Genomic DNA, 72,089 nt, shown 5'->3' on the forward strand with positions numbered 1-72,089 from the left:
AATAGGTACCTTTGTTCTTCAACGTGGCAAGGACATCAATCTGGGAAGTGAGAGAATTTTTATCAGCACCAATGGAGGACTTCAGGTTGGAGGCCCAAGACTTCAGCTTACCTTTTAGCTTAAGTTTTTTAGGGAGGTCCCAATCCACACGATGACCATCGGTAAAACTGGACCATCAATCAGCTACGAGGTGATCAAAATCCGCATCAAGTAACCAAAAGTTCTCAAAGCGGAAAAGGGCAGGGCCCCATCTACCAAAAGATGTGGAAAGGAGAATCGGCCAGTGATCAGATCCTACCCAATTGAGAACCCTGCCTCAAGCATCATCATAGATCTGGAGCCAATCGCCATTCACAAGAAATCTGTCTAGCTTGGAGAGAAAGGGTTGTTTCTGCCCATTCGACCAAGTAAATGTCTTCCCAGACAGAGGGATCTCTACCAGCTTAGAACCCCGATAAAGTCCGCAAAACTCCTCATGGAAGAAGATATACGAGTGGCAAGAGGGGATTTTTCGTTGCGAAATCTGATTGAATTGAAATCATCCGCAATGAGCCAAGGCGACGACCATAGTTGAAGAAGATTGTGATGCTCCTTCCAAAAAGATCTACGCTGACGGAATCTAGTGGGTCCATAAAGCCTAGCAAGCCCCCAAGTGCATCCAAGGCAGTAGTCACATAATTTTAGCCCAATCGAAAATTGACCAAGGCAATGATCCATGAGGTTGACCAAGCAAGAGTTCTAGAGAACCAATATACCACCTGAATGGCCCACCACATCAATAGCATGCCACTCCAGGGTAGGCTAAGATCACATTTCCTGCGCAATGGAGTTAGACATGCACTGACACATCATCTCTTGAGGGATCACAATTGAGGCCTTGCATGATGCAAAAACTCGGCTAATAACGGTGCGCTTCCTAGGCGAGCCAACTCCTCAAACATTCTAGGATAGAACAATCATTTATGGGGTGGTTTGCGGATTCCTGTGTCATAATCACCCGGGAAATAGCCTTTGCCGACTACTCCCATGAATCTAGCAAGGTTCATAATCTATTGCCAAGTATCATCAAGTTGTGGAGCCTAATCAATGCCCTATGTTGCGTTTATTATTATTGCTTTCATTAATTTGGAATTAGGACATCTAATTCCTAACATGATCATGCCAACTAGGTAGAACCCCAAAAGATTCCCTTTGAGGGGGAGTAGGAGTAGGGCCTTTACAACGTCTCTGGTAAGTGGCAAGAGGGGTGGCCGAGCTCCTTGGCTGTCTAGAGGTAGTAGCCGTAGCCACAGGCTATGTCTTGGTATCGTTGGTTGATCCTAAGTCAGCGAAAAATGGTAAGTTGGGAGGGTTTGAAGGAGGCAGTGGAGCCGATGTGGTACCTCCTTCTAAAATTTTGAAGATAAATTTAGACTTCCGTTAGAAATCCAATTTTTCTTCACTTCATTGAGCTTTGATCTTCTAGTTGAACACTCAAATGCATAATGGCCAATGGGTTCCACTTTGGTAACACACATCATTAAGTAGTGGTGATATTGTGACCTCTATCACATTTGTTCTATAAGAACTATTAGATTTTTTCTATTATAGTTCCATGGATCTTAGTTCTATGTTTTTCTTTTCTCACATTATGAATATGGTATTTTGATTTATCTAGTGTGACTTTTCCTAAAGTTAATCTCTAAAGCATAGGATAATTGAAAGACTTTTATTTTGGCTACACATTTTGTGAGCTTTTAGAAAGTTGTTTTCTTCTTGATGTTCTAAAATCCTTGAGTAAAATTTATCATTTTCATTTCTCATCTCATGAATGCTTTCAAGGTTCAATTTCCTTTTATAATTGAAAGTTACCTTTTGGTTTTCCTTTCGTGTTCTTCTAAGTGCGGACATGGATTTATCTAGTTATCTCATGAAATCTTCCTTATTTGATTCCTCACAACTATCACTCTCTGAAGTTTCACCTCAATTAGAGATGATGTTTCCTACTAAAGATGAGTGGATACAATCTTCATTACCTATGATGTCATAATGTGTAATGCACATGGAGTGTGAAGAGTCACATTTCGTGTTCCTAGAAAAATTAGATTCTAATTTATCCTATAAATTCTTGGCTGATTTACACGATGACAAAGAATCTTGCATATCATCATTCAAGGATCTAAGAATGTGTTTCTAGCATTGCCATTAACTTTTGCTATGTCTAAGTCATCTCAATCACATACTTGTTTAGGAATAATCCTTCCTAATTATTTTTTCTCATAATTCAAATCCAATGGATTATAAGAAAATTTTCATTCTAATATATCTAGTATTGATATTGTGAACTAATTAATCATAGGTGCAAAATAGGGATCATCACACTCATGGAACATAATGTTTACTTGAGATGCCATTGAACTCAATTAAAGAAATCTATTAGGATTTTTATTTCAAGGTTTAGCTTGCTCTGATACCAATTGTTGGCCCAAATGGCTTATCAAGAGGAGGGTGAATTGAGATATAAACTTAAAATTTGAACCTTCATATAAAGTGCCATCAAAATAAATGATAAATAAAATTAAAGCAAATGCACACAACCATTGGAGAAAGATTTTTTACTCTCGATGCTCCCTTTATTGGTAGTCACCGCCCAAGAACCATTGGTCGGAGAAATTCACTTATATGGTCTATTAGCTGAAAATGCAATGAGATTCTTGACTCTCTTTAAGCCACTTGTAATCCCCGATTACACAATTTGAACTCTCCCAAGAGATTCAATACAACTAGATTTTGGTCCTAGTGGGTCCCCCCTTTCTAGATTTTAGGCTTTAAAATGCTAATTGATCTAGCTTTAAGATACTAGAGAACCTCTATAGAAGAAAGAGTAAACATTTAAAAGAAAGTCCCACTTACAATCTTTCTTATAGAGAGATAGTCCTTCTCCAAGTGAGATCCAAACTTCCAAATCATTAAGCACATGAATTGAAGGGTATTGAGTCTGATGGAACTATGAATGATAGGAAAGGGTTAAATATGCCAATATAAGTTCAATGAATACTCTCATACAAGTTTGGGAACTTATTTATAGGTTTTCTAGCCAAACTTGTCATTTTTTTACCGTTTACAAAAAGCTACAAAAAAGTTTAATCGATCAACAAAAAAGTAAGATCAATCAATCATCCAGAACAACTATATTTTTGGAGTTCCCTAGGCCTAATGATTGATCCTGAAATCAATCAACCACTTTGCAACATTTGAATCAACAGATTTGAAAGATCATATCATCTTGATTGATTGATCATGCTTTAAAAAATGGCATGGCATTGATCTATATGATCCATCAATGCCTTACGATGATCCATCATCCTTTTGGGATGATTGATCTTGCCTTTATCAGTATTAAAAAATTGAGTTCTAAACACAATACAGACCATGGCTAAGGATCTATAAGTTTCAAAAATATTTATGTGAAATCAAAAACATATTTTTTGAAAATATTTTATGCCCTAATGTTTTTTCTTGAATTCAAAGATCGGTCTAATAAAAAACATGAGATTTCAATTTCAAGTGAAGTTTATATTGGTGAAAACTTATGTTATAATTCCAAAATCTTTTAATTAAATTTATATGATGATTGTGAGTATAGTTTTGAAAATATGAATGTCCTTAAGCTCCACACCATACTTGTGCTTAAGAATTACACTTTAGTTGACGATTTACTTACATAGTTAGAGTGCTAGAGATTTTCTATTTGACTTTGACTCTAGTTTTCAAGTCTTGAGTCTTCTTCTTTTTATATAAGTTCTTCTTCTCAGCAACAATTTTCAATTGTGGTTTTACTTTGTGTCTTGACTTAGTAACTTTATTGATCTTTCTTTTTTCATAAACCTTATAATATCTGTGTTGGAAGACGTGTCTAAATTACATTGATAACATCATTAATAGCACATTTTCAAGCTACCCATTTTGTTATCATCAAATTAATGGAAACCAACATGATTGTGCCATTGATCTAACATGACTCACAACATTCTATTTCTCACTAACCTTCTATACGTGGTATTGTCTTTGAGCTATGCACTTTTATGAATATTGTGATTCACTTTCATGAGTGCTTTAATGGGTTTTGTCCTTGCAAAAAATTCTCCATTAGCACATCTTTTTTGTGAAAACAATTTTTGCCTTATTTTTTCTACTCAAATCCAAATAAAATACTTGAGGGATCGCAATTCCTTGGTTTGAAAATGTTCTATAAGATGTTCCTTCACCATTTCATTAGCCCTTGCATCATTTCCAAACATCGCTATGTCAACCATATACAAAATTAACACTATTAACTCCAAAAGGCCTTTTCAGAACATTCAATGAGTGATCTAGTTATTTCTAGTAAAACCTCATGACATAACCACCTTGCTTAACTTATCAAACATTGCTTTGGAGCTCTTATTGAGGCAATCAATAGTCTCGTTCATCCTATACACTTTTCTAGTATTCCCCTCCACAACATACCTAGGAGGTTACTCCATGTACCTCTCTTCCTCCAAATCCCTATATAAGAAAACATTTTTTGTCCAATTGGAATAATAGCCAACCATAAAAATCAAAATCCCAAAAGATGTCAGCCTTACAATAAGTGAAAAAAAATAAAAAAACTTCCACACGATGGGTTTAGGTATATCCCTTAGCGACAAGTGTGACTTTATACCTTAGTATGGATTTATCAACCTTGTGTTTTTTACAGTGTAGACCCAACAACAACCCGCAAATGGCACAAGTGTGTGTGTATGTATGTGTGTGTGTGTGTGTGTGGGGGGGGGGGGGGGGGGGGGGGGTTGGTCACGTAATGATTAGGTACAAAAAGACACAAACAAGGCAAATGTTTTGAATGAACTAGATATATATGTTACATTGTGGGACCCACCATGGCTACACAAGCTGGTGGGGCCCACCATGAGCTCGAGAGGTATCAACAAGAGTCCTCATACAAAGTGGCTCGAGCTAAGAGATAAGGAACATGTGCTGGAATTAAATAGAAGATTTGAAGATTAAGTGGGACCGACAAAGATACCATAAGCTGGTATCTCTATCAACATGAGTTGGAAGATCATGTGGGACCTACAAAGATAAGATCATGAGTTGGCTTTTTATTTTGGTTCACGTGATTAAAGAAGAGTTAGAAGTTGAGTTAAAGTAGTTTCTTAAATAGATAATGTAATCTTATCATGATAAGCTTATATTAGAGAGTTCTAGTTGGAATGTAATTAGGAGTCCTAAGATTACTTATACATGGACTCTATCACCTCCTCAACTATAAATAGAGGTGATTGTAACTCAGAATTTAATCAAGCAAGTCTCATCTTATTTTTTCTCCTCTCTCATGTGAAGTGCTCTCTCTCTAATCTCCTTTATTTTCCTTCTCTTCTCTTTCTACCAGAGAGTTTTTCTCTTTTTCCCTTTTTTATTTCTCTCCCCTTGCTCGAGGTATTATTCATGGGGTCCTAAATTCAACATGGTATTAGAGCTACCAATTTAGGATCCCCATTATGCTCTATGCAGATATGATTAAAAGCTGCTCCTAGAAGGCTTCTTATGAAGCAAGATTGAAGCTCGTGAGATAAGTATTTGTTTATGATATTATTAAATTTATGCTACTGGTTTTCGATATTAAGAGGTGGTTTAGAGATGTCCTTATGCATGTTTTCATTTTATGAAATTATGAGAATATATGTATCTTGGATTATCTTTGATTAGAAGAGATATCAAGGCAGTTTTTTGTCGGTTTGCACAATACTGTGACCGAGACTAGTGCATATTGGATTTTTTTATAAATTTGTGGGAACAAGATTCCCGGATAAAGAAGGATGATGTTGAGCCCTTTATGAGTCATTATCCATTAAAATTATTAACTTAGCTGTTATGCTAAGCATCTCCATTAACCGAGTTGGTTAAAGCCTTTCACTTGGTCATATTTTGATTACTTGATTGGAGAACTATTTTACTTGATTTGCCTACTATGGCTGAAGATAATATGAGTCACAAGAGTGACATACTCAGAATCACCACTGTACCCTTACACAGGGTATCAAATTTTATGAACTGGTCCACATCGGTTCGTCAGTTTCTTATCACAAATAACCTAGTTGGTCATCTCACCAACCGTGGACCACATATTGATGATGATGATATATTCTATACCAAATGGTTAAAGGAGGATACATTGGTTATTAGTTGGCTTATCAACAGTATGGAAGAACATGTCTCCAATAATGTTATTCATTTAGATACGGCTAAACAAATTTGGGAGACATGTGCCAAGTTGTATTCAAGCCTCAACAACTTACAAAAGCCATATGATATTTTACAACGGATGTTTACCACCAAACAAGAAGACAATATACATGAATATTTGGCCCGCTTTCGAGGCTTTCTTCAAGAATGGAAACTTGCTCAACCAACCTCTACAGATATCTCTATCCAAGATAAACAGAAAGAGGCCTTGATAACTGCCATATGCCTTGCTAACATTAAACCACAACTTGAAGTTGCTAAGATTCCCCTTCTTAGCTCTTCTGCGATTCCCACTTTTGATGATGTATGTGTTACACTTGTTCGTATTCCAGACGTTTCTCCTTCTACTATTGAAATACCATCCGCTATGTACTCTGAACATAGGGGGACACCATCTGACGAAGGCCGAGATCGAGGCAAATTTTATAGAGGAGGAAGACGAAGAAGTGGAAGACCTGGTTTTGATCGAACAGATAGGAAGGAATGCACCCATTGTAAGGGATATGGCCACACTAGAGACACATGCTTTCATATGAAAGAATGCTCTATATGTGGTAGATTGGGCCACTCTCGCGAAAGATGTTATAAAACTAATGAGAATAAAGCTAACCAAGCTTTAGTGAGTGATACAAAAGTATAGTAGTCTACCACAACAACTGCAAAACATACTTTTACTGATGAAAACTATGAACTATTCCAAAAAATGAAGACCATGATGGGGTCCTCCCTAAGTACTTCTTCACCAACCCCTGCCACCACCGCTTCAGGTATATTTTTTGCCTCCTCTTCATCCTAGATAATTGACTCAGGAGACTCTGAGCATCTTACAGGTAACAGACATCTACTATACTCAGTTTCTCCATGTCTTTCACATAAATTTGTTACCATTGTTGATGGTTCACAAACTAAAGTTCAAGGGAAATGATCTACTTCTGTTACACCATCACTTCCGCTCACTGATATCCTTTTTGTTCCTACTTTCCCTTTGAATATTTTATCGATTAGTCAGCTTACCAAACATTTTAATTGCTCCATCACTTTCTCACCTATTTCATGTGTGTTTCAGGATCTTACAACGAAGCGGGTGCTTGGTGGAGGCCATGAACAAGGGGGGCTCTACTACCTGGATGTGCCACAAATAAATATTGCATCCACATGTGACACTGAAACCAGGTTATGACACAACTGGTTGGGACATCTGTCCGCCCAATCTCTTCATCATGTTTTTTCTAAAGGGCGGTCGGACCTTCATTGTGAAGCATGTCAAATGAGTAAACATCAGAGGTCTACATACCTCGTCCAGAAATTAAAAGTGTCTCTCCTTTTTCGTTAATTCATACTGATGTATGGGGACCCTTGAGTGTCTCCAACATTTCTCAAGTGAAATATTTTATTACATTCATTGATGACTTCACTCTTACCACTTGTTTATTTTTGTTTAAAGAGCGTTTTGAAATACCATTGATATTTAAATCTTTTCATGCAATGGTACTCACTCAGTTTGAGCAGAAAATTAAAGTCTTTCGGCCGGATAATGCCAAAGAATACACATCCAAAGATTTTGACTCGTTTTGTTAATAAAATGGCATTATTCATCAGACATTGTGTGCCTATACCCCTCAACAAAATGGTGTAGCCGAACAAAAGAACCGTCATATTCTTGAGGTAGCTCACAGTTTACTATATATCATGCAAGTTCCATACTTTTATTGGCCGTATGCAATTCTTACCGCATGTTTTCTTATAAACCGGTTACCCTCTTCCGTTCTTGGTAAAAAAAATTCCTTACTCTCTATTATTACCTGATGATGATCCCTTTTCACTGCCCTTGAGAGTCTTCGGTTGTCAATGTTTTGTCCATATTTTCTCCCCAAAACACAGTAAACTTGATCCAAAATCTGTGAAGTGTATCTTCTTAAGATACTCTCGCACACAAAAGGGTTATGTTTGTTATAATCCCTCTCTTTAGCATTTACTTGTGTTTAGAGATATCACATTTTTTGAAAACTTTCCATATTATTCTAATAATGTTTCTCCAGGTTTATCTTCAGTACCAGGTTCTCCTCGATCGGATGTGCCCAGTGTTGCAAAAACTACTCAGCCCCCAAAAACACTGGCTAACACCACACCTGCTGAGTTGTTAGATCCTACTAAGGTAAGTCCATCTTCTTCGATTTTTTTTTGCCCAGAATATGATACTCGTCCTATTGCAGTTAGGAAAGAGCCCAGATCATGCACCTTGGCTTCTACTTCACATCCCATGACAAACTTTGTGTCTCATCATCATCTACCCCCTGTTTGTTGTCAATTTCTATCGACTATTTCCTCCGTACCTATACCATAGTCCTAACAGGAGGCTCTCAAACATCCAGGGTAGAAGGCAGCTATGGATGTAGAAATGCATGCCCTTTATGCAAATCAGACATGGGCTCTAGTCCCCCTTCCTTCAGATAAGAAACCCGTCGGTTGCAAATGGGTATTTACGGTGAAACACAATCCAGATGGGTCTGTGACTTGGTTGACAACTCGCCTTGTTGCTAAAGGTTATACACAATGTTATGTCATTAATTATGAAGAAACTTTCTCTCCAGTGGCTAAATTAAACTCAGTACGTTTGTTATTATCTTTGGTAGCTAACTCTTCCTAGTAGGTCTATCAACTTGATGTCAAAAATACTTTTTTAAATGGGGATATAAAGGAGGAGATTTATATGCAACAACCACCTGGGTATGTGGTTGAGAGGGAGTCCGTATGTCAACTAAAAAAATCTATTTATGGTCTCAAACAGTCGCCTCTGGTTTGAAAAATCTCATACGGGCCGGATTTCACATATGCTCTGGAGATCACTTTGTCTTTATAAAAGACACACCGAAGGGCAAGGTAATTTTAGTCATATATGTTGATGACATTATTATAATTGGCAGTGATCCCAACGGCATCCAAAAGACAAAAAAAAAAGGATATATACTGAATTCCAGAAGAAGGATCTTAGACTGTTCTAATATTTTTTGGGTATTGAAATACTAGCATCCAAACATGGAATTATATTATCTCAATGGAAGTATGTCCTTGACCTATTGGAGGAGACCAAAATGCTGGGATGTAGACCAGCAGAAACTCCTATGGACTCAAATACAAAATTGTGTGCAGGTACTGGAGAAGAAGTAGATGTCGGAAAATATCAAAGATTTGTGAGAAAACTTATTTATCTTTGCTTAATTAGGCCAGATATTTCATATGCAATTAGTGTGGTAAGGCAATATATGCACAAACCACAACTCAATCATTAGCAAGCACTAGAACGGATATTACGATCTCTGAAAGGAGCACCAAGAAGAGGCCTCCTCTATAAAAATCATGGACACTTCAACATCGAAGGATTCTCAGATGCAGACTAGGCCGAATCCCCGGATGACAGAAAATCTACTCGGGATATTGTACGATGGTTGGAGGACACTTGTTTACATGGAGGAGCAAGAAACAAAATGTAGTTGCATGGTCTAGTGCAGAAGCAGAGTACAAAGCCATGACACACATAGTCAGTGAACTCCTATGGATTAGATCTCTCCTAACTGAACTGGGTTTTCACAAAGAAGCTCTTATGAATCTATATTGTGATAATCAGGTTGCAATTCACATCACACCAAATTCAGTCTTCTATGAGAGAACAAAACACATAGAAATAGACTGGCACTTCATATGAGAAAAATTCACTGTCAGCATCTTATCTTTCCAAGCATGTATCTTTACAGAATCAGGTTGCAGACATTCTTACCTAACTAGTCACTCACAAAACTTTGTCCAACATCTGTAGCAAGTTGGGCATATACAATTTTTTCTCACCCTCAACTTGAGGGGGAGTGTTACAATGTGGGATCCACCATGACTACACAAAGTGGTGGGACCCACTATGAGCTCGAGAGGCGACAACAAGAGTCATACAAAGTGGCTCGAACTAAGAGGTAAGGAACATGTCCTAGAATTAAATAGAAGATTTGAATATCAAGTGGGACCCCACAAAGACACCACGAGCTGGTATCACTATCAATATGAGCTGGAAGATCATGTGGGACCCACAAAGATAAGATCATGAGTTGACTTTCTATCTTGGTTTACGTGATTAAAGAAGAGTTAGAAGTTGAGTGTAGTATCTTAAATAGATAATATAATCTTATCATGATATACTTATCTTAGTTCTAGTTGGAATATAATCAGGAGTCCTAAGATTACTTGTGCAAGGACTCTATCACCTCCTCAACTATAAATAGAGGTGATTGTAACTCGGAATTTAATCAAGCAAGTCTCTTCTTCTTTTTTCTCCTCTCTCGTATGAGGACAAAAAGGGAACAACTTATTGTTAGGCTTAAGAACTCGTAAGGAGATTTTCCTCCCAACTATAAAGGAGGGCATCGCCTTAAAAAGGTTTTGGAATATGCAATTAAAGCAACATGATTTTTTTAAACCTCTAGCAAGTGTTGATTCTTCCTTTTTGTTATACTATTTAGCTGTGGGGAATAGTCTTTTTGTTATACTAAAGCAACATTGATAGATATGTCTTGAGTTTTACAAAAAGAATCAATCTTATGGTGAATTAAACTTAAGCCCATTACCATTAACGAAATACACAAAGTGATACACTAAATTGATTTTTTATTTCACAATAAATATTTATGAATGCAAACAAAAGTTTATATGAGAAAAATATTATTCTTCGACAACTTTGCTTAATATATATACCAACAAACTCTACCTTGGCTTATAGTATATGGTCTGATTAAGATATATAATATAAATATTGTATATTATAAATTTTTTTTCATAACTTAGTCTTTTTGCAAACAATAGTACTTATTGCTTATCATAAGAACACAAACATATATGCTCTTGATATTTTTATATTATCTGCGTATTTTTATAGTGCTTTTAATTTAAAATAATCTTTTAAATTTTATTCTAACTTTAGGTTTTTGGTTATCTACCCCAAATTTCTCCCAAACTCCCTAGTTTAGTGTTATCTTGATGTTTTTCTCCAATTTTATTGTCCGAATTTTCTCTCCACTTATTAACCATGAGAGGTTGTATCGAGAAATAGTTTGCATGAGAAATAGTCCACTTCTCTTTCCATCTTTCCTTTCGTTCTTTTTTCCTCCATCCTTCTCCATTTTTCTTCTTCCTTCTCCTTCCTCTTCTCTTTGTTATTTACCATTGATTTTATTTTTATAATTTTTATTATTTCTTGTATTTTGTTATTTTTATTAAAATTATATTTATCATTAATATTAGAAATATATAAAAATTACCTTATTAATTTAGTTATATTTAATTTTTATTAATTACTTAATAACATAAAATATATTTAAAATTAGTAACTTTAATACTTTATGATTTATTTAATTTATGAGTATATATATTTTTTATTTTGAGTAAATATGTATATTTTATGATTATTGTTTAGAATAAAACATATTATTTTTATAATTGTTTAATTAAATTATTTACCATTACTAATTCATTCCTAACCTTATAAAAATTAATTCGTTTCTTTGACATTTTCTAAAGGTTACACTAATTCAAAAACGTTACATCCTTTGTGGAAAGTAAATCACCTAAATAATTTACATTCACAATGCGCTACTATTTCCTTTGCTTTTTCTTTTATAACTTTACTAAAATACCCTTGGTTAGTTATAAGAGTGGAGACGGGCACTGATTCTTCAATCTTCATTCTTGAATTTCCGGTTTCGAGCGTAGCGAGCAGGACGGGAGTTCCGAGTAAGCGTCCTCCTTCCTTCTTCTCACATTCATTTCTTTCTCTAATTTTTTCTCATAATGGATCTATCTTCCCGCTCCTCCCTGTATAGAGAGAGGGGCTGGGTCAACCCCCTCTCCGCTCTGTCGAAATTCTTTCGGAAAGAGTTTCGACAGAAGAGAAGCGAGGGGTGCGATCCTCCCTTTTCTCTATACAGGGAGAGACGGCGCTGCCCCTTCTAGATCCACTGAAATGGGGAGTTTCTGGTCTGCTGCCCCCAGACCACTCCGTTAACTGTGGACCTCGAGCTCTAGACACAGGAATTTTGCCATGTATAAGCTTGGATTTGGCGCCTTTTCCCTGGCTTTCTGTTTTTTCCTTTTTTAAAGATTATTTTTCTTTTTTCTTTGGGGGGGGGGGGGATAGAAGCTGGCTTTCTGCTTTCTTTGTGAGCGTTATTTCTTTGCGGTCGTTCTCATTAGTTACTTATCTGTTTTGGTCTGTGTTGTCTCTCGACTTTAATTTTCTGTTGAATTTACATCAGTTTCATTGGTATTTTCTTCTGTTTTAACTTTTATTCTTGTAATAATTTTCTGAACTCTGTCAGATGATATAATGGTTTTACCCCTACCTTTGTGAATTTATTTTGATCGGCTCTCTTGTTAGTGATGACTGTATGGTTTTGTACACTGGACAAAATAAAACTAAATTTATAAGAAGCTAAAAGACAGAAATAAGGGGTTTTTATGAAGAACAACAGCAAAAAATTGACAAACTGAAGTGTAGAGCAGAACCCAGCAGGATCTGTTTCATAGTGCTGGTAGAGTGGCATTAACTCATTAAATTACATAAAAAATGATTTGATAAACACCGAAGATAAGTCCCCTGCAATCTCAATACATGCTAGAAACAAAAGAAAAACATAAAAGTGAAGAGGGCTTCTCAAAAGATGAAATTTTAAGAAATGATGGGTCTCTCTGAGACAAAAAAAATAAAATAAAAATGATTAGATAGATTAAACCTGAATTTCAACCAGTACAGCAGTAACTTGATAGACCAAATATGAAGTTTGGTAGCAGAAAAAGAAAATGGAAAAAAAAAATTAATCTTGATGTAGAACAGTCCCTTAGCTCTGATATTTTACAAGTGACTCATAAAAAGGGTAATAATGATGGATACCAGAACGAAGTGAGCAGAAATCATAAAATAATGAGAAGAGAAGAAGAGGAGAAGTAAAAAGGAGAGGAAGGAGTTAACGGCAAAACAGAGGTTTATTTTTTCTGAACTGATTGGCCCCTCATATTAACATAACATGGGTTACAGATGAAAGACATAAATTCCCTTCTTACTAATAAAGCATAAATGAAAGACAGAAAGCCCCTTTCTGGGCTTATTGTGTTTGACAAGGATAATGGTTCACTGTAAGAATTTTATGTCTGCACTGCCATAGCTGTAAGGAATTTATTTTCCCCTGATGTATGGTTTGACCAATTTTAACCAGCGTCTGCAAACTAAGAAAACTCTTTCTCTTTTGTTAGTTCAGTTATCAGTTTCATTCTTATAATGCATTTGAATTTAAAAAGGATTTAACTTAATTTTTCTTTTTATTTCCTATGTTGCGTTGATAGTGCCTTTGCATATGAACACTAAAAAATGAAAGTCAAAAGATTTAACATTTTTTAAATCAAAATTGCAGAATGGAGCAATGGATTCATCAACTGGAATTGGGGATTCACGAAGTGAGGCAATGGATACACCAACAACCAGGAGGACAACTCTCTGTTGCGCTTGTAGTTTTACTGCTCACATCCATTTTCTTGTTTCTATGTGAGTTGATGTTTGATCAATTTCTTGTCTGCTCTTGGATTGTTACTATCAACATTTTATGTCCAATCTTCAATTTTTTTATTTCAGAAAACCTGGATATTCTTGGTTTATTTTGTATCTTGCATCTTTTCTTCTCTTTAATAAATTTCTCTTTTTCAAGAAAAAAAGAAAGTTAGATGCTATCTCTTGAAGCCTCATAGTATTATGTGGTAGAGCCTTTTTAGCTGAAATGAATAATATTTCATGCAACTGTTTCAAAGCAACGGGTTCTAGGGCTAAGTGTGACTAGATATTCTGGTAGCAAGATGTCTAATTGGATTATGATATGATTCTTCTAGGTGAGGAATGGAGAAAAGAAAGAGATAGAGGATGTAGTTTGGAGCTTGGAGATGAGACACAAAGAGATAAAACACGTTTTTAAGGTTTCAATACTCCCTTTAGTAATCATTGAGATGAGAAAGAGTGTGCAAGGGAGAGAGAACGAGGAAGAGGACAGAATCAGGGAAGAAGATGTGAGCAAAGAGAGGAGAGGGACTGTGGAAGAGAGGAGCTGAGAGATCGTAGGAACGATGCGTAAACAAGGGAAAGAGAGAGAAGGAACGAGCATGATGAGTTGCTGCAACGTGAGGTAAAAAAGTGGTTACAAATCAAGACTATAAAAACTTTGATGAGGGTCGAGTGGAAGCAAGTAGGTGACCTTGCTCTGTATGCAATGATCGGGGAAGTAGTGTTGAGGAAGAGATGAGGCAACATCAGCATCAAGTTTGAAGCGGAATTCCACAGACAATCTGGCAAGAGGAGGAGCATCGTGACTAGAAAACTGTTTGGAGTAAAGCATCTCGCCTGAAATTGCGCGTTGGTAGGATTGGTAAGGCCCATGAGGGACTCCGGATTACCTATGGAAGCACTATCCTTACAGTTTCTAAACTAGCAGTGCGAGTTGGCAATTTTGTTCGAGTAACTATTAGAAATGGGGAGAAACATTCTTTCATCTCCATCCCCATTGTGGCATGTGCATCGTTCATCAGGCAGTTCAAGCTTGTCACCTCTGTTGGTCACCCTGGATCCATACAAAGGAACTCTAGATTGGAAACATTGTTTTCTATTTTTCGGTGTTCAAATACCACAATGCCATAGAATGCAAAATTGCTAATGTCGAGGAAGTTCTATTATGGCCCGTATTTATATCCTTGAATGTGCCAATACCACCTTTGGATGGAGTATCTTTGTGGATTATCTGGGAGGCTTTGAGGTTTTAGAATCTCCAACTGAGCATCTAGGTAAAGTTCACAACACTGTCTTCCTCCCCCCCACCCCTCCCCTCTCTCCTAAGGCAGATAAACCATAGTGGTTCGCCCACACACACTTGAAGCCCTCCATCTGTCCCCAAACTGCCAATCCGAACCAGCATGTTTGCTGCATCACCTTGCCTTTCCACTCCTTGTCTATAGGAAGAGACAATCTCTCCCTTGCAGTCATTGCTATTGGCGGCAATTCAAGTCGTGAGGGATCTGCTATTGCTTCTTGGCTCTCTAGACAACTTTGTTTTGGACTACAAACCACTCTGCTTCTATTTGGAAGCCAGTGAATGGCTTTTCCAATTTCGCTTAGTCAGTGATAAACTCTCAGCCACAAGGTTATCACTTAGTAGCGATCTCACTAGGGATCTCTGTCACACCAATATACGGGAATGGGAGCCATCAATGCCTATGAGTTCATACAAGCAATGGATTCCTATCTGGAGACTCCTGATTGAACGATTGAGCTTTAGGATGATTATGTTCTCGATAGCATTGTAAGTGCCTTTGGTAAGCTGGTGAAGATGGATGAAAGTACAGCTCAAAGAATCAAGCTTGACTATGCGAAGCTTTTCATCATCCCAGACCAGCATTGGATTGATCACACTATTCTGAAAATTGATGCAGGAGACATCTTCTTGTGGGTCAAGATCATATTCGATGAGATTGGTGATACGAGCGAGCTGGCTGCCAACCATCGGTCCCGGAGAGGACAAAGCTCCACTCACTCACTCGCTGATGACTTGTCGCCCCTCACTTTGAACACAACCCAACTACAAACTCAGACATTGATGTTTCTGACTCCCACTTGTTCCCATCCCTTCCACTGTCCATCAATCTCAGTTTCAAATTCAAATTCCAGCCGTCTGAACCGCTCACATACCTCCACTTACCAGCCTGACATAGCTGACATTAAATGGGTATGACTGATAGTTTTGTCTCCCTGCCATTGCCCTTCCTGTGACTCCCGTTCTCTTTCCCAATGCCAGCTATGTTGACCTTTCCCATCCCAATACTGGAATCAATTCTGACACTGTTGTTCTCATCCTCCCACTTGACATTGTCTGCAGTTCATCAGCCTCCCATAATTCCCCTTTCAATACCCCCTTAATCCCTTCTAACTATTTTTTGGAAACAATGCCAACAACTCTCTGATGTGTCATTTGTGTCAGAACCGAGCCTAGCCAAGGAGAAAGCCTTAAACCTGGCGTCCATGTTCCCCCCTGCCCCTCCTCATTTAGCTGCACTCTCTTCCTATTCAAATACTGAGTGCCCCTCCGTCCAAGACCCACCCAAACTTCTTTCCTGAAATGGACCTCCCACCACCATCCCCCTCTCATCCCATTCCTCCACCTGACTAGCACTCCGACATTGAGTTTGCCAACCTTGCTGCTGGCCGGATTGTGGACCCTAATTCTCAATTTAACTGTCCCGAATCTCCCCCTCTTAGCAACTTACCAGCAGCGAAGAAGAGGACTGAACAAAAACTTGTTTCAAGGTGAGCCTAGTGCTCCACCGACTTTCCCATCTGATCCAGCAACTAGGCGGATTTTATTTCCTTCTCCAAGTGAGCGGTCCCATAAGCACCAGGCTGGTTACAATCGGAAAGGTATAAATATGATAATGAGACTTTGTTTTTTTTTGAAATGGTGCTGATTTTTATTAAGGCAAAAGCTCAAGAGAGCATATTACAAGGGAGGGAAGCCTTCCCAACTAATGAGAGATTGCTGGGAAGTTCCGAATTTTGGAAATGATTGAGTTAGCTAAGATTTTGGGAGTTGTCTATCAGGGATATTTGATTGGGGGGGGTATTAATTTATTGTTACATCATGGAATGTTCGTGGAGTGGGCTCTGCCTGAAAGCGTGTTATGATTATGAGATGAGGGAGATGAGGAAGTAGAACAATCATCTTCGAAAAATCCATTGAGTAATTTGGTAGTTCATGCTTCTGATCCCAATCTCCAAATTGTGAAACTGACATCCAAGTATACGTTTGCTTGCGGTCTTCTGTGGATTCCATTCTGGAGTTTCGTTATCGATATTTTCAAGACCAGAGAAGGGGAGAAAGATATGGTTTTATACTCCAAAGAAGTGGTTGTAAGTTCTGATTTTTATTGCTGCTGAATCCAGAGAATACTCAAGGTGAAGATAACTATCTTTAAGATGGTGAAGGTGATGGAGTTGGCAGGATGAATTGGAGCTCGTTGGTGCTATTAAAGGTGCACACTTCTCTCACATGTCATATCACACAGATTCTTGAGTCTTTGGCAGCAGCTGATGACTTTCAAAGTTTTTTTTTTTTTTTTGCAACGATGCTGAATTTTATTAAATCTAAAGCTCAAACGAGCAGATTAGATGACTTTCATAGTTACACCCAAGTCTCTAGTCGCCCCCCTTCACAAACTAGCAAGCTGGGTATTTTATCAATTGATACCCATCCATCTGAGAATATTATTACCACCGGTGGGGTTGGCTCGAATGTTGTGATATTTCATCGCATAGCAAATGTCTAGTGAAGGAACGCGACATGTATGTTAAGTTGAGGAGCCTACTCAATGCCTTATGCTGAGTCGGTACGTGGATCGACCTTGTAAGTGTGTACGATCTCTCTTGTAAACTATTTCATCTTCATAGTGGATTACTGCAACGGAGGAAGACAGGACGACGTAGTCTCACCTTGAGGCGAACTTGTATAAATCTTGTTGTGTATTTTGTGCTTGCTTTTCCTTTCTTCTGCGATTATTATTATTGCTCTTGTTAGTTTGGAATTAGGGCGTCTAATTCCTAACATAGAGAGCATGCATATTACGCATGAAAATGAAACCAAGAAGGGGTTAATGCTATCGTTGATTCTCTCCATTGATGGAGAAGAAGGAAAACAAAAACCAACAAGAGAAGAGAGAAACTTTGATGCTCTTTGTGCAACATAACAATTATCAATAGGCATACAATATGAAAAATAAAAAAGAGGAGGTATCTATTGAGATTGAAAAAGGGGGCAAAAGGAGGCTATTCAGGACAATATTGTTAGAATAAGAAAACTAAACCTTAACAAAAAACACTAAAACTTAAGATGTCGTCAGAATAAGACTCTATTTGCTCTGTAGGTTGACTAAGTCAACTCATAGAACCTGCTCTGATGCCATATTGAATTTCTAGAAAAGATAAATAATTTACTGACTTATTAATAACTGAGTACAACGAGCCTCTATTTATAATAAAGACAACAAGTAGAATCAGATTACAATTAAATTACCCATGTCCCGGTTACGCTTAAAGTCAAACACTTAAAGATAAGCCCTAGAACAACTGAATATAAATAGAATACTAACATAAATGAAACACCTTTAAACTAAACATCTTCTATGAGATCTCCTTCCCATGAGACTCTTCTTGGACTCCACCATATTAATTTTGGCTTTGTGAGGCGTCTTGCTGTGAGAATCATATAAGGCTCTTCTATTCTTGTTCTTCAACAGAATTTAAAAATCTTGCGCTTAAAGTATGGTAGGCATATCCAAAAAGCATGGAAACACTAGGAGGATGATGCTCTCAATGTGGCAAGACGCAAATAGTGCATGTTGGTCTTTAGTTGCTGCATGGATGGTCTAGGAAGGTGCTGATTTTCTGAGCAAGTTGACTGAAACAGCTTGTGGCTCCTCGTTCTGGAGTTTTAAGAAAGTAAGACACCAGTGGATGCCATCTGCAGGTTGGTTGATTAGCCCCTGTGAATGTGATGTGATGATATGAGGAACTGACTTTTGTTTTTTATGGTTGGGGCACTGCTTGATGTAGTTCAAGAAGGACATAAATAGATTAAAAAAACTCCTTGCAAGACTCTAGACACGCCTGTCACCAATCTCCCTTTGGACTCACTTAAATTATTTGAAAACATATTCCCTAACATCAAATTATCAAACTACTCTTGTAAGTTGTTACTATCACATTGAACTAGTGTCAGGTTTGACAGCTGTATTTACTAACGCCTGCTGGTGAAGGTTACTGATTTCGCTTCCTCCTGGTCCAGCGTCCTTCTTGTTAGCAATGGTAAGATCCTTAAGCATACTTCTGCTTCAGCTGTCCTTTCGAACATCTGAAGTTGAAAGGTATCAACAATGTCCAGTGTGTCAATCAATCTGCTGATGAAATCATTTGTTGCACTTTTTGGGCCTATTTAAGTGCCTTTAGTAAATTCTGATTTTGAGAATTAAGGGTGCTTATTGTGATATAATTTTGGGCATTTATTGAAGCACTAGGTGCTGAACATGCATATAATTAGGGCTCTCCATTGCCTCTTTTAGAGAGTTTGAAGTTAAAATTTGAAGCTAATAAGTACCTGAAAATCTATGACTTGATGTTAAGTGGGTTACTCATTTTCTTTGTGCTCCTTTTCATGTTTCAGTGCGTGCTCTGAGGTACAAAAAGTCGAATACTGTACTTCTTGTTGGTCTAAGTGGTAGCGGGAAAACTTCTCTTTTCTATCAGGTACAAGGTATGCCATTATTTTACTGTTTCACACTTTGTGTAAAAAAATCGGCATTGTCTCTGTAGACAGAGATGGCATTCTCAGTCTGGGGAGCATGTCAACTTTTGTATCGACAGCTGTGACCAAATCAGAATGCAATCCACTAAGTTCTTAAGTCTAGATTGTTGAGATGCTGAACTTTGCAATGTTTATGACAACAATTTATTTGAGAAAACAATTAGCCTGAGAGTATAATCATGTCAATACATGGGCTCAAGTCAATCATAGCCTGGATGGCATTGCATGGTAGTGCACTGTGACATCTTAGTTTCTTCTCCTCTGGCCTCAATTTTTTTGATTTTGCAAACTGATTAAAATTTTTATACTCTTTTCTGGTGTGATTTGTCGACAAGGCCATAAAGGAAATTCTGGTATCTCATTGAGTGAAATTGCTACCTTTGATCTGGAATTCAAGGGATCACCATTTTGTCCATTGGCAAAGTAAAAGATTTCAACACACATGAATATAAAACAATCGCGCTAGTTACAAAAAAAACAAAAAAAAAAAAAAACAAAGAACTTAAAAGCTGCTGCTGTGACCATGACTTCGATGACATGATGTATGGACTAACATTGAGGTTTCAGTTGTGAGCGTTTGGCTTCAGTTTTAAAAGGGAAGCCAATCTGGTTATGATTTCCAAAGCACCGATGAAGAAGAATCTCAACTAGTGTAATGAGTAGTGACAAACGGAATCAGATAGGCGAAAACATTGAGCACCGGCGGGGCTAGCAAGATGAACTTGAGTGACCAACCGAAACAGCGACAAAGGGAAGATAGTGGTCCTTGGGCACCTTTGCTTGGATGGTAGCAGTCAGTGAGGTCCGACTGAGAGGGTGACAAAGACTTGGTGAAGCGGCACTCTGAGGATCTATGAAGAAGAAGACATTAATGGCGACTGGACGACTGTGAGAGACGATTTGGTGCAATCAGTGGCTTCTAGTTTGAATACGGAAGCACCACTCACACCATGGTCACTCTGGAATGGGTCTTTGGTGCAATCATTCGCATAACTATCAAGAACGGAGACAAGTGCTCCTTTGTGTCTATCCCTAGAGCTGCGATTTCAGCCTTCACCACTCTGTTCGAGCATGTGAGCTCCAATTCGGAACCAAGAAGGCGATCGAAGGAACTCTGCATGGGATGCTTTATCTTCCATCTATCTACTACAAATTATCGTGGCTCAAGAGAATGTAAAATCATCCAATGTCAAGGAGATACTATTATGGTGCGCCTCTACATACCCGAACATACCACCTCTCATCTCAACTAGGGCCATTTCCTTATCTGCCTACAAAGCTCTCCCCATCCACCATTGCGACACTCGGTTCATTCCATCTTCGTCATCGCCACTCCCCTACTGCCACTACCACCCTCCCCCTCACACCCTATTGGCGCAATTACTACCGCTTCAACAACAAAAAACTCACCACACCACACCAGTATCACACTACTCTAGGAGAGCCGAACTATCCTTGTCTTTGACTGTAATTGTCAACCCCCACAGTAGTGGAACCAAGATAACCAACTGGTTTGCCACCTTGCTGTGCCTCAACTACCAACCCTGTGTTTCCTACATGGGACCCTCCAAATGGCTTGTCCACCTGTATTTGGCCCAACGAAAAATTCTTGGCCCTTGAACTATCCCCTTGTAGTCACACGTGCATCTCCAGTATTAGTGAGTGATTACCATCACCTCCCATTGGTTCTTTCGGACAGTGGATACGGGTGAGGGCCTTCCTACGGAATGATGGCAGAACCATGTCTTTTGCAAAGTCTCCTCTGTTTTTGATACTCTGGTTTATCTTGATGAAGTCACGGCTCATCGACATCGCATGGATTTCACCAAACTCCTTATCAACCTGAGCAAGTAACTGGCATGGGTATCACTTCATGCAAATAAATGTTGATAACACTAGAGTCTGGATCAAAATCACTTTTGAGAGCCTCGGCAACTTCTGACACTTGAAAGGAAGCTGCATCTGTACTGACCCTGAAGGCCAACTTCTTAACTCATTGTGTATCCCGTGACTCTCCCGCAGCCCGAAAATTAATCAAGCTTTCTCTCCACACCAAAGACACAACTATCCTTATAGAAAATGCGCTTTCACCTCCAGCACACCAACCTGGTGCCAATCAGACTTCTGGTAATTCCTACCTGCCAATTTCCCAACTATCACTACCAATTTAACAATTCTTCTTTACACCTGTCTCAATGATGAGTACACTTTGGAAGTTGGGCCACTCCAAGCAGTTTCTTCATTGAACATCTGGTGTCATCTATACAGCAAAAATCATTTTTCTCACCATCTGCCTTCATTCCCAGCACGGATGTCCTCCCTTCCTCCCCCCCCCCCCCCCCCTCCCTACTCTCCTCTTACACAATTCAAACTATCCTTCTGACACCGAATTAGCCAATGAAGTCAACGACCACACTCAACCAAACCACCCAGTCCCCTCTCCACCTCTCCTTGCTTACCTACAGAGACGTCGAAAGGCATAGCCAAGACAGCTTATGGAGGGAGAATCTAGTGCTCAAAACTGTTACCCCATTGATTCAGCTATTGGAAGATTAATCTTCTCTCCACCGAGAGACTGCTTGTTTCGCTTCGTTGCTGAATTATAGACTGAAAAGCACAAATACGACGACGAAACATGGCAACAAATGATGAAATTAGCCAAATTAATGGGTGTCATTTATTTCGGAAATCTTCCTGGAGACAAGGGGCTCTCAGAAGTGCAACAACAAAATCAGAAATGATCGTAGTGTCATGGAAACTTCGTGGAATTAGATCCCCAAGAAAGCTGGCCACTGTCTGATACCTTCTCACCACCTTGAAGGCTTCTATTGCTATCCTCCAGGAAACCATGATGCATAATATGAATGACTCCATCGTTTGTAACCTTTGGCACTCTCACAATCTGGGATGGCAGGCTGTCAATGCCATAGGTCACTCTGGTGGAGTAATGATCCTTTGGAATGCTGATATTATTGAAGTTCTTGATTCTGTCCTGGGCACATTTGCTAGAGGTCTAAAGGTCCACTACAAAAATGCAAGCGGAATCTGGGGTCTACGACCCTACTAGGTACCGGGCAGACAATTTGTTTTGGGGCAAGCTTGTAAACCTCATACAAAACTAGTTGTTGCCTTGCCTCTTGGCGGGAGATTTTAACTTTATCAGATTCTGCAATGATAAGCTGCATCCAGCAAGTTGCATCACCTTCTAAACGGGAAATTTTGCTATTTTATAGGCAGCTCTGAGCTAGAAGAGATTAGCCTTTTTGACAAATCTTATACCTGATTTAATGGTCAGTGCCCCCCATCCTATCCAAGCTGGACAGATTCCTAGCCAGCGGCGACCGACTAAGACTTTATGAAAACACAACTGGTAGAGTGCTGGACTGACTGACGGGGAGCTTCCCTCCAACACCTTATTGTGGAGGTCGCCCTCCCAAGTAGGTTGTATATTTTTCTATATTTTTTATTGAATATTCACACATTTTCCCTCAAAAAAAGAGTTTTGGATTCTGCCACCTTGGACCACTGGCCAATACTTCTGGACATCTACTTTGGGCGATGGGGCCCATCTCTTTTCAGGTTCAAAAGTTCGTGGCTAAATGACAAGGGCTTTGACACGACCTTCTCTGATGGGTGGTGCCATCTTTATGTAAGTGGCCCTAGTGGCTGGACCCTCTCACTGAAACTGAAGATGTTAAAACATCATTTGAAACAATGGTCCACGGAATGTTGCTCCCCAAATTCTGCAGAAAGAGTGTTCCTTGCTTAGATTGCCGACCTTGACGTGGCTGAAGAGCACGTGCCTTTCTTCCATTGAATTCTTTAACCACATTTCTCTTCAAAATAGATTTGAATCCTTAGCCCACAATGAAAGGATGCATTAGAAACAACGTATTCGATTTAAGTGGCTGTCTCAAGGTGACGCGAATACAAAGTTCTTCCATGCAGTAGTCTCAGGAAGGAGGGTTAACTGAATTACCTCGCTATGTATCAATAACGTGGTAATGTCTGATAGGGCCTCCATAACTGATGTTCGGTGAGCTCCTTTTCAGTTTTTGTACTCTTAAAGACTACGTGAACCAGCCTAAAGTTCAGAACATCTGACTATCCAAGATCTTCCTTACTGTTGCAGAATTCCTTGACCTCCCCTTTTTCACTATGGAGACTGAGAATGCCATTGTTGGCCTACCCTGCGACTGTTCCCCCGGCTCGGATGGCTACAATGGAGAGTTCTATAAGAGATGGCCAACCAGTAGAGAAGATGATGTTATTGCCATGGCTCATGAATTCCACCGCAAGGGTATAAATATAAAAGCATGGAAGTTTCATCCAATGCACTAATTTTTTTTATTTTTTTTGAAATAGTGCTGAATTATATTAACAGGCTGAAAAGAGCAATATTACAAGGAGGGGGAACCTCCCAAATAATGAGAGATTGTTGGGAGGTTCCAAATTTAGCTAGCCTATTAGCCAAAGAATTGGCTGACCTATGAATGTGATTCCAAGTACAAGAAATGGAAGATACAATATCTGCAATAGATGAAATAATTGGCGAATGCCGCCAAAGGAAGAGCCGCCCCCCTCCCCCTTATATTAAAAGGCTCACAAGAGCAAGATTACAAGGAGGGGGAACCTCCCAAACAATGAGAGATTGTTGGAAGGTTCCAAATTTAGCTAGCTTATCATCCAAAGAATTGGCTGACCTAGGAATGCGATTCCAAGTACAATTATTGTCGCCGGAAAACTCGTCGGCGCCGACACCGGAGAGCTTCAACCAGCTCATTCCAGCCGGAGTTGGTGCTCTCCAAGATGAAGAGGCGAGCAAGGATCGAGCTCCCCCAGCATTGAGTTATTTTGCAATCTCGGCGACCACAGAAAGTGGTCAATGAGAAAGTGAAAATCGAGTTTCCAAAACAAAGCTCACGAGTTCTCCACGATCAGTCTTCCGTACAGCGCGGGAACTGCTTCGTCCCGCTCTCCAAACTGATTCGTACAACAATTCCCAGGCTTCAATTGACCCTTTCCACTGTAATTCTATTTTTCCATAAGAAATCCAAACAATTTCTGTTTTCGTTGTCGTCGGGAGATAGCCGTCCATTCCACATCCCTGGGTCCGTCAACGTCAACTGTTGGTCGTCGGAGACATTTTCGAGATCTTCTAGTCGTCAGTTGGAGTTCTGGCCGTTGCTGGAAGGGAAGACGACTCTTCTGCTGCTTGGGGACGCTTGGAGCACAGGCTTGAAGCATCGGTGGCCATCGTTGGAGATGACAACGACAAGATTGCCGACAGTGCGATGGCTGGCAGGTGGGTGCAGGGTGGGGCCAGGGCCGGTGGCCGGCACGGCCACCTTGTCCTCTGTTGCTCTCGTGGTCTCGCGCACTGGCGTGGGCTCAGACATTTCGAAAAGGTCCAGTACACTGATTTTGAAGAAGACTAATGTTGAGGTGCTAGCTGATTTTTATCCTATCAACCTAGTCACAAGCACCTACAAGATCATCACTGCCTAAAAATGGTCCTACCATTGGTGATTCACAGGGGCCAATGTGCTTTCATCAAGGGCAGGAACATTCTCTACTCGGTCATGGCAGCCCACGAAATCATTTTCTTTGATTTGGCTTACCCAGATATGCCTCAAGTTAGACTTTGAGAGAAGACATTTGATAGAGTCAACTGGGGACTACTTGCTGACCTCCTCGAGAGGATGGGATTTGGGTAGAAATGGAGATTTTGGGTTTACAACTGCATATCGATGGCTTCAGACTCCCTCCTCATAATGACACAATTTGTGGCTTCATGCTATTCAATGTTATCGTTGAGTACCTATCTTCAATGGTTTACTCAACAAAGGAAGTCGGCTGGATCCATCGTATTGCTTCTTGGCTGAGTTTGACATCCCAATCCTTCATTTTGCCGATCACACAATTTGCTTTGGAGAAGGCACCATGGATTAGATTCTGAAATGAGAGCTTTACTTAGCCTCTTTGAGTTATCTTCAGGACAATGGATCAATTGGCACAAGATTTTTTTTGAGAAGAGTTGTAAATGTATTCAAAAAAGAAAAATACAAACCTAAAGACTAAAAAGACATTTCCTCCACAACAAGATGTTGGAGGGTAACGCCTTTTTTAGCTTGAACATCGGCTAAATGATTAGCGGATCTTGGAACATGTTTCCAAGTACATAATAAAACAGAAGTTAAATTACAAATTTCATCATAAATCTTCCAATGACACCAAGGAGGTTTTGATGGCTTGGAGCACCAGTTTATAATAACTTGAGAATCCCTTTCAATCAAGAGAGCACCGTCCTTTTTTTGTTTGAAGAGCTTCAGCCCGTTGAGCAAGCCATGTAATTCCGCACAAGTAGAGTCTGATACTTCAATTGGACCCGCATAAGTGAAGAGAAGATTCACTTGATCATCGTGAATTACTCCACCAAATCCAGCTGGGCCCGGACAACCGAAAGCACTTCCATCAAAATTTAATTTAAAGTGTCCAGGAGGAGGTCTAGTCCATTCTATCATAATAGGAACCTTCGAACTAAGAGACATTTTCGCAACATTTCTCCAATTTTCCCTCATATTTGTTGCTCTTAGATCACAGAATTCTTTGCGAAGGAGAACCCAAGAGCTAACTTGACCGACTATCTGATCACAAAGAATATTCCGAGGAATAGCTTTTTGATTGAATTTGCGATTGTTTCTTTCTTTCCATAAATTCCACACAATGTGTCCAACACAACAAGATATTAAGATTTTCCCTAACTTCAGAAGACGAGAGCTAACCAAAGTTAAAATAGTGTTTAGCAAATCTTGCGAAGGGCAATATAATAAACCGATCTTGTCCATTAATTCGGTCCAAATCTTATGAGCATATTCGCAATGTAGAAGCGTGTGATCTGCTGTTTCAGGAGATGTGTTGCAAAATGGGCATTCTGGATTGGAAATATTAATGCCTCGTCTTTGCAAAGCGTCAGAAGTTAAGATTTTCTTACGACATACCGTCCAGATGAAAAATTTGATGTGAGGAGGAATCGGGAGTGACCATGCAAAAGCAGCAGGATGTTCTGCGTGAAGAGGAGGGTATGAAATCATATGATGGTACGTTGAGGCTGTAGAGAACATACCTTGTTTGTTGGGCGTCCAAATGAGTATATCGGCAGAATTTTTTAAGGCCACACCAGAAAGTAAATTGATCAGGCCAGTTGCTTCAACAGCTTCAGAGTCATTTAATGCCCGCCTGAGATTAAGATTCCAACCACCCGAAGACTGCCAATGGTCAGAAATCATTGAACTACGAGATCTTGACAGTTGGAATAAAAGAGGATAACTTTCCTCTAAACAACTAGCCCCGATCCACCGATCCGGCCAGAAAAGAGTATTTGTACCACTCCCAATATAGCATTTGACGACAGATTTGAAGGTAGGTAAGAGTTTGGCAATTTTCTTCCAAACAGGGGATAACTTGTAAAATCTTTCCCCATCCGTCCACCAGCCATTCTCTTTTCCGGATTAATTGCAACCATTCGGCGCCACAGTAGATTGGGTTGCATGTTGAACTTCCAAAACCACTTTAATAGCAGAGACTTGTTGGTGGTAGCAACGTCGCGAATCCTGAGGCCCCCCATTACAATTGGTTTACAAACATCAACCCATTTTACAAGATTAAACTTTTTTTCCCCATTTGGCCCATCCCATAAAAATCTTCTTTTCAAAAATTCAATTCTATCCCGAATAGAAGCTAGGCAATGGTACAAAGATAAGAAATAGGAAGGTATTCCATGAAGGCATGATTTAATTAGAACCAGTTTACCAGCTTTGGATAAAAAATTTCCTTTCCAAGAAGCCAGACGCTTCTCAAGCCTCTCAACAACCGGAAACCAAGAATTTTTCGAAGGCAAGAAAGGAGTCAAAGGTAAGCCCAGATATGTACTCAGAACTGATGCTACCTTACAACCCAGATAGTTCGCCATTGAATTGAGAATAGATGCATCAATTGGCACAAGATTACTATTCTTGTATATCACATTGACCCTTTGGACCTTCACTCCATGCATGATTATCTTGGCTGCTCCTTGGCCTCCCCCTCCACTTTCCTTGGGCTTCCCCTATTTGACAATAGGCGCCAGAAGAATCTTTGGAGCCCTCTGGTGGAAAGGCTTGAGCAAAGGCTTGCTACTTGACACAGAAAGCTCCTCTCAAATGTTGGAAGACACACTACTCAACTCTTGCATTGCGGGACTTGCACATTATTACCTATCCTTCATGTCTTCCCTTGCCTTAATTTGCAACTGTATTGAAGCCATCAAGAAGGGATTCCTTTGGATAGGTTCACACGACACTTTCAGGTACCACCTCGTTAGTTGGAAAGAGGCTTGCATGCCATGGTCTCTTGGTGGGCGCGGTATTTGTCTTACTAAAGACATGAACCGTGCTCTATTGCTGAAATGGTTTTGGAAGTTTAACAACTACACAATTTACATAATTTTTTTTTTAACAACTACACAAATAGTTTGTGGAATCTAATGGTTGCTTTTGAGCTCCTATGGCAGGGTGAGTGGTGGATCTGGGGGGCGTCACAGGCTACCCTATGGAGGTCTTTCATCCCCCCTCCTCTTCCGTTCTTTGAATCAACGGTGCGCTTCTTTATCAGAAATGGATGTAGAATTCAACTTCGGAATGACTGGTGGTGTGGAGAGAGGCCCATCAAGGAAACGTATAGCTCTCTCCTCCCCAATCACCACCTTCGTCAGAACATTCTTATTGCTGATGCTTGAGACACCAATGCTTGGAACCTCCATCTCTGGCATGGTCTCAATGATGTTGAAGCCACTGATATGCGCCGCCTCATGTCTGATCTCAAATCCATCAAAATCATAAACCACATGCCTAGGCTCCCCGTGGACAATGGCCACTTCTCTGTCTCTTCGGCTTTCTATCACATTGGGGAATGGACCACCAATAACACTGATCATTATGCTGCTATCACTTGGAAGTTATTTGCTCCCCACAAAATCAGATTCTTCATTTGGACCTCTCTCCTGAAAAAGATCCTCATCATGGGAAACCACCACAGGAGTATTAATCTCAGCCTATGCAGTCTTTGCCTTCTCTGATGAGACCGTCTGCCACCTCCTCCTCTACTACTCTTTTTCCTGGAGAGTATGGACGGCCATCTTCCATCGCATCGATACTCAGGTTTGCCTCCATAGCAACCTTATATGGACCTACTGGCTCCTCCTAGGGACTTCAATCCCCAAAATTGGTAAACTCCTCATCTCCGCTTGCCTCACCCACACTCCCTAGTGCCTTTGGCTTCACAGAAATAACCAAAGGTTGAACTACAAATTTGGGAGTGTGGACGACACAATCAACAACATCATTAGTTTTGTCTCCTCTTGGCTCTTCACTAGGAAGGAATTCATCTCTCTCACTAATGTCCCCCTCCGATTAATTGGCATGCCCTCGACCAAATGTTTGTCGCCCCTAGGCCTCCTGCCATGGTAGAATGGACTCCCCCTCCTCCAGGCATCATCAAGCTTAACTTTGAAGGCAACGCTCTCGGCTGCCCTTGCCTTGCAGGTTTTGGAAGCGTTTTCCAAGACTCAAATGGCTCCACCCTCATCACTTACGCAAATGGCTAAACCCTAATTGCTGACTCTACCTCGGCTAAAGTCTTTGCCCTTCTCCAACGGCTTATCATTTTTAGGGACCACCCCAATGGCCCCCTCCTCATTGAAGGCGATTCTAAAATAGTTATTGGACGATGCTCTAGCTTGGCGTCGCCCCCCTAGAGGCAATGGAAAGACCTGTACTCTATTGTTTTATATCACTTCTGTAATCACTTGCTTCAAGTCTTATGTTCCCAGATCAACAAACTCTTTTGCTGGTAAGCTTGCCAAGAATGTGGCCTCTTTCCAATCTCTCATTGTTAGGGAAGCCCCCCAAATCTTGTATTTTTGTTTGCTGCTCTGAATAAAATAACGCACCACTTGAAAAAAAAGGCCACAAGGAAGAAAGACTAAACTGTTTATTTGACCTAAACCTGACCTGGTTATAAATGAGTTGGGTTTTCTTGTAATTTTCATATATGGCCCTCGTAGATACTATATGACCAAAGGTAATTGAAAAAACATAGTTACTAAATCCTATTGAAAAAATAAACTTTACCAAATTAACCTAGTTTAATGATTTGAAATTTTATTAGCATTTAAATAATCTTCTATTCATTTAAAAAAATATTCTTCTATTAAATTTTTTATTTGAAAAAGCGTCACTCCCTTTTGCTCTAAGTCGAACAGAGAAGTTTGACCTCATAGTTCAAAAAAGAGGCAAAGGGGGATCAGCCAATATCATTCCCTCGAGGGGACCCCATCCACCTTCCAATTGTTAAGTAATAGAGTGGAGGCTGACACCTCTTCCTCCCCTCTCTTTGCCAAGACAGACTTTTCCGTCTCGTTGAAGAAAGGAGGGGGAGGAGGGAGGTGCCCCTCCTTGTCATTGCCCCTCCCCCTATTTTCAGTCTAGAGGGGGAAAACACCCCGCTTCTGGAGTATATGTCGTTGTAATCAAAATTTTAAATAATTTTTTATCAAAGTTAAAAGGATTTTGTTGGTTCTATTCGGAAGTAGGCCATATTTGGGAATACAACTTTTAGATGGCTGTATGAAGAATTCCATCGTCTAAGGAGGGGGCAGAACTTATTCTCCTTTCCTCTCGAGGGAAAACATTTTCCTTTCCCCTCCTTTATTGGTCCCTCCTCTCCCAAATTGTAGAGAGGAAACGAGGGGGAACATGTTACTTCCCCTACTTTAATGAGAAAGTGTCCCACATCTCTGTCTCAAATTTTTTATTTTATGTAATCAAAATTTTAAATAATTTTTATCAAAGTTAAAAGTTCTTGGTTTTATTCGGAATTAGGCCATATTTGGGAATACAACTTCTAGATGGCTGTACGTGGAATTCCATCATCTAAGGAGGGGGCTGTACTTATTCTCCTTTTCCTCTCGGGGGAAAACATTTTCCTTCCCCCTCCTTTATTGGTCCCTCCTCTCCCAAATCGTAGAGAGGAGAGGAGGGGGAACATGTTACTTTCTCTCCTTTAATGGGAAAGTGTCCCACATCTGTCTCAAATTTTTAATTTTATGTAATCAAAATTTTAAATGATTTTTATCAAAGTTAAAAAGATTTCGTTGGTTCTATTCGGAATTAGGCCATATTTGGGAATACAACTTCTAGATGGCTGTACGTGGAATTCCATCATCTAATTAGGCCTTATCTGGAAATCACTTTTTTTTTTTTTTTTTTTTTTTTGTATTTCAGGTTTGGTTTTGACATCAAGACCTGATCATTCCATATAATATAGTAAAAATAGAAAAAATTAGAACTGTGAGTTTGGCCCGTCCAAACTAGATTAGACCACCATTTCATATATTTTTTTTTTTTTAGAGAAATGTGTGAATGTATTACGAAATTATAGAAGTTACAAACCTTGCTAGCTAGAAAGACATTTCCTCCACAACAAGATGTAGGAGGGAAACACCCTTTTTTGCTTGAGCGTCGGCTACATGATTTGCCGATCTTGGAACATGTTTCCACTTACATTGTAGAGCAGAAATTAACTTACAGACTTCATCAAATAACTCCCAGTGACGCCAAGGAGGTTTGGATGGCTTTGTGCACCAGCTGATTATGAGTTGAGAATCTCCCTCCACTAAGAGAACACCCTCCCTTTTTTGCTTGAAAAGTTTTAGTTCGTTGTATAGCCCATGTAACTCCGCACTAGTAGAGTCAGAAGTACCAATTGGACCCGCATATGTGAAGAGAAGATTTGCATTTTCATCGTGAATTACTCCTCTATATCCAGCTGGACCAGGACAACCAAGAGCACTTCCATCAAAATTTAATTTAAAGTGCCCAGGAGGGGGTTTAGATCATTCAACCATTTCTGGAGCTTTTGCCGAAGATGACATCCCTGCAATAATTCACCAATTTCCACGCATGTTTGTCCCTTTTAAATTGTAAAATTCCTTGCGAAGGAGAACCCAAGAGGACACTTGACCAATAATTTGGTCACATAAAATTTTCCGAGGGAGAGATTTAATATTGAATTTTTTGTTATTTCTTTCTTTCCATAAATTCCACGTTATGTGCCCAACACAACAAGAAATTAAAATTTTCTCCATCTTAGGGAGACGAGTGTTGACCAAAGTAAGGATTGTGTTATGTAATTCTTGTGATGGGCAATATAAAATTCCGATTTTTTCCATCAATTCGGTCTAGATCCAATGAGCATATTCACAGTGCAAAAGGGTGTGATCTGTGGTTTCAGGAGACGTATTGCAGAACGGGCAGAGAGGATTTGGAACATTAGTGCCTCGTCTTTGTAATGCATCTGAGGTTAAAATTTTCTTACGGCAGACGGTCCAGATAAAGAACTTTACATGAGGAGGAATATGCAATTGTGGAGTATTTCATAAAATTTTCGATACTTAAAAAAAGTAAATGATGTTGCATTACCACTTTACTTTAATATATCATATAATAAACATAATAGCTTGAACCTGTAAGTTCGTTTTTTGGCATAATCATTAGTTCAGCTTCCAGGAACAGTATGTGGGATGTCAAAGAGTTAAATACTGGTTAGTTAGAAACAAATCAACTATGGTTTAGTTCGTAAGGATACTTGGATCTCAACCAAGATTTCTGATAAAACAAGAAAAGTAAGAAAAAGTGAAGTGGTGTGCTTTATTTCTTAATTAAAGAAAAGCTTCTTTGTCTTTAGGGCCGTCTACCTATTATACTATTGTGGAAAGTACATATTTGATTTCTAATCCAAGTGCTCCTTGGTTATAAAATGCTGAGTTTATAATTCCAGAAGAATTCTGTTAAAATACAAGTTCAGGGGTATTTTGGTCATTTCTTATATTTTCAATATTACATTTTTCTCTTATAGTACGACTATTAGATAGAAAATGTCTTATTTTATCTCTAGTTAAATTTTCATTCAACTTAGACATGTATTTTAGGAGATATGTAATTTTGAGTATTGAGGAGTATTTTTGTCCTTTTGTAAATTTTCCCTTAAACCCTGATTATAAAGCAGGAAGGGCCTTTCTGGCTCTGATTCCAAGGCAGCAAAGTTGTCCCTCTTCCAGAAATCCTTTTTCTCTTCTATTTTCTCCCCAAATAACCTATTTTTCAAATTCACAAGATCCCATTGTGATCTGACATCATATACATGCGAAGTACAACCTGACTTAGCGCAACTTGACTGACTAGCATCTTACACTGAAAATAATGTACAAACGCATTTTCCTTATTACAGGAATAATCAGCCTTTCTTGTTTGAAGAAGTGATTGACCCATGAGTTTTTGTCTTTCCCTTTCAATAGCTTCGAGATGGCACTACCCACCAGGGCACTGTCACATCAATGGAACCAAATGAAGGCACTTTCATTATGCATTCCGAATCCGCGAAGGTCAAGACATAATAGCTAAGTTTTGTTTATTTTGCATATGTATAAATTGGAGGAATTGATTGTGTAGTGATGAATTTTGTCCTATATCAATTTCTATTCACAGAAGGGAAAGGCCAAACCAATACATGTTATCGATATACCTGGGCACTCTCGGCTTCGACCAATGCTTGACAACTTCTTGGCTCTAGCTGCTTGCCTTGTATTTGTTGTGGATGCGGTGGACTTCTTGCCAAACTGCCGGGCAGCTGCCGAGTAAGTGAAAACAGCTACAAGTTCCTTTGTTATATTTATTATTTGATATGACTGGTCTATTAGGTTTTTACTTTTTGGTGCTGGTTTAGGTATCTGTACGATATTTTGACCAAAGCCGTTGTGGTGAAGAGGAGAATTCCTGTGCACATAGTGTGCAATAAAACTGATAAAGTAACTGCTCATTCAAAGGATTTCATCAGGAAACAACTTGAAAAGGAAATGTGAGTACTTCTTTAAACCAAAACCGTTTCTCAGTTGCACACTCCATTAGCTTTCATGTTTTTTTTTTTTTTTTTAAATGACAGGATTAATATTAGGAAAAGAGAATAAAGCAAACTCCCTCCAACTGGGGAGCACCAAACGACTAAAACTGAGGAAAAACAACTAAAAAACCAACTGGAAATAACAGAAAATACAGCATAAAGAATATCAACCAAACGAGGCAGCAGGCCAAGCCAAACCAAGGGTATCAGAGTTCCAGCAATTAGAAGGAATATCCTTTGAAATCTAGCCACATGACTTCCTCTTCCCTTAGACCCTCTCCAATGTTCACGAGCTTGTCTACTTCTTTGATGGCGGATCTAAGAGAGTCCAAGTGATGTGTAGGTGCTGGGCAGCATTAAGAAATTCTTCCATCTGTGGCAATTGCACAGACACTTGCTTATGACAGCCTCTGGATCCCCTTCAACAATAAGGGGAAGCGGCAAATTTTTTTGGAAATTTACAGGCATGAAGGAGAGCAGTCAGTTCTGTACCAATACTTTATCTTCCCAACTTCTGATGATACCTCCAAAGCCAGCAGGGCCTGAAGAGCCTTTTCAATTGCCATCAAAGTTAAATTTTGAGCACCACTTTTGTGTGGGGTGGGGGCATTTTTGTGACTAGTGACCCTCAAGGCAATGACATTTGCCCAGGTCTCCCGAGTATAAGAGCTGCTTAAATGTACAAATTCCTTTTTGATGCATAACCAGGCCAGGGAGAGCCTTACGGCCTTCTCAAAAATCTGAGAGGTAGACTGGGGGTGGCCTTGAAAGATCCTCTTGTTCCTTTCATGCAAATGCACAAAGGCAGCAACGCCAGGCAGGTCTTCCACATCAACTTGCCAAGAGTATGGAGGGCCAGCATGCTACATTGAGAAATGAGACTTTGGAACATGGTAGGGGAACAAAGATTCAGGTAAAACAATTGTACCATAAGGTGCCATGTCTAGGAAGTGAAAGAGCAGTGGAGGAGGAGGTGGTCAATGGTTTCCTCTTAATTCCAACAGAGCCTGCAGATCGAGTTTATGATCACTGTTCCCTTTTTGTGCAAACTGTCACAATTGAGGATCTTTTTCTTCACAGCACACCTGCAGGAAAACAAGGCTTTGTCCATGCCTTTGAGATTTCAGACCAGAGCAGCAGCATCACTCACTTCAAGGGCAGGGTATCGAGACTTGTATAAAGAGGTCACCGAGAATTTTCCACTAGGACAGTCTTTCCAAATGATCAAGTCTTCCCCTTCGCCTTTGATGACTTTCAAAGGAGCTAAGCAGAAAAGTAGCAGATATCGCCTCACTGTCAGAAACTCTTTAGTGGAAGATTCCAGCCACTGCCCCAGTGATGTGTTTATCACTGGCCAGAGTGAAGAACTCCCGGTAGGTTGAACAAAGACAGGCTGGCCCAAGCCAGTAATCTGTGCAAAAGGAAACTGATGATACAGATCTGTGTCTGAACCTGATGTTGTTTTTGTAATCATCCATCAGACAGAATGTTTTCCAAAGGGGGAACTTGAGAAGGGAACTAGTTTTTTTTTTCGTAATTGTTTTTCCTCATTGATTTTCCTCCACAGAGCACCTTTATTGGGGCTGAATTTCTAGAGCCACTTTGCCAAAAGAGCTTTGTTGATTTGCATTACTCTTCTAACCCAGGGCCTCAAATTAGTTTTTTGGGAGGCAGACCTCCTCCCACTTGACAAGGTGGGAATTTGAGCTGTTTGATGATCCTCAGAATAAGAACCTTCTTTCTAGAGCTTCAATTTTGGGCTCTCGAGGAGAGAAAGATAATAGAGGGGCAGACCGGCCATTGTTGGTTTGACAAGCGTAGCCTACTTGCTTTGGATAACAAGTTCCCTTTCCAAGTAGAGTCTCTTGTCAGAGAGGATAAGTGGGAGGGCTAGAACAGCATGCTTGATTTCTCTAGTGTGAAAGAGGTCTCTTAAACGTATTTCTTTGCTTCAATTGTTTTTTAATGGGAGCAGGTGGCCTTCAAAGGTTTTCTTCTTTTTGTAGGACTGCAAAGAAACTCACAAGCTCATTAGAGATGGCGGCCCGGTCTAGATTTAGTTCCCTATCAATGACCAAGAAATTGATTCTATTTGACCTCTGGTTAGAGGAGGAAATGGCGTGAAGGAACTATAGTGTTTCCATTGCCCTCCATCAACCACTTGAAGCGAGCACACTGCTTCCAATAGAGCCTTTTTTGGGTCACAACTAATTTATACTGAGACCTAAGAGAAGATAAGGAGGTAACCTTGGTGAGCAACATACGGACACGATTCAAAAAAATGGTTGAGGTCTGGATTTGAGAGAGGAGCAAGAATTGGCGGTCGGCGATGTTGGCATGAGGTTTTTTACACTCAAGCTTTGATAAGCCCCTGTAGATTTTTCAGCTAGCAATTTGAGCAATTGTCATTTCAAAACTAATTGAGCAGTTCTTGACCCAATCGACTTAAGATTCTTCCACCAAGTCTCCATTTGAGTGGGAAAATCCATTCAATTGCAACCAATGACGTTTAAGCGGAATGTCGGGTGGGGGGGAGGTAAGCAGTTTGGTGGCAATCGAGGGGGATCAAATGATGGTCCAAAACAGGTTGGGGGAGGGAAAGCCTGATGGCATTTTGGATATACATTTTGCCAATTAGGGGAGTTACAAAGAATTGGGGGATTTTGGTTGTTGGTCTTGGTAAAGGAAAGCCCACTAAGGTGGATTTCTTGAAGGCCATTTATGTCAATGATTTCATTGGAAATTTTCATAAAGCTGGTAGTATTAAGTTGTAAATGGTTGCTTTTCCTCCATGAATCGAATAAAATTGAAATATTTGAGCAAAAGGCATGGTGTTGACCAATTGTCGATTGCCCCTACTTTGTCTTGTCCTGCATCAATGAACTCTGATCATCATGAAGGTTAGGATTAACCTCCATGGGGGTATCAATTGATATTGCCTCAAGTAACCCATACTTTTGCAACAAAGCAGTATCATACTTCCATTGAGATAAGACAACTCTATCCTTTCCCCAAGCTACTTCAACTCCAAGAAAATATCATAGTTGACCAAGATCTTTTGTATCCAAATGATCTTTCAAGTGGTTCTTTTATTTCATCAATACTTGCCTCGTCGCTCTTAGAAATCACTATATCGTCCACATGAACAATCAAAATTATAACTCCAGATGAACATTTCAACACAAAAAGTGAGTGATCACGGTGACTGAAAGAAAAATCAAATGCATTGATGACTTCATTAGATTTTTTGAACCATGCTAGTGGACTTTATATTGAATCATAAATCACCTTGTGCAGTTTACATACCTTTCCCGTGTATATTTCTTTTTGCCGACTCGTATGACTACTTGAAGGAAATAACATCTTATGGTGCTTCATCAATTCTCATGCCTCACAATTGAATGAAACATCTGAAGGATAAGAAGGAAGAAAAGAATGGAGCTTAGTTGAGGATGGGTGTTGTAATTGAACATGCTACTGATATGGAGAAACTTCTGCATGCAATTCACTTTCCCTTTGTATCAGATTCTCCTCAAGATAGAAGAGAGTATCATGTTGGTGGCCACCACTAATCACCCTCTTTGTTTTCAAGTTCTGAAAAATACATCTAGAAGGAGAAAAGGTTACAGTACTATTTAAGGACTTCTTTAACTAAATTATAGACAATAGGTTGTTATGAAACTTGGGAACATAGAGAAAGGATGATAAAAACAGGGTTGATGTGGCAAACCACAACCTCCCCTTGAACACTAGATGTAGATCCAAAAAGCCAAAGCAATAGATTTATGAGAAGATGACTAGTAAAATATGAGAAATGAGACAACAGACTTGACATATGAGTAGACACACCAAAATTAATGATCGAAGGAGGGAGGACAAGCAGAAAGCAAGCATACTTGAACTAGCCAAGGTGGCACTAACAGTAGATGTAGAAGCAGGCAAAGAGTTACTTGAGGATGAAGACATCTAACCCAATTTCTAGACCAAGTGCTGAATCTGAGATTGTATAGAGGTAGCTGATTCATTTTCACTTACATTATTGGTTTCTGGAGCATCAGGTACACTTGAATTAGCCCATGCAGACTTCCCAAATTTATCCCAGGACTTCTCAAAACTATAGATGTATTGACCACAAAGAATAAACTTCCTTTCAGCTCTTCCTTTTTGATAACCGGCCCCATCTCTTCCTCTTCACCCTCCTTGTCAGCCCTATTGGATGTGGGAACAGAATTTAGTGTTGATGCATCATTAAACTTATGGCTGTTGTCCACCTAGGAAATAACAATACTTTCAGCTCAAGTAACTCTAGAAAGAGCCTTCTCAAGAGTAGGAAGATCCTCATCCGGTAGTAACTAGGCTCGTAGCATCGTATTCGGTCCCAATCCATGTGGAAACCGTGTAATATGCATCTGATTTTCTTTTTTCCTTAGTTCTTCCTCATTAGTAATAAACGGGTGGTAGATGGTAATCTCCTACAAAACTGCTTGCATCTCACCAGTATACTCAATCATACTCCTAATCCAACGCATCATAGAATGAAAGTGAGAGTAGAATTGACAGATTCCAGACAAATTACTTAGGTATTCCGTGTCCTTTTACCTGTTTTATAGGTCATGACTTGAGAACCAATACTAGGTTTTACACTATTGACCAGCCACATCAGTCATAGGATCTGGTGGGTCTTCCCTGAGGTGCTTCGATTTTCTCTGCACTTAAAGATACATCTCAATGGAATTTGATCAATACACAGATGAACAATTCAGCTGCATATATGCTATGTGGATTGTGGTTAAATCCTCATTTCAGACTTCTTCGAGTCCCTAGCAGGTGTGACCACTTTACCTTGATCTGCCATTAACTCACCACACACGCTTTATAGCAGCATCAACAATCACAATCAAATCAATATCCACAAGTCTGTGCTGATGAAAATAACTGACCAAATCCAATAGCAGCAGCAAACAGGCAGTGGACAGCAACAAAGAAACCAAATTTCAACCAGCAATTAATAAAACAGCATGAGCGACAGTAATCAGAATATTTAAACCTCAGATTTCGATGCAGAATCCAATATTTAAAGAAAAATCTCTATATAGACACCCATGAACGCTGTCTAGAAGCAGTAGGTATCAGTTATGTGTCTCAAATCACCACAGATTCAAGAAAGGCACAAACTTGATAAATTTGCACAAGCATAGATCACCCAAAACAGGGATATAGCAACTCTATAGAAAGCACAACACATAATTAGCTGTTTATTCAACAAACAGGGCCATGAATCAACAGGTTCAGGCATAGAGATAAAGGAAAAATCTGACCTTGAGAATCTATCACTGAAGGAGGAGAGATTCCTCCTTTCTTCTCATAGGTACCAAGGGAAAAAAATTCCAGAACTTGAACTCTTCCCCTTGCAAAGTTGCTTGCAGTGCAGGTCGTATTATCTGTCGAGCAACTAAAAAGAAGGGAAAGGGAGAAAGAGCCCCTCGACACATTGAGATTGAGGTTTCTAGAGTCCCAAATGGCAAGAATGTTGCCAGCAGTTCCCTTGGCATCCAGGGGTTCCCAGTCGAAGTGGTGGTTTGGCTAGAAGTCTCAAACCCAACATCGGTGGGTACTTGGCAGCTTAGATTCTTGCAAGACTCTGAGGACAGCCTGACAAGATATTATTGTTTCTCTGATTATAATACGTTTTGAAGGGTTACCATGCCCCTAGTATTCTAAGAAAGAATGATCATTGATGAAATATGAGGGAGAGGGAAAATTTTGGGAAGGCTTAGTCTAATGTCCACTCTAAAATCCAATGGCCTTTGCAACTTCTCTCACCTTGCCCTTAAGTTTGGCTCCAGTTCTAGTGATAGAGTTGATTCCTTCTGATTTTCCAAAAGAGGTGGTTGCAGGTGGTTTTCAAATTGAAGATCAGATTGTCGGGCAGCTTCAACCTGCACGACATTTTGAATCACTCTAAGAAGCGAGCTGAAGGGGTTCGGCGTCCTCTAACCTTTCTTCAGTGACTTTACCTTTTGAAATACATGTAGGAGATTAGGGGCCTCAAAACTCTTTGCCTGCTGTACAAGGAGTTTGTCGAGTGTGCATGAGGTGAGGAGCTCACGTGTTGGATGGACTCTGCTATTGGTTTTGCTTATGAGAGTGACAGGAGATTGCTTAGAGGAGGCTCATTGGAGTGGGGAGGGAAGGTTAAGGAGATGGGGCTGCTTTGAGTCGTCTATTGAGGATTTTAAGTTTGGGTAAAGCCCATGTGCTGGAGAGGGATTTGATCCCAATGTTGATCTGGTTTTGCTTGCAAGGTTGGGGGATTACACCGGAGGATCAAGGGGGAGATGGAGAGTTGGCACTTGAAGGTCCAATTTGAGGGGTGTTTTGATGCTGAGGTGGGTTGCTTGAAGGGGGTGACTTGGTTTTGGGCATCAACTTTTGTGATTGTGGCATGCGAGCAATATTTTTTGATTTTTAGGACTCCTTAAATTTAGCTCATGGAGAAAAAGGGAAAGAAACCCATTGGGAGAAAACAGGTGGAAAAGGGGTTATGGAATTGATTATATCTTACCCTCCCCCTGAAGCTCTATTTTATAGATTTATGAAACTACTATATTACAATAATACCCCTGAACTTAGAGTTTAGGGTTTAGAGTTTTAACCTTGGAACTTTAGCTTAATTACATCAATGCCATCTCATGAGATGACCCTTTATTTACTATCCTGCCATCAATGTATGTGGGCCTATGGGCCTTCTCCTTGATCAGTGGGCCTTGAGCCCATCTTCTATATCTCTTGGATCCATGGGTCTTCATTGGTCTTATGGGCTTGGGCCCATCTTCTAATACACTTGGATATGTGAGCCTTCCTTGGTCGTGTGGGTTTGGGTCCTGTCTTCCAACACTGCCCCTCAAACTGGGTGTGAGAGAACATCATGAACTTCTATCTTGCTGCAAACGATGTATAATTTTTTTTTTTTGTATAACATGCCTTCATTTTCCAACACTCCCCCTCACGCTGGTGCCCTCGTTCATGAGGCCCAACTGGTATAATATCAGTGAGAGTAAATCACTCCTAGCCGCTAAGACATTGCTCTGAAGTGTCCACCTCCACCACCGTGTCCCTCCACATGACAACGACTCTCAAGTGGTAGAGTAATATATGATATTAATGGGGGGAAGTAACATAAATATAATAATAAGTTCCTCTGTCATGGACTTCCAACCACAAAAATTTGCTATTTTTTATGGGGATGAAATTCCTCCGTCATGGACTTCCAACCACAAAAAAATTGATATTTTTGACGGGGATGAAGTTCCTCCGTCATGGACTTCCAACCACAAATAAATTTGACATTTTTTACGGGGATGAAGTTCCTCCGTCATGGACTCCCAACCATAAATAAATTTGATATTTTTGACGGGGATGTAGTTCCTCCGTCATGGACTTCCAACCACAAATAAATTTGACATTTTTTACGGGGATGAAGTTCCTCCGTCATGGACTCCCAACCATAAATAAATTTGATATTTTTGACGGGGATGTAGTTCCTCCGTCATGGACTCTCAACCACAAAAATTTGATATTTTTTATGGGGATGAAGTTCCTCCGTCATGGACTCTCAACCACAAATAAATTTGATATTTTTTACGGGGACAAATAAATAATGGTATGAGGCTACCTCTTCTTCCATAATTATGTCTCATCAAAAGAGACACAATAGCAGCAGCTTAAATGGGCTTGGCTTGGGCCCATTTAACACGACCCAAAATAATCTATGTAAAATGACCCATGAAATAATCCAATGCACATATTTGTTCTAAATAATGTGCTGACCAAGGATTAATCTGTCAATTCTTCAAAAATAATAATCCAGCTAGAGAAAAAATTTACCGAGTCGTGCCGAAAGATCCATAAAACTTGGGCATGTATACGGAGGCAGAAAAATAAGTGGCCCGAGTTGAGTTGACCCGGCGTGTTGGTCTGGGTTGACTCGGCCTGCTGGTGCTGAAACATTGGTTGGCTGGGACACGGGCTCGCTGGTCTGAGTTGACTCGGCGAGTTCGGGTCTCAGCAGCGCTGGATTAACCCAGTGCTCAATTAAATTTCCTAACTTAGGCGCTGAAAAATTTCTTAACTTAGGAACCATCTTCCCCGCGTGCTGAGACGAAAAACCAAAGAGAGATCGGGATCAGAGAGAGATCGGAAGGAAACTTTCCCCCCGAGAGTTCGGATCTCTCAAGCGACTCCATGTTCGTCCTCCCAAAATGGCAACCCTCCATACAACAACGCAGGACCTTCCGAAAATACGCGGAGCATTTCCGGAAGGCAACTTTCCATTAATCAAGGACTTCCGAAAAAAAAAAAAACAGCAGCAGTAGTGGCAGCAAAACGTCTTCTCCGGCGATGGTGGGTCGTCTTTCCCATCAACCGAACAGAGACAGCGATGATACATCTTCTTCCCCAACGCCGACGCGGAATGAAATAACAGAAACGGCAATGGCGCCGAACAGCTCGCGAGAATGCTGGGCGACTTCCTCACCGGGAGAAGTCGTCGTATTTGGCGTCGAAAAAACAATCGGCAGCAGCAGCCGCGGCGGTGATGGGGAGTCTTCGACAGAGGACGGTAAGCTGGACTGGTGCTTCTTCTCACGTTCATGGTGTCGTCGTTTCCAGCAACGGCGACGTGACCTTCTGCAAAACAACACTCGGCAGATCGGTTCTGGAATTCGTCCTGAGTGATTTGGTGATTCTTTCCGTGCTGCCCTGTTACTCTTTTTTTGTCCCTTCGAAAATCAAACCGATAACCAATGCGTTTCTTTTGTTTTTGGTTTCAATGGCGAGTGCTGGTACGAACTCCAGAGATGAAGGCAAGAGGAGGTAGTCAGTTACGCTTTAGCTAAGAGAGAGATACTCTATGACGGGAAAAAAAACCAAAAATAACAGTATAATAGTAGGAAATAAAAAAAAGAATTCCAATGAGCATGGTCTCACAGAGAGAGTAGCAGCAGAAAACATAAAATTAAAAACAACTATGAAAAAAAACCCAAAGGGGAATGAGAAATGAAAAACCATTGTCGGAGTCTTGAAAATCAAAGATCTAATACCATGTTGATTTTCAGGACTCCATGAATTTAGCTCATGGAGAAAAAGGGAAAGAAACCCATTGGGAGAAAACAAGAGGAAAAAGGGCTATGGAATTTATTATATCTTACCCTCCCCCTGAAGCTCTATTTATAGATTTATGAAACTACTATATTACAATAATACCCCTGAACTTAGGGTTTAGGGTTTAAGGTTTTAACCCTGGAACTTTAGCTTAATTACATCAATGCCATCTCTATGAGATGACCCTTTATTTATCATCCTGCCATCATTGTATGTGGGCCTATGGGCCTTCTCCTTGATTTGTGGGCCTTAAGCTCATCTTCTATATCTCTTGGATCCATGGGTCTTCCTTGGTCTTATGGGCTTGGGCCCATCTTCTAATACACTTGGATATGTGAGCCTTCCTTGGTCGTGTGGGCTTGGGTCCTGTCTTCCAATAATATTTTAGTTTGTAAGGGGTCTAGAGGCATAGTAGTCTCCCTTCCTTTGAATGTCTTTGGTTGCACAGATTCCTGACATTCTCAATGCAACCGCTAGAACTCAGCCAAGTCAACCAAATAACCATCACTGCTTTGACCCCAAGCCCGACACCAAACATCTCCTGTTAGACACCTTTAACTCCTTGCTCACGTGGCCTCTCCCCAGCAAACCTGACAAGCCCCCCCAACGATCGGACCCCCTCTCTCAGCACTTGGCAATTGCCAACTACCAAATCACTAAACCCGCCACTAGGCCACTACCATCTCTTTGGTCTCCCTTTGCTAACAAAGCCCCCTATTTCTCATCCAAACCTACACTTTCTTGGCCCCGCGCCAATCTCAGTCATGAACCTACAACCTTCCCTCCCCCCTCCCCCCCCCCCCCGCTAGCATATCTTTCTGACTCCAACTCCTCCCCCTTCGTCAACACTACCCCTCGCCCACCCTCACCCACCCCCCAAAGCCAATCAACTATTGCCTCTCTCCCCTCCTAGCCACTTACAACAAAAGGGGGTAAAATCGCCAATGCCATCCCCCCACTAGAGAACCAAGCGCCCCCCCTCTCCTTATTTGTTGGCCCAATCACTAGTGAACTCTCCTTCGCATCTCCTTGGGAAAAGTCTTGTCAACTAGTTGATGCCGTCCAATTTGAGAGACACAAATATAGTGAAGATACCTAGAATCAAATGATGAAGCTCACTCCGAAATTGGTGCAGTTGACTTTGGCCAATTACTAGGGGTTGATGTGGCTGCGGAACTTCCCGAACCACCCCAGCAATGATCACTCTCTTGGAATATCAGGGGAGCTGGCTAGCCTTCCAAGCAGACAACTATCAGGAAAATCCTTATTGACAACAAGCCATCCATCGGCATCCTCTAGGTGGCGAAAGCCCAATCTCTGGTCCGCAACACTATCCGGGACCTCTGGCCTGCTCTTGACTTCGATTGGACCTATTAGGGGGGATTAGTCAACATTGAAGTTGAAGTTGAAGTTAGACTTCAAATTCAAGGCAATGATTTTATTTAACTTCAACTCTTCCTTGGGTGTTAGTGTAGACGAGTTCAAGTGCACTGGAAAACAAATTTCAGTGTTAGTGCCCCAAAATGAAAAATATGATGTAAACAAGAGAATGAGTAACTTTTTATAATATACTTAAATAGAACATATACCTAAATAGATAATTAACCAAAATAAACATGGTTACTACACTAAATTGATTTAATGTAGTATTAAAATATATTAATATACTAATTAATGAAATACTATATTATATTAATTATTGATTACAGTTTATTATAAAATAATATAATAATTAAGTGTGACTATAATAAATTATAAAAAATAAATAAATAAAGTAAAAAAAACAGAAGATGGATTTTTTACGTTGTATTAATTAATAACATATTTTTGCAAAATTAAAGATGATTAGTTTAATTAATTATAAAAATGAGATAATTAAACCAAAGTAATTGATCAAATGATTTCTTTGACAATATTTTAATTACCAGTCTTAAATTTCTAATTTAATATAGTAATAAAATTAATGAATATAATAAATAAATAAATATTTTATTTTATTAATAACCTATGATAGATTATTAATAACATATATATATATATATATATATAATTAAAACTTAAAAAACATGCTTGAAGTTTAACCGAGTTACTTGTAATAGTCCACAATTTATAGCATAAAAGCGAATGCTTATGCCTTGGAATATAACGAGTTTGTGCCTTTAATATTAAAATCATCAACTTATGGGCGGTTAATGGTCGGAAAATAGGTTTTATTAAACCAAAATAAAAATAGGTTAATTAAACCAAAATAATTGATCAAAGGCTTGATTTAATAATATTTTAATTACCACTATTAAATCACTAATATAATACAGTAATTAAAAAATAAATATAATGAATAAATAACGCTGGTTTAATTTTTTCTAACTTAGGAAAAATTAAATCAACAAGGTCGGCTTCCTCATGGCGCCGATAATGGCAGGGAGACAACAGCGGGCCAACAGGCAACGGTGACGGAGGGGGTGCTCCTACGGTACACCGAGAGGCTCTGCGACGAAGGCTCGGTGATGGGGGCTCTGTGACAAAGGCTGAGAGGGAGAAGAGACAAGGAGAAAAAAAATTTGGGGGAGGAAGACTGAGAGGGAGAAGAAGCCGAAGGGAGTGCGAAGACAAGAGGAAGAAGAGAGTGGGAGAAAAAAAAAATTCGGGGGAGGATGGCCGAAAGGGAGAAGAGAGTGCAAGAGAAAAAAATATTCGTTGGGGGAGGAAAGATGCGTCCCGAAAATTTGCTTCAAGTGATTGATTCAAAATTTTGGGCTGAATTATGATTCCACGATTTTAGCCTGAGACGATTACTTACGTTTTTTAGATGACGCTGGCTTTGATGCACCATTAATGGCCTAATTGAATGAACTACTAACCCCCCTTAACGCAATTGGTCGTGCGGGGGGGCTTCTCATCATATGGAATCCGAATGGTGTCAAAGTCCTAGACTTTGCCTAGCTGCCCACTCAATCAGTTTTCATCTCTGTGACAACCATACTGGGTTCTCCTGGGCTATTGCTAGAGTTTACAGCCCCACCCGATACCGGGACCGGGCTGGCTTCTGAGATGAGTTACTCGTCTAACTCCAATGCTAGGATCTTCCTTGAATCCTAGCCGACAACTTCAATGCCATCTGCCTTTGCAACTAGAAGTCTCCCCCAGCCAGTAGAATTACTTCGTCGATGCGCGCGTTGTGGACTTCATTGGTAGTTGTGATCTGGAGGAGATCCCTCTTTTTGGAATGAAATTCACTTGGTCCAATGGGTAGCAACGGTCAATCCTCTCCAAACTTGATCGATTCCTTGCTAACCCTGATTGGCTTCAACTCCATGGCAACACTTCCAGCCACGTTCTCAACCGTGCTTGCTCGGACCATTGGCCTATCCTCATTGACACAATGTTCAAGTCCTTCCGATTTGAGAACTGCGCGCTTCAAGATCCATAATTTGACTCCAATTTTGCGCCTTGGTGCCAATCCCTGCTGGCCAATGCCAATCCTGGCTGGACATTCCCCCCCAAGCTTAAATTGCTTAAAGCTAAACTCCAATCCCGGTCTTCTAGGCACCGCTCCGTGTCTGCTGTCAAGGACTGTCCTCAGCTAAATTTTCGAGCTCGACCGCATTGAGGAACAAAGCTCCCTCCCCCACCCCCGAACTCTCTCTCAGAAGTAGTCTTACTCATGAATTTCAATCTCTTTCTTATAATGAGACCATCTTTTGGAAACAAATGGCTCAATTTCGCTGGCTGATTTTTGGAGATGGAAATACAAAATTCTTCCACTCCATGGCCTCAGCGAGAGTCACTTCTCTCAATATTGTTGGGTGAGCTTGGATAGTCTCTTAGTCACTAATGCTATTGTGAGATTCTTCACAGGTTTGTACACTAAAGAGAAGTTCAATTGGCCCATATTCCAGTAGCTTAGCTATCGTCAAATCAACAACCAATCCGCCCCTTAGCTAGAACTTCCTTTCTCCACCTCTAAAACTTGCTGCCTTCGGTCTGCCTCTTGACCGAGCCCCTGGGCCTGATGGGTTCAATGGGGAATTCTATCACCACTGTTGGACCATCATCTGAGACAACATCTTTGCTTTGGTCAATAATTTTCACCAATGCGGCATTACTTACTGCGCCTTGGGAGCCTCTTTCATTGCCTTGGTGCCTAAGAAGATCAATGTCGAGCAGCCTCAGGACTTCTAGCCAATCAGCCTTACCACAAGCATGCACAAAGTGATCACTTGGCTTCTAGCTAACCAAATACGGGAAGTCCTTCCTGAGATCATCTAGCCCAGCCAAAGCACCTTCATTCGTGGCTGGAACATCTTGGATTCGGCTATGACGGCCCACGTGCTGCTGGACTCTTTCAGGCATTCAACCCTCCCCAAATTCGCCCTCAAGCTCGACTTCGAAAAGGCCTTTGACTGCATGAACTAGAAATTATTTGATCACCTTCACCAGCGCATGGGCGCCTCCTACTCCATGCTAATCAATGGTGTTTCATGTGGGCACTTCAATGGCTCCCAGGGTATTCGGCAAGGGCACCCCCTTTCTCCATTCCACTTCACAATTATCGCTGAGCATCTCTGTACCATGGTCCAGCACGCTAAGCAAATCGGTTGGCTCACCCCAGCATCCAGTCATGCTGCTCAAGACGTTGCAATCCTTCAATATGCTGACAACACTGTTGTTTGGCGAGGGCTCTATGGATCAAATCAACAAAATTAAAGCTCTACTTGGGCTATTTGAAATCTCCTCGGGTAAAAAAATTAGCTGGAACAAGTCCTCCATTACTTGAATATAACATTGACCCCAGTGTTCTCCTATCTATGGTAAACTACCTCGGCTGTGCGGCCACAAATCTGCCCGGCAAGTACTTGGGGCTCCCCCTGTTGGACTGCTCCCCTAACAAGCACTGCTGGAATCCGGTAATCAAGAAGCTTGAACGGTGCCTTGCCACTTGATGGGGCAAATTTCTCTCCTAGGCTGGCAAACTCATCCTTATCAAGTCTTGCTTGCATGGTATCCCCAACTATTTCCTCTCCATTCTCCCTTGCACTGCTGTTGTGGCCCATTGGATTGAATTCTTGAAGCGTCGGTTCCTTGAGGGGGACCGAACGGAGAGCCTAAATACCACTTGGTTCGCTGGGCTGATGTCTGTCAACCCCTCCACCTTGGCGGGCTTGGCATTAAAAGTGTAAAGGCACAAACTCCACTCTCCTTCTCAAATGGATTTGGACATTTAAGTCCTCGCCCTCCCTGATTTGGCATGCCATTGTCGCTGCCAAGGCCCACCAGATTGATGGTTGGTGGTTAGAGGGAGGCCGTCGTCATCGCCTGTCCCCCATTTGACGGAAGATTTTCCTTCTTCTTCCTAGATTCACCTCATCAGTTAAATGCTATATGGGCAATGGCATCCGAACTAAGTTCTGGACTGACCGGTGGCTGGGCATCGAACCTTTGGCAGAATCCTTCAGCAACCTCATTGGCCTCTCTGCTACTGTTGTCGAGATCTAGCGGAGCCCCAGAAACTGGAACCTCCAATTCCAGGAGAGACTCGCGAATGCTAAGGCCTTTGAGGCCTCTATCCTCCTTTTGGCCTTAGACAAAGTGAACATTCGGCCTCTGACCCCAGACCAGTTCATTTGGACTTCCAACTCCAAAGGCTTTTTCTCGGTTGCCTCAGGAACAAGATCCTATTCTCCGACAACCTCCTCTATCAAGGTAGCTCAATACAAGATCCCACCTGCCCCCTGTGCAGATCAGCACCTAAATCCGTCAGTCATGTGCTTCTTCACTGCCCCTTATGCTGGGACATCTGATCCAGCCTGCTGCATAGAATTGGCATCCTTACTTGCACAACCTCTGACCTCCCCTCCATGATACATTCCCTCCTGGGTTCCCGGCTGTCAAAACTTGGTAAATTGCTCCTCTCTTGCTTTGTGGGTTTCATGCCCTGGTCTCTCTAGAAGGAGAGAAACAAAAGAATTTTCTAGTTCAAGGCAATTGAGGCCGACTCTCTTACCGAATCCATTGTTACAAGTCTCCTTCTGGCTACTATTGAGGAAGGAATTCCTTCACTTGTAGGGCACCCACCTCCGAGGGAACTGGCGGCTCACGACAATGATGGCTGACGATGACTGGTAGCCCTCGGCCACCTGCTATGTAAACTTGGCAACCCCCTTCGGCTGGCTATCTCAAGTTAAACTTCGATGGCAGCGTTCTGGGCTGCCCAGGTCTTGCTGGATTCGGTGGCGGCATCCACTCTTCCAATAACACCCTTTTGGTCACCTTCGCCGGCCCCTTGGTTTCTTCGATGCCACCTCAGCAGAACTCGCTGGCCTTCTCAACGGCCTCATCATCTTCCAAGATCGATTCTTTGATCCCCTTATCGTGGAGGGAGTAGGTCATCATTGATTGGTGCGCTAAATCCCCCTTGGCCACATTGGGACACGTATCTTGATATTTGTAGCATTGTTTCAACTCTTGATTGTACTTGGGCCCATGTCCCCTGCACCGCAAATCACTTTGCCGACAGTCAGGCTAAACGTGGCACATCCCTTCAACCCCTTGTTGTGATGGGAGGCCCCCCTAGTTTGTACTCTTTCCAGTTCTAGTTCTTAATAAATTCACTCTTCATAAAAAAAAAAAAAAAAAAAAATTCCTATGTTCATTATTCTGACTTGTTCTGAACACTTCTTAGAACCACGGTGAGTTTGAGATTGAACTCTATAAATATCAACCAGATGTTCTTTTCTGAACCCTCATAACAAGTATCTAATCCTGTCAACATCAAATAAGTGTTTTTTTTCAGTGTCATAAAACTCAGACCAGACCTGGTCCTTAGTCCGGGGTACTGGTCTGTAAGACTTGGAGATTGGTAAAAACTCGGCTGACCTGGCTGGGTTTGCCGGTTTAACCGATGAACTGGGTGACCAGGCAGGTCAGCCAGGCTGCTACTCATTATTATGGGGAAGAATTTCCCCCATGTGGCAGAGCAGAGAGGAGGAACTCTGTCCTTGGTATAGTCTGGCTGGGGAGGCACTGGAAAGGGGAGAGGCAGCTATCCCCTCCCACCCTTTTCCCTTCTTGGCATAAAATGCATGTCGGAGTTGAAGAAAGCACATTCATTATCCTACAAGTTGTAGTAATTTCAGATGACAAGAGTAAGGTGACTGGTGCAAGGAATTCTCTTGCTTGTTCACGTATGGATTACCTTGGAGATCAATGGGTTCTTCTTCGGTACCAGTTCTCCGTGTTTCTTTTTGAGTACCTCTGCCTGTTTGGATGCGGTAAATGGAGGTTAGTGATTAAATCTAATTCAGTTGATCATCCCTCTGGTTTGGTGTAATAGGGAAAGCAGATCAAATGTGATTAGTAAATGATCACAAGCAATGTGCACTGTTTGAGGAATGAGCGGTAACCAGACTACTATGTGAAATGAAACAGTAACCAGACTGCCATGTTTACGAGTTTGAATTTGGGCTATCCCAACTGTATGATTCTATCCTTCCCTATGTTGAAGATTCAGGAAAACCAACTTCTGTTTTATAAACAGCCCAGAAATGTCGAAAGAAGCATCTCAATGCTCTTCCTCCCTCTCCCTCCAAAAACCAAATCTGGGGAAGAAGATGAAGAAGCTTTTTCCCTGTTTGAAACTCTTTTTTATTTTTATTTTCACTTATATTATAATGTTATGATGTTGTTATCACTGGGTCAACTGTCAGTGACAGGTAGTTTTATTTTTTAATACAGTTGTTTTTCTCAATATTGATATGATATAGAAGTCACATTGTTACCTGTTTCAAATTTGAGAAGACGTTGATCTCTGACATCTCTTTTCAAATTTCAGAGACAAGCTAAGGGTCTCAAGGACGGCTATATCTGAAGCTGATGTGACAAATGATCTAACACTTGGTATTAGCGGGGAACCCTTCGCATTTTCCCAATGTCACAATAAAGTTACAGTAGCTGAAGCTTCCGGGTTAACCGGCGACGTATCTCAGGTTGAGCAGTTTATTAGGGAGCATGTAAGACTATAATCAGATATTCTTAGTTTCTTGGGTTTTGCTTAAGAGCACTTCTTTAATCGAAGGAAGAAAACTGGTTGCTGCCCACTAATTTGTAAACTTTGTTGTTATTGAATTACTACTTTGTACTTTCGATCCACTAAACTGTGTTAATCGGTAAAAAAATTCTTTTACTCCTTGCCTATGCAATTCCTTGTGTAAACCCCCACTAACCTGTGTGTAAAATTCTTTTGCGTTACTACCTGTGCAACACACATACACACAACCCTAAATATTATTTGTTTTTTTGTAATCTTTCTTGTAAATAAGCTAGATGACCAAAATATCATATGCTATAAATTGCAGAAATATTAGTCTGATATTCTTCTCATAACGATCAGCACAGTGCGATATATTGGATTTGTAATGTGTTTGTGGCAGCAATCAAGGTACAAGCCCATGGTACAATGAAACCCAGTGTACCTCCTGCTTGCCACAGCATACTAGGTGCTTTGCTATTTTAATACATTTTAAAGACTTGTATATACTTTGGTTTGAAATAGCTAGGAATCGGAAGAGTGGAGGTTGTATTCTTGGTTGGAAATCAGTATGGTTGGTACAACTAGTAATAATTACTCTGCGAAGAAGATGCTGGTTTATTGTTGTTGAGAAGATTTATACAATAGATCATTGTATTTGCCAAGCAGAGAAAACTCAGTAGATCAATTTATTTTTCAAACAGAGAAGACTCAGAGAAGGCACAGTTCACTAGAGAGTAAATGTGGTAAATCACCTTCATGTGTTGTATGTTTTTTCATTTAGCATTTTCAAATTGCTTTACAATGTTTGGATTCTTCATAACATGCCTAATGATAGGTGCTGGCTTTGCTAGAGAATCTGGGTTGGGATCCCTGTAGTGCCCATATGAGTCTGCTGTTGGTAAAACTAGAAACTTACTATGACTGATTTAGTGAGATACAAGCTGTAGACATCAATATATATTAAACAGACATCTCGTGCAATATCTGTTTGTTGGTACTGTCTCATGCAGGTTGAGGTTCTTCTTTTATTAGTTTTTTTGCTGTGAAATGGGGGCTCACGATCTACCAAGTGTTTGGATACTTTTGTGTGAGAAACTTGGGTAACGATGATCTAGGCCATTGTCCCATGATACCAGTGATTGCTCTGTTCTTGAGAAATTATTCAGCCAATGAGTTGAGTTTGCATAAGATCAATATCAAACAGAGAAGACTATACAATGTAAACCCACCTAAAGCTCTCTAAACTTTGTTATACTTCCCTTCAAGTTGGAGCATTTATCTATGTCAAATGGGCTGCCGAGTAAGAAATCCAAACTCAGGGAGTTATAATTTTATCCACATCATCAGGTGGTAGGAGCAATGGTTTTAGACTCTAACTTCTGCATAGAATCTAGCTTTAATTGTTTGTTTCTTATTCATTTTATGTTACTAGATTTTCTCCAACAAAGGTGTAATAACCACTAGATTGTCTGACAACTTTGGACCTTGCATAATCAACATCTAAAAGCCATTGATCATAGCATCATCATTTGTCTTATACAATAGACCTTTTTTTTTGGAGCTCCTTTCAAATATTTGAGGATTCTATATACAACATCAAGATGAAATTTTTTAGGTTTATCCATAAAGTGACTCACTACATTTACAACAAATATGATGTCAAACCTTGTTACATTAGAATAAATAAGCTTTTTAACCAGTCTCCTATATAGTGATTTGTCTTCTATCATGCAAATTAGTGTTAGTTTTAATAGAAGTGTCAATTGGTTTTACTTCGAAGTAAGTCCATAATATATTTTCTACGAGATAAACACATACCTTCTGCACTTCCAACATTTTCAACCAAGAAAGTAATCTTAAGTGTCCCAAATATTTGGTTTGAAAATGCTTCATATTATAAGATTTTACATTTATAATTTCATCATGAGATAATAATATCATTAACATATACAATCAAGATAATAATCCCAAACTCTTTTTTTTTTTTTAAATAAAGAGTAACTAGAAATATACCTAATAAAACCAAAAGCCATAAGAATGATGTGAACTTGTCAAACCAAGTTCTAGGACTTTGTTTCAACCCATAAATTGCTTAATAACTTTATAGACCTTACCAGCTTCCCCTTGAGCAACAAATCCTAGTTGTTCTTCAAAAGACATTTTTCCCAGATATAATGGCCAACTCATATTCACAACCACATATAACAAAATTTGAATGAACTTAATAGAGCAACTAGACAAAAAAATTTCAAAGTAGTTTATACCAAAAGTTTAAGTATAACCTGTAGCAACAAGTATGTCGTTATATCTTTCTACAAAACCACCGGTATGATACTTTATAGTATATATCTATCTACAACCTACAATGACTGCCTCCAGGTGGATCTACTAATTCCCATGCCCATGACCTTGTCCTCAATTTCTTCCACTATTCTCATTATTTCTCTGTTGAATGTTTGAGTAAGAATAAGCATTATAGACCAAGGATCAGGACTCATCATTCGATTTTTCATTACTTGGGAAACAAAATCTTCAAGCAAAGCCTTTTCTTCGCTGGCTAAGATTTGAGCTCTAATAATTTCATAGTTATATCCTACGCCATGTAAAAACCTGATAACCCTAATATCCTCCCTCTTGCGCTCTATAACATCTATACTAGAAGTAAGAGGATGATAATTGAGTATCTCTTGTCATACACTATAGAGTTCCCCCACATATTTTGTCACATCTCTATCACCTTGTTGAATTGTGAAATATCTTAGGATATAGATCATATAACCTGAACATGTTTTGTTCCTATGACATTCTTGTCTTAGTCCTTGCCAAATATCCAATGCAAATTTGCAATAGATAATCTGCCTTTGAATGTTAGGTTCCATACTATTGATAAGCTGTGACATAACTAGAAAATTATTTGCTTTCTAGCCTAAAATTTGATTGGAAGGAGGATCACACAAAAAATTTCTTTCTTTTGAGATGTAAGTTGGTGGGTGTCCTTTTATGTCTTTTTTTGTCCTAAGGGTATTATTATTATTATTATTGTAATATTCTCTCTTGAACTACAAATAGAGGCATGATGGGTGTGGGTTAGAGCATGGAACTCTAGCCTTTCATTCTCTTAATTTTTCTCTTTTTTGTTTCTCACTCTCTTCTTCTCTCCGACAAGTTAAGGTTTCTTCTTTCTCCTCCTTTTCTTCTTTTCTCTTCTTTCTCTTCGTTCTTCTCCTAATCCTTTGCAAACATTATAAAAAGACCCTATAAATCAACACGGTGTCAGAGTGGGTGTTCTAGGGCCTTTGCTTCAAGCTGCTCAAAATATCATCTTTGGTTAAAGGAAAGGAACATTAAGGAGATTTGGCCGATCATGGAAGATCCAAGCATGGCCAGCATCTTTCCTCTTTAAATATGTTTTTTATTTTCCTTAGATCATTAATAGTTGATTGTTTTTTTTTTGTAGGTTGATCAACCTCTTGTTATTTGATTGAAACTCCATTCATTATTTTTTAACATAATCTTCAAATTGTTGAACTTGGAAAAACTTTGTCTCTTTGATCCTTCTTTCCAGCCATTTTTTATCAAAAGAAAATATTAATCATTGTTTTTTTTCAGCCTTAAGAGTCCCTTATGTGGCTGGAATTATCACTTCTTATTTTTTTTAAACCCTTTGAATCTTGGAAGTTCCCAAAATTCCTTAAGAAAGATCTTTGATTCTATTTTATTTCATTCTGAAATAGCAAGTCTCAAACACTTTGTACACATCAAGAATCTCTTGGAAAAGGGAAAATTTTTGTCTTTAGCACTCATGCTCAAATTATAAAAACATGCAAACTTTCTAATTTTTGGCATACAAAATATAACACTCTAAGGCTGTTTTCATACTGGTCCTTTTTCCTATTTTTTTTTTTAACTCCTTGATTGAATCTTTTCAATTTAAGTTCCTTGATTGTTACCATAGAAGAAATGTCTTATTGGCCTCATTTGAAATTTGGAAAATTAAACTTTCTAAAAATAACTACAATTCCCTTCTAGGGTGTAGCAAATTATCCTTCTTGGGCTCAATTTGTCAAAAGATTTCTTATAACTTGAGATCTTGCTAATCACCTTATCAAACCTCCTCCACAAATTAATGAGGAAGATGCCAGCTATAAAAATGGCTAAAGAAATTTTTGGTGATTAATTGTATTAATATTATTGATTAATTGAACGAGATGAGTGTTTGAAACTTCATTGTAAGCCAGCAAATATGAATCAAATTTCTGAAAAACAAAGAAACTAACTCCAAAAAAAAAACAACTTTCTTATTGAAGAAGATAGTGAAATATTTCAAAAATTGAAGAACATGTTTATCATACCTTTCAACAGTCCTTCAGCCACAATTGCAACCACAAGTATGTTTTATACCCTTTCATGTGTTTCTTCTTGCTTCTTCATTGATTATGGAGCTTCTAAACATCTTACTGGAAAGATTGGTAATTTCTCTAAAATTTCCCGATGTCATACTCCAAGATTTGTTTCTATTGCCAATGGATTACAACACAAGTCCAAAGAATAAGGTATTCAAATCCTTTTGCTTCCTTTCTTTTATCTAATGTTCTATTTATTTCTTCAATTTTCTTTGAGTCTCATGCCCATGAGTCAACTTTCTAAGAAACTTAGATGTTACATAACTTTTTATGCTACTTATTGTGTGTTTTAGGACATCTAGACCAATTAAGTGCTTGGAGGCCATGAGAAAGGAGTACTATCTTGATGATAAGAGCATCTCAATACTTGTCAGAGCAAAGCAACAAATAATTCAATAGCACAATAAGCTAGGTCATTCATCTTTACCTACATTAAAGTCTCCCTTTTCAGCTTTACATTCCATATAACAATTATCTTGTAAGTTTTTTTCAATTAAGTAAATATCAAAGAAGTATTTTTTTCTCCTCGCCAAGATGAATCTACTAGAAGTCCTTTCGTTTTGATACATTTTTATATTATGGGGACATCTTAATATATCAAATGTTTCTCATTCTCAATTTTTGGTTATATTTGTTAATAATTACTCTCATGTCACTTGGCCATTTTAATGAAGGATCACTTTGACGTTTATATCATTTTTTGGCAAAAAATAAAAATAAAGGTATTTCGATCCGATAATGCAAAAGACTACATTTCTCACTCTTTTCAATAATTTCATGCACAAAAGGTCATTAGTCATCAAACTACATGTACATATACACCTCAACAAAATGGTATAGTTGAAAGAAAAAATAGACATTTATTGGAAGTAACGTGTGCTCTGTTATTTTCATTGAATGTCCCATAATTTTATTGGCCCTATGTTGTTCTCATGCTCGTTATCTTATTAATCGTATGCTCTCTCCTATTTTACAAAATTCATCACCAATCTCCATGCCTTTTCCTAACACAACTTTTTTATGTACCCGTTATCTTGTTTGTTTTATGTATAATTTTAATCCAAGTCAAAGCAAACTTGATGCAAGAGCTCTAAAATGTATCTTCCATGGATAAGCAAAAAATAAAAAAGGATATACGTGCTATCATCCACGATTGTAGCGGACCTTTATCTCTACTAGTCTCTTTTTTTTAAAGGTCAACCCTTCTATCTTCGACAAACTGCAGTTCCTATAGGTCGTACCCTAGCTCATAAAGCACTTGGGCAATAAGCTGATTCTGAGGTAAGCCCTTCCTCTTCTCCTAGTTTTTCCAATCCTTTTGGTCTACAATATGACACTCGTCTTGTTGCCCTTTGCAAAGAACCTTGATCGTGTGTTAATCTAAGACATCCACTTCACATCCCATTTCAAATTTTCTCTCTACCCATCGTTTGTCTCCAAGTTTTTATTCCTTTTTAGCAGCTATCTCATCCATTTCTCTTTCTAAAGATTATCAAGAAGTTATACATCATCTAGGATGGATAATAGCCATGGAAGATGAGATATCTACTATTTATGTCTACCACATGGGAGCTCACTCACTCACCTTCTTGAAAAGGACTTGTTGGGTGTAAGTGGGTTTTATGGTGAAACCTAATGCCTATAGCAATATTGCTTGTCTAATGGTCAGACAAGTAGCCAGAGGGTACACACAATCATATAACATTGATTATGAAGAAACTTTTTCTCTTGTAGCTAAACTTAACTTGATACATGTTCTCATTTCCCTTATTGCAAATTTTCAACAAAATCTTCATCAATTAGACATTAAAAATATTTATCTCAATGGGGACCTCTATGAAGAAGTTTATATGTCATAACCACAAGGTTTTGTGGTTGAGGAGAAGAAAGTATGCAGACTTAGGATGTCTATCTATACCTTAAAACAATCCCCTAGAACTTGCTTTGAGAACTTTAGCAGATTTATCTTTGGTTTCAAATTCAAAAGATGTGAAATTAATCATTCAGTAGTTGTCAAAGGCACTAGCTCTAGTGTAGTTCTTATGGTTGTTTATGTGGACGGCATTATTTTGACCTACAATGATAAGGTTTAAATTCCGAAAACTAAAAATGGACTCAACAAAGTATTTTAAACTAAGGATTTGAGTTTTCTAAAACACTTTCTTGGCACTAAAGTTCTGCACACAAAACTTGATATCATTTTATCACAAATGAAATATGTATTAGATTTATTAAAAGAGATTTGTATTCGAAGTTGTAAATAGGGGTGGCATCGATCCGAGCTGAGCCGATCCCGAACCTACCTATGTTCGAGCCTAGCTTGATTTAAATATTTCGAGTCGAGCTTCGAGCCGAACCTCGTCTCGAGCCTAAAATTGTTATTGAGCTCGAGCCCAAAAATTTTAACCAAGTTCGAGCCGAGCTCGAGCTTCAACATACATTTAAAACTTTTCAAAAAATATATATAAAATAAATTGTATATAAAATTATGCATATATTTTACATAAAATTGGGTATGACCTCTACATAAAATTGGGCATAACCTATATATATATAATACATGTATATGATTGGGTATGACCTCTACTTAAAATTGAGCATAATCTATGTATATAATACTTATATAAAATTCGGCATGACCTCTACTTAAAATTGGGCATAATCTATATACATAATACCTGCATAAACACTCCATAAACACTCCATAAAATTGAATATACATTCCATAAACACTCCATGAAATTGTTTATACACTCCATACACTCCATAAAATAGTCTAAACACTCCATAAAATGCATAACATTATGAATAAACTCCATACAATAATCAAACACAACAAAATTAAATGAAATATCACTATCAATTTACAATCACCCAAATAAAAACTATAAATCCTTTAAATCAAATCCTATTACTATTAGAGACTTACAAGAAAATTACAAGAAATATTTTAAACTTTTCTTAGGAAAGTTAAATGGACCTCATATTACATTTTCTAAGGAAATAAATAAAAATTAATAATTAATCTAATATATTATTATACTTATCGATAAATTTTTAATCAAATAAAATGATAAACTAAAAATTGCTATGAAAATTGCTTCATGCTAAAAGGATTATATCATCACCTGTCAAATACTTATTCAAAATTTTTTTATACAGTTTTCTAGCCCATCTTGGTAAGAAAATCTTACTTAGAAAATTATATGATTTTTTAACAAGAATTTATAATTACAAAAATATTTTCAAAAAACATGAGGCAATAATGGTCCCCATATTTCTATTAAAAATGTCTTTTCAACATTTATTGAAAAAACCCACTAATAGTCTCTAGAAATGTATTTCTACTAAAATATCTTTTCAATTTCTTCAAGAGCCATGATGAAGGGACAAAGAGTTTTTTTCTTCCTTGTTTATGATCTCGCACATAGGGGTGGCTTCAAAAACATTATATATAAAATTATGCATACATTTAAAAAAAATAATGATAAGGGAGGATCAGGATTGAATTTCAATAATAGATTAAAATGCACCAATGTTAATCTTTTTTACTCCAATTGTTGTCTAGCTTGTTTGGTAATTTTTGAATCTGGCCATAAATTTACTATGGCCTCCTTAGTGCCCCTAGATGAAAATATATATTCTAGGGAAAACTAGAAATATTTTTCCTAAGATACATATTCCCACAAAAACCTTTAAATAAAATCCTAATACTATTAGTGACTTATTAGAAAATTACAAGAAATATTTTAAAATTTTCTTAGGAAAGATAAATGGACCTTTTATTGCCTCTTCTAGGGAAATAAATAAAAATTAATAATCAATCTAATATATTATTATACTTATCTATAAATTTTTAATCAAATAAAATGTCAAACACAAAATTGCAATGAAAATTGCTTCATACTAAAAGTATTACATTAACAACTGTTAAATATTTATTCAAAAATTTTCTATACAGTTTTTTACCCCATCTTGGTAGGAAAATCTTACTTAGAAAATTATATGATTTTTAATTAGAAAAATATTTAAAAAAACATGAGACACTAATAGTTTATAAAAACTTATTTCTAAAAAATGTATTTTTAATTTTTTCAAGAGCTATGAGGAAGGAGAGTTTAAGGAATATTTTTTTTTTTTTACTTTTTGATCTCGTTCGTGCGAAGTCATCTTCGCGCAGGGGGAGATTATTTCTCCCCTAATCTCTTCCCTGAACTTACTGGTTCAGGTTTTCTGCTGAGACGACGCCAAGGGAAGAGGGTTACAACACCAGGGAGGACCTGTCGTTGGGGATAACAGTTGCGAGGGCGGGGATGGAAGTGGCAGTGATGGAAGCGGTGACGATGGAAATAGAGGCGACGACGAGGAGAGGAAGAAATCGAACGGACGGTCACAGAGGCGGCCGACGAGCAGCTGTCGATGGCGGTAGAGGCGGTGATAACAATTGACGGGAGGGGCCCGGCGGTGACGAGGGAAGGAAAATTGTTCCCCCCCCCCCCCGATCCCGACTCTCCTCGAGTTGGCTCACGAGCCGACGAACCGAACTTGGCTTCAGTTGAGCTCGACTCGTTAATGTAAAATAGCCGATTTCAGAGCTCGAGCTCGATAGATAACTAATTGAAATGAGCCGGCACCGAGCCGAACTCGAGCCGCTCGCGAGCCAACTCGGTTCGGAGCCACCCCTAGTTGTAAACCTCTTGATTCTCCTATGGACCCAAATGTTAAAATACATACTAAGGAGAAGAGGTAAATGTCAAACAATTTCAAAGACTTTTCAGTAAATTAATCTACCTTATTGTAACTCGACCTAGGGCTGGGTGCGAGTCAGCTCGGGGTTGGGCTTACCAAAACCCGAACCCAAACCCAATCTTTGACATTGAAACCCAAACCCAAAAAAATTGAATAGTCAAACCTGATCCTGATCTGACCACCAACCATGTAACCCCATCCTTGCCCATCCCTGTAAACCCAACTTAAACCTAACACGTTCCCACCCATCCCCTTAAACCCAATTCATCTCAACCTCATTTTATATTTTTGTCTCATATGTGAGTTGGGTTTGAGTCGGGTTTGGAAAAACCCATCCCCAACCCAGGACCTGATAGTTTTTTTTCCCAACCATGTCCTCGACTTGCGGGGTGAAATTGATATCCTAAATCAGGCTTTTCGGGGCGGGTCATGTTGGGTCGAGTTCCCCATAATACCTAACTAGACGCCCACCCCAAACTTGATCGCATATTTCCTTTTGTGTACATATTGTCAGTCAATTTATGCATCACCCCTATATGCATCACCCCTAGATATCACATTGATTGACCTTGGAAAGAATTTTGAGATATCTCACGAAAAATTCAGGACAATGGTTATCATACAAGAACCATGGACATGTAAATAGAAAGGTTCACATATGCAAACTGGGTTGGTTCTCTAGACAGTCGAAAATCCACTTCTGGTTATTACACTATGATTGGTGGCAACTTAGTCACCTGTCAAAGAAAAAAATAATGTATGGTGGCACACTAGTGCAGAAGCAAAGCATCACACTATGACTCATACTGTAAGCGAAATAGTAAAACTAAAATCTTCATGATTGGAATTGGGTCTTTTGTGTAAATCTCCAATGCAACTTCATTGTGTTAATCAAGCAACAATCTATATTGCCACAAACTCAATCTTTCATGAAAGGATCAAGCATATTAAAGGTGATTGTGATTTTATTAGAGAGAAATTACAAGGTAGATAACTAAGCATGCATTAAATTCCTTCCAAAAATCAACTTGCGGATAAACTTACCAAAGTCGTATCAACTACAATTCTTCATACAACATGCACAAAGTTAGGTATTTATGATATATATGCACCAGCTTGAGAAGGAGTGTTAAAATGTTACTCACGAGTTGTAGGGTGGCAAATTTTTAAATAGGATAAATCTAAAGAGGGGTGACATGACTTATCTTCTATGCTTCTTTCTTTCTCTTCCCCTCTCCCACGAGTTAGGGTTTCTCCCTTCTCCTTTTCTTTTCTTCTCTCCTGTCGCTTTCTTCTTCTCCTTATCCTTTTCAAGCATTATGAGAAGGTCCTAGAAATCAACAAGATACACCATTAAATTAATACTTTTTTCTCCATGTAGATAGATATCCAAGTAGAGAAAATGCCTTCCTTTCAAACAAAACATAAAACAAATAAGACGCATGCATGGTTACAACTATAATCTTGATGGGAATCATAAGCCTTTCGTGGTGCACTCCACATGAACTTGCACTTTACCTAAGCCAAAAAAACGAATACGTAAATTAACCTACTCAGATTCATGTCTTAGGTTGTCCAGATTCAACTCCCTGATACATATGTTTGAGAAGAAGAAATAACAAGGGGAAGAAAGGAGGAAAAAACTAGATCTTTGGGATTTACAACTAACCTGCAAGTGGATTTTTTTAAAGCTCTCCACAACAAAATTTCTGAAACCTCACCTCTGATGCCCAAAGGCTACATGCACAACTCTAATACCATAAAATGAAAATTCCTCTCTAATTAAATGAAGTTTAATGTGAAATACAAGAAGAAAATGAAAAGAATAAATTTCGGGTGGTCGATGATAGAGAAGAAGATGGAAAATGGGGAAAGAGGTTGAGAGAAAATAGGAGACTTTCGTGAGAATGTAATCTCCACACGCCCTTCCTCTTCCTTATATTTATTTAGTCTGAAATGTTACATAATTACAAGAATGTTGTTGTCATTCTAGAGACTATGCTTAATTGGTTTAAGGACATAAAGTGATAATAACATCATACAATGCACACCAATGTAAAGCTCTCTAAACTTTCTCGCACATTGTGGTCAACCACATAGTGTAGAAATTTCAAAATCTCATCTTTGCAAGCTCAAATTCAGACTCTATACGTTTTAGAATTTGTAAGTGACCTACCACTGCGATAATATGTAAAAATAGAATTTAATGCATACTTTTTCATAATTTTGAGCATAGATTTTATATGTTTTGTAAAATGACAAAATGTCATTTTTTTAGCTCTAATGACAAGTTTAAATGTTAGTAAGACTTCTTTCTAAGAAAATCTCAACCCAAACTTGTTTGTTACGGTTACCAAAGAGAAATTTTGAAGTGTTTTTGCTCCCACACTTAAACTTGACATTTTTTCTCTCTCAAGCTTTCGGAGGAAGTCAAAATCTGAGTAGTTTATTATGATACTTCTATTTTGAAATCTTTATTCACGTAACATCTTTTATGCTAGAATAAAAGAGTTCTTCACGTCGAAGAGAAAAACTTAAACTTCTTTCTTAATTATAATCCATGTACAGGGTCCTCTATTTATAGTAGAGGATGTGGTAGAGTCCCTGTATAATTACACTTCATTCTCCTAATTACATTCAATCTCTAACTCTTAAAGATAAGCCTACCATGATAAGATAAATCAAAGTAAACTAGAAGTTTAACATAACTCAAATACTATCTCCTTCTTATGAGGACGCGACCTTTAGGATAAGAGGCTAGCTTGTGGCTATCTTGTGGGTCCCACTAGACCTTCTAACCAGCTCGTGACTCTCCTTAGGAATCCTTGATCTTCCAACCAGCTTGTGTGAGTCCCACTTAATTTTTCAACTTATGAGATAAGACAACCAACTTGTGGTAGTCCTACTTGATCTTAAACTCTTCCAACTCATGCCAGCTCATGTGATGACTCATCAAGTCATCCCTCGTCCTCATGGTGGGTCCCACCAACTCATGGAAGCTTGGTGGAACCTACCTTGTAACATTGCCCCTCAAGCGAGGGTGAGAAAACATTGTAAATGCCCAGCTTGTTGCAGATGGTGGAAATTTTTTTATGAGTGACTGGTTTGGTGAGAATGTTTGCAACATGACTCTGTAAAGATATATGTTTAAAAGATAATAGGCCGGTTTGAAATTTTTCTCGTATGAAGTGGCAGTCTATTTCAATGTGCTTTGTTCTCTCATGGAAGACCGGATTTGATGTGATATGTATAGCCTCTTGATTATCGTAATATAGATCCATATGAGCTTCTTTATAAAAACCTAGTTTAGAGAGAAGAGATCTTATCCATAGAAGTTCACTAACCATGTGTGCCATGGCTATGTATTTTGCTTCTGCACTAGACTTTGCAACTACATTTTATTTCTTGTTTCTCCATGTAACCAAATTCCCTCCAATCATAGTACAATATCCCGAAGTCAATTTTCTATCATCCGGGGATCCAGCCCAGTCTGTATCAAAGAATCCTTCTATGTTGAAGTGACAATGGTTCTTGTAGAGAAGCCCTCTTCCTGGAGCTCCTTTCAAATATCGCAATATTCTTTCTAAAACTTGCCAGTGGCTGATTTGTGGTTTGTGCAAGTATTGACTCACCACACTTACTGCACATTATATATCTGGCCTTGTTACACAAAGATAAATAAGTGTTCCCACAAGCCTTTGATATTTTCCAATATCCACATCTTCTCCAGTACCTGCACAAAATTTTGTATTTGAGTCTATCGGGGTATTTGCTGGTCTACACCCCATCATTCCTATCTCTTCTAGTAGATCAAGGACATAATTCTTTGAGATAGTACAATCCCATGTCTAGACTGTAGTATTTCAATTCCCAGAAAATATTTAAGTAGTCCAAGATCTTTTGTCTTGAATTCTACACATTTCTTTTCATTGGTTTCCTGGATGCCTTCGGGATCACTACCAATTAAAATAATATCATTAGCATATACTGTTAGGATCACTTTGCCCTTGGGTGTGTCTTTAAAAAATACGGAGTGATCTATCGAACATCTGTGAAATTCAACCCGTATGAGGGCTTGGCTAATTTTTTCAAACCACGCTCAAGAAGACTGTTTCATACCATTAAGAGATTTCTTTAATCGACATACCGACTCCCCCTCAAACAAATAACTAGGTGGCTCTGCATATAAATCTCTTCTTTAATATCCTCATTAAGAAAATTATTATTCACATCAAGCTTGTATACCTGCTAGGAAGAATTAGCAGCCAAAGATAATAAAATACATATCAAGTTCATTTTGGACACTGGAGAGAAAGTTTCCACATAATCAATACCATAACACTGTGTATAGCCTTTAGAAACAAGGTGATTTTTAAGACGAACAACGGACCCATCCGGATTATGTTTCACCGTAAAAACTCACTTGCAACCAACAAGTTCTTTTTCTGATGGCAGAGAAACGAGAACCCATGTTTGATTTTCATATAGTGCCTACTTTTCTTCTTCCAATGCTGCCTTCCACCCTGGATGTTTGAGAGCCTCCTGATAGGACTATGAGACTGATATGGAGGAAATAGATGAAAGAAATTGACAACATAGAGGTGATAAACGATGGTGAGACACAAAATTTGAAATGGGGGAGAGGTTGAAGGCCTAGTGGAAGTTTTGGGTTCTTTTCTAAAGGCAATTGGATGAGTATCATATTGTGGGCCAAAAACAACTGGTGAAGATGGACTTACCTCGATGGGATCCGTGAACTCAGCAGGTGTGGTGTCAGCCAGAGAGTTTGGGGGTTGAGTCGTTTCTGTATCAAGGGGCACAACCAATCGAGGAAAACCTGGTACTGAAGAGAGACCTGGAGGGGCACTATCAGAATAATATGAAGAGTCTTAAAAAAAAGTGACATCCCTGAACACAAGTAAATGTCGGAGAGTGAAATTATAGCAAACATAGCCCTTTTATATGCGAGAATATCCCAAAAAAAATATTTGATAGTTTTTTGTTGAATTTATGGAAAACAAAAATACATATACTTCATTAACTTATTATAATCAGAGTACATGAACCTCTATTTATAATGAAGGTAGTAGAGTCCAATTACAATAAAAGTTCCTTTGTCCCAAATACACCCAAACTCTAACACTTAAAGATAAGTCCTAGCATAATTAAATAACTCAATATAGATAAAAGAGAAACATAACTCAAACTAGAACTCTTTCAGGACGTGACCATAAGATAAAGATGCCTTTGTGAGTCCTTCTTGATCTTCCAAGTTATGTGATAAGGATGTCAGCTTGTGGCAATTATGGTGGGTCCTACTTCTTATGTGCTTGGGCCCATCTTCTGGGCCTTCCTTGGTCGTGTGGTTCATCTTATAAATATCTTAGATATGTGGGTCTTCCTTGGTCATGTAGGCTTGGGCCTATCTTCCAACACTTCCCCTCAAGTTGAGGGTGAGAGAACAACATGAACTCTCAGCTTGCTGCAAAAGATGTATAAAATCTTTTAGTACAAAATGGCACATCTTCCAATATGCCATCATCTTTCAATACTCCCCCTCATGCTGTTGAGTCCTTTCATGAGGCCATGCTGGCATAATATAAGTGAGAGTAAAAATCACTCCTAGCCAGTAATACATTGTTCCATACCCCAGTCCTAATGCTAGATATAGGGCACACTCTGTCTACTGTAGGTAGTGTGTCTATCGGCATTGCTCTGAAGTGTCCACCACCGTGTCCCTCCACAAGACAATGACTCTCAAGTGGTAGGTGTTACAATATGGGACCCACCATGGTGCTCGAGCTGGTGGGACCCACCATGAGGATGTGGGACATCAAGAAGAGTCCTCACCCAAGCAAGCATGAGTTAAGGAATTAATAATCACAAGCTGAAATGAGTTAGAAGACTTGAAAATCAAGTGGGACCCACAAATATCTCATGAGTTGGCAACCTTATCAAGATGAGCTGGAAGATCATGAGGGACCCACAATGATAAGGCCACGAGCTAGCCTCCTCCCTTATATTCACGTGAATGAAGAAAGATTTCTAGTTCAACTCATATTAGTCTTCTAGTAAATTGGTTTGAATAGACTTATCTTAGAGAGTTAGAGTTGGAATATAATTAGGATTAAAAGGCTAATTGTATAAGGACTCTACCTCTTCCTCTACTATAAATAGAGGTGTTGTAATTCAGAATTAATCAAGTTACACACCTCCTTCTTGAGTTAATCTCTCTCTCTCTCTCTCTCTCTCTCTCTCTCTCTTTTCTTGGCACCACCTCTCTTTTCTCTTTTATTTTTTATTCTCTCTACTCGAGAGCTCTTCTTCCCTTTTATTTTTATTTTTTTCTTCTTTCTTTTGTTCGGAATTATGGAAAAGGGGTCCTAAATTCAACATGGTATCAAAGCATTAAATTTAGGATCCCTCGTCAAAGAAATGCTCTAAAGAAGTGATGATCAACACCACTCAAAGAAGGCTCTTAGGAGAAGGAAGAACACAAGCCGTGAGATAAGTGTTCAAATTTATTTTTCTTCATGTTACTGGTTTCTGAATTTTAGAAGGTGATTTAAAGATGAGTATGTGAATGCTTTCATCTTATTATATTATGGATATGCACGCCTCTTTATCTAGAAGAAGCTATCAAAATAGTTTTGTTTGTTTAGAAATTCTGTTAACCGAGACCAATCCATGATCAGATTGTTGGAATTTTTTTTTTTTGTGGGAACAAGAGTCCCCTAATATAGAATATTGGTATTGAGTCTCTTATGAGTGGTATTAGAGAAAAAAATCAGAACGATAATTTAGCATCAATGCTTAAATTCCCCATACATCGAGTTGTTTGAAGACTACTTGGTGTTATTATTAGAATTTTTTTGAAGAAGGGCCCATCATGGCTGAAGAGAATATGAATATCAGAATTGATATACTGAGAATTACCACATACCCTTATGTGGGGTATCAAATTTTTTGAGTTGGTCCACATCGGTTCAAAGGTTCCTTATAACAAAAGACCTACTTGGTCACCCGAGGACCACCTATTGATGAAGATGATATTTTTTTATAACAAATGGTTAAAAATGATACTTTGGTGATTAGTTGGGTAATCAATAGCATGGAAGAACATGTCTCCAACAATGTCATTCATCTTAACACAACTAAACAAATTTTGGAGACATGTGCTAAACTGTACTCTTGCCCGGATACTCTACATAGACCATATGACATTCTTCAAAGAATGTTGAATACTAAACAAGGAGAAAATATCCATGAGTACTTGGCCCGCTTTAGAGGCTTTCTTCAAGAGTGTAAATTAGCTCAACCTTCAACCACAAATATTTCTATCCAAGATAAACAGAAGGAAGCCTTAATTACTACTATTTATCTTGCAAATGTTAAACCCCATCTTGAGATTGCCAAGAGTCAAATTTTGAGTGCTTCTGTTGTCCCCAAGTTTGATGATGTATGCGCAAAATTACTTCGTATTCCAGACACTTCTTCCTCCACTACTGAAGTATCATCCACTATGTATTCCGATCATAGAGGATCATCATCTAACCGCGACAGAGGTTATAGAGGAGGCAGAGGAAGAGGTGGAAAGACTGGTGTTGGCAGAGTAGATGGGAAAGAATGTACTCATTGTAAAAAATTTGGCCGCACTATAGATCAATGCTATTACAAGGATTCCAAGGCATGCACTTACTATGGACAATATGGCCAATATAAAGAAATATGCTATAAATCGAATGGACAGTTAGAATTGACAAGGGCTTATCAAGCCTTTATAAGTGATACAAAAGAAGAACAGCCCACAAAATTATCAACACAGAAACTTTTTACTGATGAAGAGTATGAGCTATTTCAGAAAATGAAGACAATGTTGGGTTCTTCTACTAGTTCCTCCGCAACTACTGTTGCCACTACCGCTTTAGATATGTTATCTGCCTCATCTTCATCCTGGATAATTGACTCAGGAGCCTCTGAGCATCTTACAAGTAACAAAATTTTATTACATTCTCTATCTCCTAGTCTTTAACACAAGTTTGTTACCATAGCAGACGGTTCTCAAACCAAAGTCCAAGGGAAAGGCTCCACTTCTGTCACACCATCACTTCCGCTCACTGATATTCTTTTTGTTCCTACTTTCCCTTTGAATCTATTATTTGTTAGTCAACTGACAAAATATTTTAATTGCTTTGTTACCTTCCCACCCACTTCATGTGTCTTTCAGGATCTTATAACGAAGCAAGTGATTGGTGGAGGCCATGGAAAGGGGGAACTTTACTACTTGGACATGCCAAAAGTAAATATGGTTTTCACTACTGAAAATGAAACACGGTTATGGCACAATCGGTTGGGACATCCATCTGCACAGTCTCTTCATTATATGTTTCTTTCTCTTAAATTAAGGTCAGAATTTCATTGTGGGGTTTGTCAATTGAGTAAACATCAAATGAGTACATACTCTCCTCGTCTAGAAGTCGAAAGTGTTGCTCCATTTTCTTTAATTCATACTGATGTTTGGGGGCCCTTGAGTGTCTCCAACATTTCTCAAGCAAAATACTTTATTACATTTATTGATGATTTCACTCGCACAACTTGGTTGTTTATATTTAAGGAGCGTTCTGAGATACCATTTATTTTTAAGTCATTTCATGCTATGCTACTCACACAATTTGGTCATAAAATAAAAATTCTTCGGTCTGATAATGCCAAAGAATATGTTTCCAAAGACCTTGACTCTTTTTGCCAAGAAAATGGCATTATCCATCAAACATCATGCGCCTATACTTCTCAACAAAATGGTGTAGCCAAACACAAGAATCGTCATATTCTTGAGGTAGCTCGAGGTTTATTATATGCCATGAAAGTTTCATACTTTTATTGGCCTCATGCAGTCCTTACGGATTGCTTTCTTATATATCTACTTTTCTTGGTAATAAATCTCCTTACTCTAGATTATTCCCAAATGATGATCCATTTTCACTACCTTTCAAAGTCTTCGGATGTCAATGTTTTGTTCATAATTCATTTCCTAGACACAGCAATCTTGATCCTAAATCTATCAAGTGTATCTTTTTGTGATACTCTCGTACCCAAAAGGGTTATGTTTGTTATAGTCCTACTCTTCAATGTTTAGTTGTGTCCAGGGATGTAAAATTTTTTGAAGACTCCTCATTTTATTCTAATAGTGCTCCTCTTGGTCTATCCTTAGTACCAGGTTCCCCTCGACCGATTGTGCCTCGTGATACAGAGAATATTCAACCCCCAGAGCAAGTGGCCGACACACACCTGCCGAGTTAACAGATCTAACAGAGGTAAGTCCTTCATCACCAGTTATTTTTGGCCCTCAATATGATACTCGTCCTATTGATACAAGGAAAGAACCTAGATCATGCACTAGACCCTCTACTTCTCATCCCATTTCAAATTTTGTGTCTCATCATCACCTCTCACCTTTATGTTGTCAGTTTCTTTCTTCTATTTCCTCCATATATGTTCCACAGTCCTATCAGGAGGCTCTACAACATTCAGGGTGGAAGGCGGCAATGGATGAAGAAATGAAGGCCCTTAATGACAATCATACATGGTCACTGGTTCCTCTTCCCATAGATAAAAAACCCGTTGGTTGCAAGTGGGTTTATACTGTCAATTGCACGACTGAAGGCTCGACTGGTTGCAAAAGGTTATACTCATTGTTATGGAATTGATTATGAAGAACCTCCTCTCTAGTGGCAAAAATGAACTCGGTACGTATATTATTATCTCTGGCGACCAATTCATCATGGCCAATATATCAACTTGATGTGAAAAATGCATTTCTTAATGGTGATATTAAAGAAGAAATTTACATGCAACAACCACCTGGGTATGTGGTTGATGGGGAGTCAGTATCCGGCCTAAAAAAATCTTTATATGGTCTAAAGCAGTCCCCTTGGGCATGGTTTGATAAATTTAGTCAAGCCATCATACGGGCCGGCTTTTACAGATGCTCTGGCGATCACTCAATATTTATTAAAAATACACCAAGAGGTAAGGTGATTCTGGCTGTATATGTTGATGATATTATTTTAACTGGGAGTGATTCCGAGGGCATCCAAAAAACAAAGGAGAAAATATGTGCTGAATTCAAGACGAAGGATCTTGGAGTACTCAAATATTTTTTGGGTATTGAAGTATTACAATCCATACATGGGATTGTGTTATCCCAAAGGAAGCACACACTCCTATGGACTCAAATACAAAATTATGTGGAGGCACTAGAGAAGATGTAGATATTGGGAAATATCAAAGACTAGTGGGACGACTTATTTACCTGTGTGTAACAAGGCCGGATATTTTATATGCAGTAAGTGTGGTACGTCAATACATTCACAAGCCACAACTTAGTCATTGGCAAACACTTGAAAGGATACTACGATATCTGAAAGGTGCTTTAGGAAGAGGGCTTCTCTATAAAAACCATGGTCACTTCAACATCAAAGGATTCTCAAATGCATACTGGGCCGGATCCCCAGATGATAGAAAATCTACTTCGGGATTTTGTACGATGGTTGGAGTGAATTTGGTTACATGGAAACGCAAGAAGCAAAATGTAGTAGCATGGTCTAGTGTAGAAGCAGAAGACAAAGTCATGGCACACACTGTTAGTGAACTCATATGGATAAGATCTCTTCTCACTGAATTGGGATTCTACAAAGAAGCTTCGGTAGATCTATACTATGACAATCAAGCAACAATACAGATTACATTGAATCTAGTCTTCCATGAAATAACAAAGCATATTGAAGTGGACTACTATTTTATACGAGAAAATTTCAAAGCAGGTTTCTTATCTTTGAAGCATATATTCAAGTTGCAGATATTCTCACCAACCCGGTCACTCACGAGATTATGTCTACCATATGCAGCAAGTTGGGCATTTATGATGTCTTCTCACCCCCAGCTTGAGGGGGAGTGTTACAATGTGGGATCCACCATGGTGCTCAAGCTGGTGGGACCCATCATGAGGACGTGGGACATCAAGAAGAGTCCTCACCCAAGGAAGCATGAGTTAAAGAATTATGAAGCACCAGCTGAAATGAGTTAGAAGACTTGAAGATCAAGTGGGACCCACAAATATCTCACGAGTTGGCAACCTTATCAAGATGAGCTGGAAGATCATGAGGGACCCACAAGGATAAGGCCATGAGCTAGCCTCCTCCCTTATATTCACGTGAATGAAGAAAGATTTCTAGTTCAACTCATATTAGTCTTCTAGTAGATTGGTTTGAATAGACTTATCTTAGAGAGTTAGAGTTAGAATATAATTAAGATTGAAAGGCTAATTGTATAAGGACTCTACCTCTTCCTCTACTATAAATAGAGGTGTTGTAATTCGGAATTAATCAAGTTACACATCTCCTTCTTGAGTTAATCTCTCTTGCTCTTTGTTTGGCGCCACCTCTCTTTTCTCTTTTATTTTTTCTTCTCTCTACCCAAGAGCTCTTCTTCCCTTTTCTTCTTTTTTCTTTCTTCTTTCTCTTGCTCGGAATTATGGAAAAGGGATCCTAAATTCAATAGTAGGAGTAATAAAAGCTATTACAGGGGGTAGTGGGTTTATTTATAATGGTGTCCCAATCCGGACACCGACTCTCATGGTATCCCAACCGTGATATTTTTTAGAGTTAAATTTATCATGGTGTCCCAATCCGGGCACCGACTCTCATGGTGTCCCAACCATGATATTTTTTAAAGTCAAATAAATTATGGTAAGAGAAAAGGTATTGAGGCCACCTCTTCTTCAATAATAATGTCTCATCCAAAGAGACATAATAACAACTGTTGTAATGTAACACGGCCATCTTCCAACACATATAACAAGAACCAAAAATAATAAATCTTGTAGAAGGACCCATGAAATAATCATAATCTGATATAAATATTTTTTCTTAGATGCATAAGCTTCATCTTTTGTTGTCCCCCTTTCTTGAATATTTAAGTCACATAAACTTATCCACAACATATGGAATAAAATACCATTTTCTTGTACTTCTCCCCCTCAAGCTGGGAGGTAATGGCAGTGATCCC

General features: G+C 39.1%; 1 protein-coding gene across 1 annotated transcript; it reads left to right on the forward strand.

The window, feature by feature from the left end:
- The first annotated feature begins 11,999 nt into the window (after positions 1–11,999).
- LOC137946181 (uncharacterized) lies at positions 12,000–51,079 on the forward strand. Its single transcript, XM_068792392.1, has 7 exons — positions 12,000–12,039; positions 13,713–13,843; positions 19,545–19,627; positions 33,079–33,165; positions 33,269–33,417; positions 33,507–33,638; positions 50,674–51,079. Exons 2-7 carry the CDS (start codon positions 13,714–13,716, stop codon positions 50,861–50,863), a joined length of 771 nt encoding a protein of 256 aa, XP_068648493.1. The 5' UTR covers positions 12,000–12,039; position 13,713; the 3' UTR covers positions 50,864–51,079.
- Positions 51,080–72,089: the final 21,010 nt, after the last annotated feature.

The sequence above is a fragment of the Aristolochia californica genome, unplaced genomic scaffold (assembly GCF_029961685.1).
Source record: "Aristolochia californica isolate CCGP_79_NKW_82.1479 unplaced genomic scaffold, dmAriCali1.0.hap1 SCAF_12, whole genome shotgun sequence".
NCBI classification, from domain to species: domain Eukaryota; kingdom Viridiplantae; phylum Streptophyta; class Magnoliopsida; order Piperales; family Aristolochiaceae; genus Aristolochia; species Aristolochia californica.

Excerpts from the sequence above, each read along its gene's own strand:
- LOC137946181 (XM_068792392.1), top strand. The coding sequence starts at position 13,714 with ATGGAGCAATGGATTCATCAACTGGAATTGGGGATTCACGAAGTGAGG. Across the intron at positions 33,166-33,268 it reads TGCATTCCGAATCCGCGAAG|AAGGGAAAGGCCAAACCAAT; the intron begins GTCAAGACATAA and ends TTCTATTCACAG. Across the intron at positions 33,639-50,673 it reads AAACAACTTGAAAAGGAAAT|AGACAAGCTAAGGGTCTCAA; the intron begins GTGAGTACTTCT and ends TTCAAATTTCAG.